Here is a 72,089-nt window from a genome sequence, read left to right on the forward strand (position 1 = left end):
ACAATTACACCCCCACTTTACTATTTCCACCGCATGGCCCAATAACTTAACATTTTATATTTTTCCACATAATTCGATAAAATGTTAATTTCCAATAATTAATTTAAAACTCAATTAAATTAATTAAATAATAATTTTCGGGATGTTACAACTCTCCCCCACCTAAAGAGTTTTCGTCCTCGAAAACATACCTCAAGCAAAGAAATCCGGGTAGGAATCTTTCATCTGGCTTTCTAACTCCCAGGTGACGTTTCCATCAGCTGGCCCTCCCCAAGCTACTCTGACTAAAGCTATTTCCTTGCCCCACAATTGCTTCAGTCTTCTATCTTCAATCCTCGCAGGTAACGTTTCAACCGTTAAGTTGTCTTTAACCTGCACATCATCCACTTGGATCACGTGGGACGGATCCGAAATGTATTTCCTCAATTGAGACACATGAAATACATCATGCAAGTTTGCAAGCATCGGTGGTAAAGCGACACGGTATGCCACCTCTCCCACTCATTCAGAAATTTGAAACGGTCCAATAAAGCGCGGAGTCAACTTCTTTGACTTCAAAGCCCGACCAATACCCGTCATAGGAGTAACCTTCATAAACACATGATCTCCCTCTTGAAACTCAAGTGTCTTCCTTCTTTTGTCATAATAACTCCTCTAACGACTCTAAGAAGCTATCATCTTCTCTTGGATCATCTTAATCTTCTTCGTAGTCTGCTGTACAATTTATGGTCCAATCACATCACTCTCACCAGCTTCGTACCAACATAATGGAGTTCTACATCTCCTACCATACAATGCCTCAAACGGAGCCATACCTATACACGAATGAAAACTGTTGTTGTAGGTAAATTCAATCAAAAGCAGATAACTATCCCAAGCACCTCCTTTTTCCAACACCCAAGCACGTAACAAATCTTCTAACGACTGAATTTTCCTCTCAGTTTGTCCATCCGTCTGTGGATGATAAGCAGAACTCAATCTCAGCTTAGTACCCAAAGCCTTCTGCAAACCTTCCCAGAACTTAGACGTAAATCTCGGATCTCTGTCTGATACGATACTCGGAGGAATAACATGTAGACTAACTATCTTCTCAATATATAATTGAGCCAGCTTTTCCATTGGATAATCCATTCTTACCGGTATGAAATGTGCAGACTTCGTCAACCTGTCCACAACAACCCAGATAGCTTCACAATTCTCAACAGTTCTCGGCAGACCCGAAACAAAATCCATCGATATGCTATCCCATTTCCACTCAGGAATAAACATCGGTTGCATGAATCCAGATGGCTTCTGATATTCAACCTTTGACTTCTGACACGTCAAACAAGAATACACAAACTCAGCAATTTCTTTCTTCATTCCAGGCCACCAAAACAGCTTCCTCAAATCATGATACATCTTGGTAGCACCAGGATGAATACTTAATCCACTACGGTGTCCTTCTTCTAAAATACTTCTTCGAAGTTCAGCAACATCAGGAACACAAACTCTGTCACCAAACCTCAGTATACCATTCTCGTCAACTCTGAATTCACCACTCTTGCCTTGGTTAATCAAAGTCAACTTGTCGACTAATTCGACATCAGCCTTCTGACCCTCTCTAATCTCTTCAAGAATACCACTGGTCAGCTTCAGCATACCCAACTTAACACTAGTAGGAGTACCTTCACATACCAAACTCAAGTCTCTGAATTGTTCAATCAAATCCAATTCCTTCACCATTAGCATAGACATATGCAAAGTCTTCCTACTTAAAGCATCAGCAACCACGTTTGCCTTACCCGGATGGTAATTCAAACTAAAATCATAGTCTTTAAGGAATTCCAACCACCTTCTCTGCCTCATATTCAGTTCTTTCTGGTCAAAGAGATATTTCAGACTCTTATGATCACTGAACACCTCAAATCTCGACCCATACAAATAATGTCGCCACAACTTCAAGACAAAAACCACCGCTGCCAACTCTAAATCATGAGTCGGATAATTCCTTTCATGCACTTTGAGTTGTCTCGATGCATACGCAACCACTTGTTTATTTTGCATCAATACACCACCCAGACCCATCAACGAAGCATCACAATAAACCACAATTGATTCTGTCGGATTCGGCAAAATCAAAATAGGAGCGCTAGTCAACCTCTTCTTCAGCTCTTGGAATCCTTCCTCACACTTTACATCCCAAATAAAAGTCTGGCCCTTCCTGGTTAGTTTAGTTAACGGCAATGCTAACTTTGAAAATCCTTCAATGAACTTCCTGTAATAACCCGCAAGACCCAGAAAACTACGGATTTCGGAAACTGACTTTGGAGCTTCCCACTGAGACACAGCTTCTATCTTCGTAGGATCAACAGCAATACCATTCTTAGAAATCACGTGTCCTAGAAAACTGACCTCTTCCAACCAAAATTCACACTTCGACAGTTTGGCAAAAAGTTGCTTCTCTTTTAACAACCCTAACACATTCCTGAGATGTTCCGCATGTTCTTCCTCACTCTTAGAATATATTAGGATATCATCTATAAACACCACTACGAACTTATCGAGATAAGGATGAAATATCCTATTCATATACTCCATAAATATACCAGGTGCATTAGTAACCCCAAACGGCATTACCGAATACTCATAATGCCCATACCTTGTTCTGAAAGCAGTCTTCTGAATATCATCGTCTTTCACACGAATCTGGTGATACCCAGACCTCAGATCAATCTTACTAAACACACATGATCCAACCAGTTGATCCATCAAATCATCAATCCTCGGCAAGGGATACCGATTTTTTATAGTAACCTTGTTCAATTGTCTGTAATCCACACACAACCTCATTGAACCTTCTTTCTTCTTCACTAGCAACACAGGCGCACCCCACGGAGAAACACTAGGACGAATGAATTTCTTCTCAAGTAACTCTTCCAACTGCTTCTTCAGTTCAGTCAACTCAGACGGTGACATACGATACGGTGCCATCGACACTGGGCTAGTTCCCGGAATCAATTCAATGGAAAACTCTACTTCTCTTTCTGGTGGTAATTCATTCACTTCTTCCGAAAAAACTTCTGGAAAATCACATACCACTGGTAGTTTGCTACTCACTACTTTTTCCTTCGAATTTGCCAACGCAAACAACATAAACACCGTTGCACCATTCTTGATAGCTTCATCCACTTGTCTAGTTGTCATTTCCAGATCATCAGAATTAACTTCTTTAGGAAAGATTACTGTCTTCGAAAAACAGTTGATGTGAACACGGTTAAATTCTAACCAGTTCATCCCCAGGATTACATCGAGTTGTTTCAACGGAAGGCACACTAAGTCCATCCCGAATTCTCTACCAAAAATGTCAACCGGACAATTCAAGCATGCAGACGAAGTAGTTACTGAACCCGACGCAGGAGTATCAATAACCATACTTCCATTTATTTCAGATATTTCCAAATTCAACCTCTTAGCACAATCCAAAGAAATAAAAGAATGAGTTGCTCCAGTATCAATAATCGCAACTAAAGGTGTGCCATGAATAAAACCCGTACCTTTAATTAGTCTATCCTCCGGAGTGGTCTCTGATCCAGACAAAGCAAAAACCTTTCCTCCAGCTTGGTTCTTCTTCGGTTTAGGACATTGTGGGCTAATGTGACCTTCTTCACCACAATTGTAACAAGTCACAACCTTCTTCTTACAATCAGCGGCAACATGACCCACTTCTTCACACTTGAAGCACTTCTTCTGGTTCAGTTTGCACTCATTCCTACGGTGCCCGACCTCACCACAGTTATAGCACCTGACAAAAGCACTGGAGTCTCCCCCAATAGGCTTCTTCCAACCACCAGTCTTGGGATTACCTCTACCATATGGCCTACCCTTATCCATAGGTTTCTTCCCTTTTCTGTCAACTAACTCGCGAGAGTGAGATGACTTCAGCTTGAGATTATCTTCCTCGAAGATCCTACTACAATCCACCAAGTCTACAAATCTCCGGATCCTCGGTTATCTGATACCCTACTTAATCTCATCACAGAGACCATTCTCGAACTTGACGAATTTCGAGAATTCACTAGCTTCATCATTGTTGTAGTGAACGTAGTGCTTCGCCAACTCAACGAACTTCGAAGCATACTCTGGTACTGTCATGCTACCTTGAACTAGTTCCAGAAATTCAATTTCCTTTCGACCTCTTACGTCTTCAGGAAAGTACCTTCTCAAAAATTCTCTCTTGAACACAGCCCAAGAAATAGCCACACCATCAGTTTCCAGTTCAGTCCTGGTAGCCATCCACCAGTCGTCAGCTTCTTCAGACAACATGTGAGTACCATGTCTCACCTTCAGATCCTCAGCACAATCGATGACTCTGAAGATTCTCTCGATCTCCTTAAGCCACTTCTGAGCACCCTCAGGATCATGCATGCCCTTGAACAATGGAGGATTGTTCCTCTGAAAACTGTTCAGTTGGCTGTCAGCACCAATCGCAGCTCCATTGGCATTTCCTCCCAGCACACCAGCAATCATGCCCAGAGCCTCAGCGACAGCATGGTCGTTTCTTCCTCCTCTTCCAGCCATTGTTCTGCTTAAATCACAGCCAATTTAATCAGAACAGGAGTATCGACAGTTAACTCTTACTAGTCGCATACACAGGAAAACAAAACTAATACTAAGACTCTGGTCATAACGACCGACTATGCTCTGATACCACCATTGTAACACCCCTTACTAAACCCGCGGCAATTTAAACAAGTATTCAGAGTACATGAAAATAAGGGTGCCACAATTCATAATAAATAAACATCATTCAGTCATGTCATGCATTCACTAGGGTAATCATCATAAATCAAAACGTTTCATGTTAACACAGCGGAAATTAAATCAAACGGACTAAGTTTAACATCTTTAAAACTTATCCTTCAAAACATCAAAACATAACTAGAGTTATCAAACATAAACTATAAACATCGCGTCCCCAATGTTACAACTATCAGAGCATGACACCTGACGCTAACTAAATAACTGACTCATGAGCTAATCCTCACCGAGTCGAACAGCCGCTATCTTCAATCTTAAAATGACAACATGTAAGGGTGAGTCTATGCATGTGGTACCTAAATGCATATGTATGAACTGACACTATGCATGTGGTACCAACATCATCAAATGGGAATAACCCATGACCGATCCAACATCATCAAGATACGGCCCTGCCAGCACAGATTCCACACAATGGGAATCATGCCCTTCACTGATCCAACACATCATCATGGATACAGTATCATCAATGAACATGAATGAATGCAACATATACAACATACTTATATCATCATCATCATCAATATCATCATCATCATCAAGTATGTTCATATATATTAACATCATTCAATCACAATTCCATCATCATCATATAGAAAACATACACGTATTTACACCAATCATCATCATCAATAATAAATAGCATACATGTATTTTCATCATTCTAAAACCAATCACTCATCATCATATAGATTATTTTATAAGGTTCGTTTAGCTCGGAACGGCACCTCAAACGGACCAACGGTTATAAAGTTAGGCATCTATGAACTTTTTTTTAAATATCCCAAACACTAACAGCATGCGGCGCCATCTTAGTTCGTGGTGCGAACTGAGCGTCTCAAAAATCCTTGGCTCTCTGCCAAGCTGTTCGCTGCGCAAACCAATGCACGCGGTGCAAAACGAGAAAAAATTATGCCTTCGCGGCGCCAACACTGGTACGCGGCGCGACCTGTGCGTATCACAACTTCCTGGCTTTTTGCCCATCTGTTCGCGGCGCAACCTATGTACGCGGTGCGAATCGGTAATTTCAGAAACCCCAACCTGCAGAAAACAGCATTCTACACATTCCAAACTCACTCAATTCATACCAGTACGAACTTACGAAAATGGAATGCACAAACAACATGAATTACACCTCATAATACACTAATTACGCATCAATTGAGACCATAACAACACAAACATCATGGATTCAAACATAGGGATCAAACATCATACAATTTGACTCAATCCCTAAATCTATCATATGACTCAATCGACCCAAATTCTACATCTATTCAGTATTATCAACCCCTAACCCGATAATAGATGCTAATCAGATAAGTCCCCCCTTACCTTAGCCAAATTCTTGAATTGGTTCCTCTTCCTCTTTGGTTCTCCTTCACGTTCTTCAGTTCCTCTTCTCACAGCTTCTGGTTTTCACGTTCTAATTTTCCTTCTCCTCTTGTTTTCCCTTATTTTATGAAAAACATAAAATTAGAAATGGGCTCCTACACAATTACACCCCCACTTTACTATTTCCACCGCATGGCCCAATAACTTAACATTTATATTTTTCCACATAATTCGATAAAATGTTAATTTCCAATAATTAATTTAAAACTCAGTTAAATTAATTAAATAAGAATTTTTGGGATGTTACAATAACAAGTGTATGAGAATAAGGTCATACACAATTCACCACTTTACAACACAACAATATTGTTTATCAACAATAAGTATACAAGTATTCAACAACAAGCAGCTCAACATCACATCATTAGTTATACAAGTATTCATCACCAAACAGCTCATCATCATTCATCACCAAGCAAAATGCCATGAGACTAACAACTATGCAAATGCATGTGGTACCAATAGGGCATACACCCTCATTATAAAATTTCCAATAAATAGAGGCATCAATAAGGCATACACCTCTATTACACTTTGCAGTCAATCCACACAATGGGATTGAGGCCATCTTAGTTTTCCAATCCAGGCCATCGTAATTTGCCAATCCAGACCATCATAATTTGCCAATCCAAACCATCGTAGTTTTCAAATCCAGGTCATGGTAGTTTGCCAATCCAGGTCATCGCTAATGCAATGTTGTAGCAACCTGCCCTAAAAATTATAGAATTTTAGAGTCACCACCTATTCTACCAGGGCGAATAGGAAATCCTACGAAGTTTTAGAGAATCTGGGTAAGTTATTATAATCAGGTCAAGGGAAGGTGTTAGGCACCCTTAACCATTTCCTAAGGTTTGCATTTAAGGTTTGTAAGAGTATTATGGCAAGGTTTGTGGTTTATGACTAATGACAGAAAATGAATAGGGTTAAAAGTGAGATTTAAACCTAATTAAGGTTTTGGGGAAGGGGACTCGCCTAAGTTATCCAAGTGCCTACGTACCTCCTTATGGAGGATCAGAGTCTACGTAGTTCGGGGAGGGTTGTACGCCTTAGAATTAATATGAGGTTGTTTGAAGGTATTTTGAATTACCTTATCACAGTTTTGAAAATTCGTAGTTTGTAAGGTATTTTGAATTACCTTATCGATGTTTTGAAATTCACAGTTTATGAGAGAGATGTGTTTTTGATGTGGCGTACAACCCTGATTATTATATGTTTCATTAATCGCGATGATCAATAGGTTTGATCAACATAATTAACTAATTAAATAAAGAATCGCTAATTATTCTAATCGATTGATTCGATTATCACCGCTAGCAAATTGATGTGTTTTAAATAAATTATTAGAACTGTTTTGGGAATTGAATTATTTTATTATTAACCATCGCAACCAATTAGTTTGATTAAAAAGATTAATAAATTAATGAAGGATTGTTAATTATCCTAATCGATCGATTCGATTATAACCATTAACAAATTGATTGTATTTTAAATGGGTTATTAATATGAAGGAAATTGATTATCGTTAATTATCGTAATCAATAGGTTTGATTAAAACAAATAACGAATTCATGAAGATTACTAATCGTCGTAACCCATCGAATCGGTTAAAACCCTTAGCAAATAAACCTATTTGAATTATATTATTTAATTAATTAAATAACTGACTATTAATCATCGCGACCGATTAATTCGATTGAAACGAATAATAAATAAAATCTTAATATTAATTATATTATTAATTTAATTAAAAAATCAAATTATATATAATAAAAATAATTAAGATTAATTATATAATTATATAAATAATATATAAAAAAATATAATAAAAGATTAAGAAAACCTGGACGTTAATCCTGTGTGGCGTGCCTTTGAGTGTCCATGATGTGCATGCGCTCTGCAGACGTTGGATTTGGAGAAGCTGAAGATCTGATGGTTAAGCACTGAGGGCGCATGGCAAGCTACACACCTGGGGCGTATGGAATCAGTGGCAAAGAATTGTTGAAAAAAAAGAAGTTGCAAGGGCCAGGGATCGAACCCTGGACCCTTTGGTCACACGCACCTCTCGCCACCTAGCCAGCTCCGTTTTGTTGTTTAGAAACTGCAGTCAATGGGTTATAAAAGAAAACAAAAGACATAATGGAATTGGCGCGCGAATTTTCAAATGGGCCAATGTGTTTATTACACCTGTTAATTTGTAAAACCCTTATACAAACACCAAAATCAAAAACGATGCCATGGATGAACTCGTCTCATCACTCTGAGTTCAATGGTACATGCAAATTCCTGTAATTTGTTCTAAAATGAAAAGCCCCTATTTACACTCTCAAACCCTAACAATGGTAAGTTCTTTGTTCAAGTGAATAAAAGCAATTAACTTTCCAGAATCATGTATAACATCATTCTAAACACAGATACATAATCGAAATTCACTTATGATGCATAAAAAACTGTAATCGAGATTAAAAGGTTTTAAGCAAACCGTGAGATAATGACAATGATTCCAAATGCCAACAGCTTCAAGAACGATTAGAAAACCTTCCAGGACCTTCAATGATTATCTCTGAATATCCAAAAGCCTCTGAACCTCCCTCAAACTCAAGAACCGAATTGCACATTTCTTTGAATTTTGTTGAATCTTCAGCACGTTTTTCTGGGCAGCCAATCCTCCTCCTTGAGCCTGAGAAGGTTATCTACTTATAGTAGAATAATTTAGGGTAAAGAAAATGCATCAAATCTCCCTTGAATCCAAAATTGAATTTTGATTGAAATTTGATTTTTAATGTTTCCAAAATTGGCTAAAATGTGGTTTTCTCTCCCCAATCTCCATTAGCACGAATTTTATATGAAATAAGATATATTTTGATGATTGATTATGATTAGAAATTAAACCAAATCAAATCTTTTTTATTTTTCTTCCAAATATTTGATTAAACCATGGTTTTAATGAATAAAAAATTCAAGAAAAATCAAATATTCATCTAATTTTTGTGGTTTTGGATATGGACCTTCTAGATGGTTTAATGAACAAGATTGGGTCATAAAAAGTTGGGCCCTTTTGCAATAAAATTGATTTTAACCCTTATTTGCTTCATACACCTCACCCAAAATTGACCAACTTTGAAAAGGCATATCTCCCTCAATATTTAAGATATGGAAGAGTTATAGGACTTTTTGGAAACCTCAAGATGTCCTATACAATCCACTTTGGAACATATTTTTCATTTGGAGATTTTATCTTGATGATATGGCTTCTGAGAAAAAACTGCTTTTTGCGAGCTCCTAGAAGGACCTGTAATGTATTGGCTCATACCTCTCAAATGGTGCATTTCTTGACTTTGGACCCAACATCAAAGTTGTATAGAATCCAATTTCCTTGAGAATGAGCTTTGATTGCGGAATTTCTGAGAAAGTATGAGAGAGATATGATCAGTCAAAGTTGGGTTGACTTTCTCCTAGAAACCCTAAATTAGCAACTTGGACTTTTGATGATTTCTGAGCTCTCCTTGATGAATCATGATCAACCCTTGATCAAATGATGAACGTTACTTTAAACTATTGCTCTTGACCAAAAATCAGGAATTTTGACTGTACTTTAACCATAGTTGACTTTTAGGTCAAATTAGTCAACTATTGACTATTTAAGCAATTGAATGAGCAGTAATTGGAATTGATGCTTGAATTTTGGCATGGAGATAGTTTGAAACCCAATAAACCATATGAAATCCATTGGAGACCTTGATTCATCAATTTTCTTAAGAGAATGCGAAACCCTAGTTCAGGAGGTCTTTAGTTAGGAGATAGTGCCTTGAGTTAACCATTTGAGCCTTGAGTCATTGTATGAGTTTGAAAGTGAAATGGGATGGGCAAATTTTGGGGTATGACAAATGTATTCTACTCAACAAATGTGACATTATAAAATGCAACACAACAACAACAACAACAATTATGCAACCACAAGGCATAAGCTTGCATCAAATGTCAATATAGGCCATCACTTCATCGTCGTAACAACATCAATCCATCATACTAATCATACTTCATCACATGTTTCATAATACACACATCATCATAACAACATCAATTCATCATATTTATCATACCTCATCGCATGTTTCATACATACATATATCATCATAATAACAACAAACATCATACTACACAAGTCAAGTAACGACATGACACAGTTAATTCAACTTCTTAATGAAAGCATATTTATTGCTAATTCATCACAAGACATCATTATCTCATCATGAGGAAAATACACATCATCTCAATAACACCGTATCGTCATGAGGAAAACACAATTCAAGTTGCACTATGACATGGTTGCGTCAAATCGTAATAAAGGGCATACTTCATATGTTAAGACTACATAGTTCATAATTTAATCCTATTACAAGCACTAGGAAATTACATACTATGAATCATTTTATTCTATCATGGTATATTTTATTACATTAGCTTTCCAACGCTTCGAACGACGCATAAATTGGAGCTACGGTTCAAAAGTTATGGCCTTCGAAAAATCTGTCAAAAATTGGATGTTGGGAGCCGAAGCATAACCTCTTAGGTCAATGCATAGATAATTCTGTCCCCCTCGGGTTCACACAGGTCAACCCTATGGTCAACTCATACTGAGTGTTTTTCCTGCATGAGCCGACGCATGGATTCTTTGAGTTAACGCATGGTTGTTTTATGCCGAATTTTTCTGCAATTTTGTGTTTCTATGTCTACGATTCCTTGACCCTAAAACCCATTTTTTCCATTAGTTTAAGAAATTTTAAGCCTTCTCATACATGCCTAAAACTAGGTTATTAACTACATCATCCTAACACAATTCTTATTAAACTATAGGATCAAAACCCCCAAATCCCACTCAAAACCCAAATCATCCTTTTGATTCTTTTCACATCAGTTCATCATAAAATCCTTAAATCTTCATGTAATCACACATCACAAGATCATCATCATACCAATACAAAATCAACAACAACATTCATATGTGAAATCCACATAAAACACAAAGAAGATGAAATCAAAGGAAAACCTAAGAACATCAACATAGCAATCAAAACCCCATTTCTATCTTTTGTACCCCAATTTTTGACCCTGAGATACAGCATTATTTTGTGGATAGTAAGATCATCATCATCATCATCATCATCATCATCATTATTACTATTCATATTTCATTTACTAACAAAAAATATACAAAATGAGATTGTGTTTTGCTTGTTGCTTGTTTCCCAAGGTAGTTGGTTGATCAAGAGGCTCAGACAAGATTAGGGTTTTAAACCCCAAAAAGGAGCTCAAGAATTATCATATGCTCAAATTATTATCCCCATCAAAATCAAAGTCCAAGATTGGCTCAATTCAAGATCTACTACTTCCAATTTCATCTGGTGCACAAATTAGGGTTTTGACCTAATTCATCTAGGGAGTTGACTTTTAATCAGGACATGGCTCCATAGCTCAAACTATGATTCAAGAATCTCCAATACAACATTATAATTCACTCATGTCATCCATTTGAAGAGTAGATCTTGATTCAATATAAAGTCACAAAAATACAATTTATCTAGAAAAAGTCAACTGTCCAAGATTATCTTTGATTTTTAAGGAATTTGGTCAACCATGGACTTTTGAAGATCAAAATCACTAACATATGATTATTGAAATCATTTGATCAATAAAATAAATCAAGAATCAAAAGGCAACAAAAGTCAAAGTTGGAAAGTTCAAAGACTTAGAAAAATTCCAACTATTTTCAAGTGTTTTAGCTATAACTTCATGTGCAAGTAACTTCAAATTTCAAGTATGCAACGAAAAAATCTTTTGACATGAAAGTTGTAGATCTTGATCCAATGAACAACTTTGTCACATATAATTTTTCCCAAAAAATGAATCATTTGAGAGTTATGGGATCATGAAGTTTCTAACAAAAGACTTAGAAAATTCTAAGTGTTTGAAACCTAGTTTTTTCTTAACTTTATGGATTCTTTTCACCAAGATTCAAGATAAATTTGAAGGAGAATCAAAGACCAAAGTTGAAGATTGTTTCAAGGGCTTTCCAAAGAGACCATTAGCATAAGATTCCAATGCTTGAGCTAAGAGATATGAATTTGTGAATAGGGCACCATAACACTTGAAATTCAAGCCATGAACATGAAGAACAAAGTTTCAAACACATCCAAATCTGAAAGAATCAAGCATTAAATGTCCTCTAACTTGTTCAGGCACCATAATCAGATGATTTTACTTGCTTTTGAGCTATGGACCAAGTGTATCAAGCATTGTCCAAGAATTATTTCCATTTCAAGACTAAAGTGGTGACTTCCATTTTGAAAAAGCCAACTTTAATCACAAAGCCCACTCTCCTTGAGCTTCCAACTTGTTTCTTCTACATACACTCCACCAAAAGTTTAGACAAATCATGTTTAAAGTATCCAACCACTCCAAGCATGCTTGTACTATCCATAGGAACCATGAATTTCTCATTTCTTCACCAAGAAGCAAAGTGACCCAAATTGAGCATGTGATATCCTATTGATCTGATTCCTTCACCCATAAACCACATTTCTTGCTCATAAATAGAGACCAAAGCCTCTTGCATCAAACACACCTTAATTCTCCAAGTTACCCTCTCATCCAAAATCTTCAAAATCGTCACTTGTACAAACTAGTGAATTTTGAGTTCCAAGCTTGTTCAGTGTCAAACAAGCACTCAAACATCCTCCATACACCTCATAGAAACTGTCCATACCCTCATTTTAGGTCTGTAACCACTAAAACACCATCCTCCTTCAAGCTTTGCACTTGGATTCGAGTAGAGCAATACATGCTACTTTGAATCCAACTAAGCATCCAAACACATCATATACCACCTATAGAAGCTATTCAAACCATAAAATAGAATCTGTAAATCTCCATCAACATCCATCATTTGTACTTGAACCATTTACAGTTGAGGTCGGGTAGAAGAATCCAGGCAGTTCCAAAAGCTTCCAAGCATTCATTTAGCATCCTTAAGGTCTAAGGAAGCTATCCAGATCATTCAAACACTTTTGGGATCCCTCCATTGCAGGTTTCGAATTCCAGTTTCAGAGGTAAAACTTCAAACTCTAACTCTCTTATTTGTGTACCTATTTGAACAAAACTCGATACCATTATGATTAGCACAATGTAGGGATCAAAAGCCCTCTGGTTATGGTCATTATTCATCACATACACCATTTAATTTCATTTTGAAAAATTAGGATTCTTAGTGTTTTCTGAGAAATTCATGAGCCACGGTTAAAATAAATTGGTAAAAGATACATAGTTGAACTCGTCTTGAAAAAGCACACAAGTTTCATGTTTGAATTTTTGAAAATGATTAAGGTTTGATGATGTTTGATTTTCTGAAGATGGTGAACGTGAGGTTGAAGATGAAGTCAAATTCGAATTTATAACATGTTTTCTCTTATTTACTTGTGCGTGTATTTGTTAAACACCTGAAGGGCTTTGGCTCAGTGGCCAAGTTTTGATTTTGAAACCATAAGGGTGTGGGTTCAAGTCTCTCCAAGGCCAAAGCATATTTTTTTATCACTTGTTTTTTCACCTTTTTCTTTTATCTTTGATAATTTATTTTAAATAGCAAATTAAATCATTTTGACTTGAAATTTTACACACTTATCATTTAGCTTGTCTATTTTTAGAATATGATTAAAAAATCCAAAAAAAATACTATTTGATCATATTAAAATTAAATCAAAAACAAGTCTTTTATGCTTTTAAAATCAATTTCCTTTTAATATTTTTCACGAAGTAAAATCCTAATATTTTTGTGTGAATCTTTGTAGGGTTACGTTAAAGTCACCTTGACAATATCATGTTCCCTTAAACCAAATCTCTTCTAGGGTTTGGTCTTTTAAATCTATTTAAAAATCAATTAGGTTTAGGTGTGTTTCAAAACCCTAATTCAAAGCCCTAATCTTGAAAACCCTAATTTGAAATTCCTTTGATCTCTAGCAATGTCATGTTAACATAATTTGTTTGCTTTGATCTCTCCTTGTTTGTGTACTTGTACATACTTGTTGATATTTTTATCCTTGTACATTTATGCTTTATTTATGGTATTGACATTGTATATACATACTTTGTTTACTAACCAAATGCATGAGATATCCATCCATCATCCATCATATTCATTCATATATGAAATGATTCAAGGTATAAACATCCTTTTATCCATCATCCTTTGAGTTTTACATTGATCTCTTTGTTATATTCACTTGTCTACTTTTGTGACACATGTTATCACACACACACACTTGAGGTATTCATGATTGATTGCTTAAGTTATTGTTGAAATATCCAAAGGAATGGGAATGGTATTGACTAAAATGGTTTTGAAAATGGTTAGTATTGTTAAAGCTATGCACCCCACTTGTTTTTGAAAATGGTTTTGTATTGTTAAAGTTCAACCTTTTTAAAATAAACCCTTGGTTTTGTATTGTCAAAGTTCAACCAACTTCTTTTAAACCCTAGCCTTGTATTGCTAAAGCTTGACTCCTTTATTAAAACTTGTTAAGTATTGTTAAAGCTTAACATTTTAAAAACCCGTTGAGTATTGTTAAAGCTCAACACCCAAAAAGATTTTTTCACTTAGCTCTTTTATTTTCCTTTTAAGAGGAACTATAAAAGCTTTGACTTCCCTATTTGCACTAAAGGGGTGTGTAGGTCTGAGATGTGATGTCTTACCGAGCTCACTTTTAAAATCTTCTTTTCTCATCCTCCCACTCTATTTAAACCAAAAACACAAAGGCATTTATAACAATAATAAATAATAAAAAGGTTCCTACGGAGTACCGTAGATGTGAGGGGTGCTTAAAACCTTCCCCTTGCATAACAAACCCCCGTACCCAAATCTTTGATAAGTTTATTAGTTTTGATTTTAAAAATTTTTGTGGATTTTATTTCGCTCTTTCTCCCATTTTCTTTGGAAACAATAAAGCAAGGTGGGGACTCTGTTTAAAATATGAGTTAAGTCATTCAATGGCTTTAGTCTCGCAAATTTCACCGCTACACTATCTACTAATCATCATACCCAATTTTATATGGTTAGAACCCCACCGTCAACCTTAGCAATGTAGATTTCCTCTTCTCCTGTGCCCTGGCCTCCTCTTCTATCTTTTCTCCAATTTCACATTCTCTCTAATTTTCTCTTTTAGTTAACCTTTCACTAATTTCTTCCTTACCAATGGTGTAACACCCCAAAATCTACCCAACGTTTATAATAAAATCAGAGTGTTAAAAATTTCAATCAACATGAGGTATTACATTTCAACTTTAAAACAACCGCAAAAAACATTATTATAACATAAACATAACACATATGAACATGGAGAAACTCATAACAAGCAATGAGTCTTCAAAACAAATCAACTTTAATAAAACCATGCAGCGGAATTCACAACTTTTAAACTTCAACTGATAGCATCATTTTCTAATTTGAAACAACGGAATTTAAACACTTCAAATAACAACTTAAAAATTCAATTTAAAAACAACAAAGAACAAAACAAGTGTTCATTCCCCCCGAGTGCTATGTATCAGATCAAATGACATTAACTCAAACTAATAACGGTAACGGCTACTCTCCTTGGTTACCTGCACGTTACCAACAGAGGGTAACATTAAAACAGAAGGGGTGAGATATCGAATAATATAAATAGGCGCATAATAATTAATATATTAGAGAAGAATCATACAATTATGCTACTTTATATCAACAACAAAGTGACATTCAACAAACAACATAATAATACGACAACTTCGAAATGCAACTCGAATGTGACTCAATTATGCATATGCATGTGGTACCATTGGAGTAGAACTCACAACTTAAAATTGCAAGGTTATCGAGGCATCAAGGCATAAGCCTTCAACTTTTAACTTTTGCCAATCCAGGCCAACATGGTGAGCATAGCTCCAACTTAATAAGAATGTAATGGATGCGACTATTATGTATGGCACACCACAACAACATCAACAGCAAAACAATATATCAACTTTCAACATTGGCTAACAAGCCTCCAACTGAAACTTGTCCATAAGTGGGACAAAAACCAACTTATTCGACTGTACCGGAAATTTCACGCATTCAACACAAATTCAACAAAATAAACATGCCACAATTACCTACTAGTGTATACGAGCCCCCCCCCCCCCCACCCCCCCCCCCCCCACCCACCAAATTTCACCTAATTCCGGTTAATTAGTTTTACCGTTTAATTTACTAATTCGGCTAATTCAACATTATTTCTATACCCTGCTATTACTACCGATTATTAACTATTTACTGCTACTTGTATTATACTGATATCATTAATTTTCTGCATCCAAAAATCCTACTATCATCAATAATTTCAACTCTCTTCCTAAAACATGTTAAACTTACTGTCTATTATTTTGTTCTACTTTTGTTAATATTCCTATACCATGCCCCTTATAACATTAACCTCTTATCCATACTAATCTATTAATAGAATGTGCTACGTTCCAATTCTCCATCTATATGTAATTATGCACCACTTATCACTATGCCATAGAAAAAGAACAAAAATCCAAAAGAAAAACAGTAATGCACACGTACAGCAAAACAACACAGAAGAGAGAGAAAGACAAGGTGGGGCGCCCACCCTACCCCTAAGTGCATGGTGTCCGTCCTTCACTTGTGGGGCCACCGTCCCAGGTCATCCTCCACCCACATATTACATTCAATACAGTATTACGTGTTCCTATTTTCTTTTTTTCTATCCAGACTATTCATAATCTTTCAGATTTATTTTTGATTCAACTATTCCAATCACAACATATATCAACATGAGGTCAACAACAACACCATGCCAACAACAGCAACATGAACAATTATTACTCGGCACGATTTCATCACATAGAAGCTACAATTTCATCAAAATCAAACACCACATATTCAACACAGACAGTAGAAAGTCATATAGTCCCAATCCTACATATCAATCATCATGATCCTGGTTATAAAATTCGAACCCCACCCTTACCTGATTGGATTGAAGGTAGCTCAGATTCCTGGTCGAATCTCTAGAATTGGTTTTTGACAACAACTCTCTTTTCCCAACTTTGCTATAATATCTTCCCGAAACTCTCTTCTTCTAATTTTCTTCTACTAATGTTATGTGCCTCAATGTTAGGTTTCTAATTCTCTGAAACCCTAAGTGATACCACTACCTCATTACTTCTAATTGGGCCACTCAATATGCATGTACAGTATACTTACTCATAAGCCCACTTAATTTACTCACAGTATACCCCCATTTCTCATTGTCTCAAATTCTCGGTCTACTTTTAATTATTCGAAAAATTCCCAAAACGCTAAATATTATTCTAACAATATTTCTAATACTAAAAATATCAAAATTCTCGATTAACTATCGATCCGCTATCCCGTAATAATACCAACTGGATCGCTCAAAACGCGCAAAAATTCAATAAATACTGAAATAATCCAAATTAAATAATAAATCGAAATAAGGGTGTTTTAAATGGGCATAACACACACCCCCCCACTATTCCTCATGCTAACACGACTTAAGGCTCAACTAATTATTTAATCACTATTCTATTATTATTATTCAACTATACAATAAAATAGCATAATTATCAGTAATTCACAAATAAACCACCATTTCACCAAATAATTCACAATTAAACAATTAAATAATTAAATAAAATAAATAGGCATTACAGAGACACCTGGGAAAAACCCCATAACAAACCAGAGAAAGTTACTCCCTAGAAGAAAAGACAAAGATTCCTTTCGCACCGTCGTAACATACCAATACCAGGTCAGTGATTCAACGATGACGACGGCGAATCCTTTACTCCTCTTAATAGAAGAAGATTTGATATCTTGCGCAAGGTGGATCACCTAGGGATGATAGTTAGGCCAGCTCTGGCGGTGGCGTTCAGGGTGATAGCCGACAAAAGGGACGGACCCTGGTGTTCGTTTCACCGGGTGAAAGGTCACCACGTGGAAAATTGTATACAACTCAAAAGAGAAATTGAGACCCTAATTCAACGCGGTAAACTGTCGGCGTACGTGAAAGAGGACGGATCAACAACTGCAAGAAAGAAAAGTCTGGAGCGTAAGGAATCCGGAACAGATAGAGCACAAACCAAGAAGGGCAAATCTTCAAAAGAAATACACGAGGCTCGCATGTCGCGGAACACCTTAAATACCATTTTTGGGGGGTTTGCAGGAGGAGTAGAAACTAGTTCGGCCCAGAAATGCTATGAACGCTTGGTCATGAACGTATCCCAAAATTAGATCCCAGAAATAGAGGTCGCAGTTTCAACCGTGGTGAGCTTGTCCATAAAAGACTCTAAAGGGGTATTGGCTCATGAGAACGACCCAATGTTTATCAAGGTTTATATCGAGGATTGGAGCATCAGGAGAGTACTCATCGACCCTGGTACTTATCGTGATAATGGAACAATTATGAAGTTCGTCTAGTTTGTGAAGCTATGAAAAAGAAATACAAAGGTGGATGAAGTTTCCCCAATAACTTCATACTTCTTATATTTTTTCCATAGTTACGCAAATTATATGTACGATAGCCAAGCATGCGCTTTATTAAGGTGGTGAAGACGAATTTGAAAAAAATCATGACAACAAACATTTATCAACAACAACAACAAAGCTTATGACGATGAAGAAGAAAAAAATATTATGAAAATCATGTGAAAAACATCTTGTTTGTGAAGCTATGAAGAAGTACAAGGTGGATGAAGTTTCCATCATAGCTTCATGCTTCTTGTACTTTTTTCCATAGCTACACAAACAATATAAACCATAGCCAAAGTATGGTCTTTGTTAAGGTAGTGAAGACGAATCTGAAAAAATGAGAACAATTAATCAACTAAAACAACATGCAACAAACGAGATAATGGAGAACTATCTAACAATAAGATGTAAGAAGAAGAATACCTTAACGTAAGAAGCACAAGATTCACTGCTAATGGCGAAGAAGAAGAGAAAATATGGGTTCTAGGGTTTCACTGCGAAGGAAATAACGCTATTGTCAATAAGTGAGAGTTAATTCGCTTATATATGGGTAAATTATTTCACAACGGTTATATATCAACCATATTGATAAGTATTTATTTAATATAATATATCACAATGGTGGAACATACCAACCGTAGTCATATCCCTTTAATTTTTGTATATAAAAAATAAATAAAAAATAAAATACGCACCTTAACATTAAAGGAATAATATATATGATGGCGTTTAGGTTCGAACCCGTGAAAGCTTGATGGTTTTACCATGGTTGGTTGCTCAACCATTGTTATATACAATTAATTTTTAATCAAAAAATAAAATTACTATGGTAGCGCCTTATTTTAGAGATGTTGTTACGGTAAAATTTTGAGACTAGAGTCATTGATTGACTTAGCTAAGACATTTTAGTAGAGCCGCCACCGCGATTTATTGTTTCCAAAGGAAATGAGAAAATGAGCGAAATAAAACCCACAGAAGTTTTTAAAATCAAAACTAATAAACCTATCAGAGATCTTAGGTTCGGGGGGTTGGTTATGCAAGGGGAAGGTATTAGCACACATCACATCTACGGTAATCCGTGTGAACCTCTTTGAAATATATATTTTTTATTATTATTAAACTTCTTTTTTGTGTTTTTGTTTAAATAGAATGGGAAGATGAGAAAAGAATATTGTACATATTTGAAATGTTTAGGCCGATCAGGCAAGCCAACACAAGAAGGAGGAGATAGATATAAGATAAGAAGGATAAGAGTTAGGACTAATCTTTAGAAGAAATTAGCCCAGCTCGGCATGGACCTTCAACCAAGCATGGACCTGCAACCCCGTATAGACCTTCTACCCGGTCAGGGTCCTCAGTCCAGTTGAGACAGATTCTTCAAGTAGGTGGACGTTATCATGAGTAGGGTCAGTAGCGTTCACCCTAGTCGGCCATAACGGTCATCCATGCACGAAATGACTCCACTGTTACAGGAGTTACAATCCTTTAATGACCAGACGACAGAAGTTACTATAGTTCGCTCATTATGAAGGGAATCCAAGGTTCCTCCATTTATGATGGTGATTACTGCTCCAACAGCTATAAATAGGGCTCCCGGCCGAAGGATAAGCAAGACACATTCTATCTTGAGCTTGCACCACTTGCACGGCTCAAATCCCTAAAGCTAAGAACTACAAACTCTTGTGTGACTTCGTCGGAATCTTCTTCCGGGTGTAATCTAAAGTATTCTGCCGGAACATTTGGCGCCCACCGTGGGGCCTAGGTAAAACTTTTTGAGGCCGCATATCTTTTCAGGCATCTTCAACGCCAATATGTCTAGAACATCACCCAGCTGTGATGAAACTCCTCCTTACATGACCAATCTACTTGCCATAGTTGAGGCCCTGAGACAGTAGAATGAGACCTTCTAAGATAGTGTCCAAGTTTTGCAATCCCAAACGGCGCAGGAGGATGAAGTCCGAGAATAGCCTCTTGATATTCAACCGTTGGCAGAAGCTGTATGGGAAAATACGGTGTCGGACAACTTCAAGCCTCCTCATTTACTGTCTTTCGACAGAAAAAGAAATCCTCTAGAGCATATCACTGCAGTCAACAATCAGACAACTATAGTTGGCGCTTCATATTCCCTGAAGTGCAAGTTAATGGTCGGTACTTTCAAGGATGTGGCGTTGCGATGGTACATGAGTTTGCCCAGGGCTTCTGTCCTAGCGTACCCTAACCTAGCTAAAAAAATGGTCCAACATTTCTCAGCCAACAAGCACGCAAGGTGTCCACCACCATTCTTTTCAATGTACATCGAGCGCAATCCGAGTCTCTCAGGGAATACATGGCTTGGTTCAACGAGGAACCATTAAAGTTTCCCACCCGAACCAAGAAATGTTCGTTGGGGCATTTCAGAATGGACTCCAGGAAGGTCATTTCAATGAGTCCTTAGTACAAAAGCTGGCATCTGACATGGAGGAAGTAATGAACCGCGTTGATTGTTATATCAAGGGAGAGGAGAGTAACATGGAGAAGCGCCATCGAGATGCCTGGAAAAAACCCCATAACAAACCAGAGAAAGTTACTCCCTGGAAGGAAAGACAGAGATTCCTTCCGCACTGTCGTAACATACCAATACCAAATCGGCAATTCAACGATGACGGAGGGGAATCCTTTACTCTTCTTAATAGCAGAAGATCAGATATCTTGCGCAAGGTGGATCACCCGGGGCTGATAGTCAGGCCAGCTCAGGTGCTGGCAGTCAGGTCGATAACCGACAAGATGGATGGACCCTGGTGTTCGTTTCACCGGGTGAAAGTTCACCACATTGAAGATTGTATACAGCTCAAAATAGAAATCGAGACCCTAATTCAACACGGTAAACTGTTGGCATACGTGAAGGAGGGCAGATCAACAGCTGCAAGAAACGGAAGTCTGGAGCATAAGGAATCCAAAACAGATAGAGCACAACCCAAGAAGGGCAAATCTTTAGAAGAAATACACGAGGCCCGCATGTCGCGGCACACCTTAAATACCATTATCGGTGGGATCGCGGGAGGAGGAGAATCTAGTTTAGCCCGATAACGTTAAGAACATTTGTTCGTGAAAGTATCCCAAAATGATATCCCAGAAAGTGAGGTCACAGTTTCAACCGTGGTGAGCTTCTCATAAAAAGATTTTAAAGGGGTATTGCCTCATGAGAACGATCCAATGGTTATCAAGGTTTATATCAAGAATTAGAGCGTCAAGAGAGTACTCATTGACCCCAGAACTTATCGTGAAAATGGAACAAATATGAAGTTCATTTAGTTTGTGAAGCTATGAAAAAGAAATACAAAGGTGGATGAAGTTTCCAGAACAACTTCATACATCTTATATTTTTTTCCATAGTTACGCAAACTAAATATATGATAGCCAAGCATGCGTTTTATTAAGGTGGTGAAGCCGAATCTGAAAAAAAATCATGACAACAAACATTTATCTACAACAACAACATGCAACAACAACAAAGCTTATGACGATGAAGAGAAAAAAATATTATGACAATCATGTGAAAAACATCTTGTTTGTGAAGCTATGAAGAGTAATTACAAGGTGGATGAAGTTTTCATCATAGCTTCGTGATTCTTGTACTTTTTCCATAGCTACACAAACAATATGTACCATAGCCAAAGTATGGTCTTTGTTAAGGTAGTAAAGATTAATATGAAAAAATGAGAACAATTAATCAACAAAAACAACATGCAACAAACGAGATAATGGATATCTATCTAACAATAAGATGTAAGAAGAAGAATACCTTAACATAGGAAGCACAAGATTCACGGTGTTTACCCAGAAAACTGGTAAACAAGCGCTAGTTTCCTTTTTAAAGGTTACTTTGCGGAGTCAACTAGAATACTCCAGGACTGATTGCTTTATTTTTTTATATTATGTGTATCTGATTTGTATTAAACGTAAATAGTGACTTTAACGTAAAAGTAAGCACTGAAATTAAAGGCTTTAAGGTAAATCAAAGCAATAAAAAGGGCAGTAAATGTGCACTGAAAGATAAAATGTAATGTAAAATGATTGCATTTAATTAAACTGGTACGCATACGTACATTCCAAAGTTGCACTCGTTACTCATTGCGCAGAGATTTGAGTTTACTTGTGTTTATGTAGAAAATGCGGACCTCTAACTATTCCTATAAAACTTGCTTAAATAGAGAATAAAAATAACTACTACTAACGGTCGACTGATTATCAGTCAACACGTGTCTTCGACATGCAAGATCTTCAATTGTGAGACTTCCACGTGTCTTGTGAGAACTGCCAGAAAACTGCCTGGAACTGCTCCTTAACTTCTACTGCTTCTCGACTTCCACTTCAGTTTCTGCAGCCAAAAATCCTTAAGTCTTCGCATCCTTTTGGTCTGGTCGAACGCTAAATCCTCAGACGATCTTCCTAGTCGAACAGCTTCGACTACTAAACGTTATTTGGTCGAATCGCTTCGACCCAACTGGTAATGTAGATATTAACTTGAGGCCCAATTACCAATTTAGGGCCTTTTTTACCAAATTGAGGCCCAATTGCCAATTTTGGGCCTTAGTTGCCCATTTATTTAGTAAGTCGAAATCCTAGGGTAACACACGGCTAATGGATAAGAAGAAGAAGAAGAAGAAGAAGAGAAAAAATGGATGCTAGGGTTTAACTGTGAAGGAAACGGCGCTACTGTCAATAAGTGAGAGTTAATTCGCTTATATAGGGGTAAATTAGTTCACATCAGTTATCTATCAACCGTATTGATATGTACTTATTTATTATAAATATATCACTGATCAGTGGTTTTCACACGTATTTTTACCGCTATTTTTAGTTATCTTTAAGTATTTTATTTTATGTTTTAATTTATTATTCGTCATTTTATGCTTTGGTTTTGTGTTTAAGTGTTTGCAGACTCAGATGAATGAAGTGGAGAAAATCAGTGCGAAACGTGAAGAAATTGATGAAAAAGCACCTGGCCTGGCCAAATGCGTCTCCACACGCGTGTGGAGCCTGTACAAGTACATCCTGCTGCTCAAACGCGTCCCCAGACGCGTGTGGAAGTGAAATATTGAGGTCTGCTGACCAAACGCGTGCCCAGACGCGTCCCAGGCCACCAAACGCGTGCCCAGGCACGTCCCAGACCACCAGACGCGTGCCCACACGCGTCCCAGAAGCCAAAACTGCAAAAGAAATGCCTTCCCCTGCCAGGACGCGTCCCAGGACGCGTGTCACAGCACCAGACGCGTGTCCACACGCGTGTGCACGTGATTTTTGGGCCTGTTTTGCTGAAAAGCCCAGAATGACAGTAATAAAAGAACCAGAATGCGTTTGGACAAGGGTTCGACGAATTTGGGAGCGAAAATACATTAGAGAGGCTGGAGAATTCAAGATTGATGCAAGGATTGAAGAATTCTATGAGCTTTTGCCATTGAAGATTGGATTTCCTTCATTTATCTGTAATGTCTACAATTTACACTATGGTTTTTGTTAATTCTATGTGTAGCTAAACCCCCCATTGCTAGGGGGGTGATCTTGATTCTGAATGTGATAACTTTATTTCTTTGATGCAATAATAATTTGGTTTTCATATAATTGGTTTGTTTTACATCTGTTCTTTATGCCTTAACCGTCGGAAAAACGGATAATGAATTTGTATGAATAAGTATAGCTGGATAGCAATTGTTCATTGACATGAGTAAGAACATAGGATAATAATTATCACCTAGGACTAGGGATATTTTATCTTAACCGGAAATTCTTGGTATTGGAATGCTTGATCATAATTATAATTATCTATGGACATAGTAATTAGGTTGTGACGTCAAAGATCTTTTCACTAAGGCCTTAGGATTAGATATTCTTGGGAACCGGTAATCAATTGTGAAACTATGTTATTGCATTGAGAAGGATAGTTGTTACAGGAAGAATCATTCACCGACCCCTAGCAATCTACTCATCTCTGTTCATCGTTCTATTATTCTGTTTATTTACTTTATTTGCAAAACCAATCAAAACAACCTTTTGAACTTTTGTTTAATTGAAACACTGATAAAACTCTATATCGTCAAGCAGTCCTTGAGATTCGATACTTGGGATTTTCCCATTACTACTACATAGGTGAAAATAGTACACTTGCTATTTTCCTATCAATCACAACGGTGAAACGTACCAATTGTAGTCATATCCCTTTAAGTTTTTATATAAAAATAAATAGATAAGAAAAGACACGCCTTAACATTAAAGAAATAATATATATGATGGCGATGGTTGGTTGCTCAACCATTGTTATATATTTTTCTTGTGTAAAAACTTAGTATAGGTGGAGCCTGCCCTTAGGGGTAAGGGAAGCTATGGAACACGATGATGTTATGATTGGCTTAGGGAATTTGGAAGGAGTGTACTATACACCTTGTTCCAAGAATGGGTGTCTTGTTTATCCCTCTGGCGAGAGCCCCCTTTATATCCTTGATTTGGTCCTTAGAACCTCATTAAAGAGGTGTCTTTTAGACTTCCCATCGTTACAGACGTTCTCCACGTCTTTATAATCAAGCCGTGAATGACATATGTAAGTTTCAATTATGGTTGAGTTATATGTAACAGCTAAACGTTACACCCGAGCTGTGTTGTGACCCCTCATGTGTCCTTGCTACGTGGCTTATACATGGTATTCGATTACTGCTTGCCAGCCGACTTGGGTACTCGGACAGGGACTAGAAGCAGTCCTCGGGTGACTCACATTAATACCTTTAACCATAGTTTATTTCAGGTCGCGTCCTCGTAAACATCCCGAGTACGTAACATATACAATTAATTTTTAATCAAAAAATAAAATTATTATGGTAGCGCCTTATTTTAGAGATGTTGTAGCTGTGAAATTTTGAGACTAGAGTCATTGATTGACGTAGCTCAAACATTTTAGTAGAGTTGCCATCGTGATTTATTGTTTCCAAAGTAAATGGGAAAAAAGGCAAAATAAAACTCATAGAAGTTTTTAAAATCAAAATTAATAAACTTATCAGAGATCTTAGATTCGGGGGTTAGTTATGCAATGGGAAGTTATTAGCACCCCTCACATCTACGATACTCCGTAGAAACCTCTTTGAAATATATATTTGTTATTATTGTTATAAAACTGCTTTTTTTGTGTTTTTGTTTAAATAGTGGGAAAATGAGAAAAGAATATTTTAAAAGTGTGTTTGGCACGACATCGCATCGTGTGCCTACATACCCCTTAAGTGCAATAGAGAAATTCGAGTATTTGTAATTCCCCTTAAAAGGAAAATAAATAGCCAAATGACCAAATATTTTTTGGTGTTAAGCTTTAACAATACTCAACGGGTTTTTAAAATGTTAAACGTTAACAACATTAACAAGTTTTAAAAGGTTCTAAGTTTTAACAATACAAGACAAAGAATTGATTTAAAAGAGGTTGGATGAGCGTTAAAATTCTTATATTATTTTATTTTTAGAATTAAACTTGATATAACTCTTCAAATTTATTAAATAATACAGGATTTATATCCTCACCTTTATTTTTATTTTTATTTTTCATTTCCTCTATTTCTCTCTTAATCTCACTCACTCATAATTAAAAAATAAGAAATAATCAAGAATGAGAATGTAATTAAGAGAGATAGACTCATAATTAAAAAACAAGATATAATCAAGAATGAGAATGTAATTAAGAGAGATAGACTCATAATTAAAAAGCAAGATATAATCAATAATGAGAATGTAATTAAGAGAGATTGAGTTAAAGAGAAAAATGGAGGAGAGGATGGAGAGTGAAAGAGAGAAAAATGGAGGAGAGATAGAGAGGATGGAGTGAAAGAGAGAAAAATGAAGGAGAGATAGAGAGGATGGAGAGTAAAAGAGAGAAAAATGAAAAAAAGAATCCAAAGTGAATAATAAAAGACACAATAAAAAAGTATTATTTATTATTAATATATTATATTTGTCAAATTTACAAACTAAAATAAATATTCTCATACTTCAAAATATTCTCTTACCCATTAAACGGCATAACACATTACACTTTATACGCTCCTTTAAATTCAAGACAAAAATACAAAAGAAATAAGTCAATGCAAAGTTCGAAAATGCATATGCAAATAAATTAATCAATACAAAGTATTTTCTGTTAATTATGACACTCAATAGAATTCAGATTAGATGTCCAACTATCATTTTTGCTAGCTTTTTTACAAGCTAGATTTTATATCATCTAATCCTTTTTAATTCTCTTTTTTTGTTAAATAAATTGCTTTTATGAAAAAAATACTCTTAATATTAAATTAGTTTCTGTAAACATGTGAATGACTCAACGTTAATCCGGCCGGTGCTACTATATCATAAAAAACAGCATCTTAAAAGCAAAAGATAAATTTGCTATTAAAAATTTATACTAACAAAGTTAAAAAAATGTAGTGGTGAGTGGTGACTAGTGAATAAAATAGTATAGTACTTAGGCCAACCATCAGTGTTATAAATGTAGAAATTCCTATGCAACTCTCAAGAATCAACACTTCTTAAGTACTCTCAATGGTTCTACATTTATTTAATGAAATTCTACCTATTTCTCAAAGAAAATTATTAAAAAAAAGGCTGATACTGCCTAAGATGGTTGATAAGATATTCCACACATTCTAAATGACTGACTGAACCTGCAGACAGCCACAGCCATCGTCGGTCGGTGATTTAACAAAAGAAATCTTAATTGAAGAAGACGATGAAACATACAACAATAATAATTAATCAGCAAAGAGAAATAAACAAAACATACTGAACTCTTCAGCTATCCTTGTAGAATCAGCCATGTGAGTATTGCAATGAGTGGAAATGCCTCAAGTAAGCTCAAAAGGCACTCACAGTCACAGCAAAGACAAAAAATTGGAGATATGACTGTGTCATACTACAGGCTTATTAAGATTTTAAGATTTGACAGTGACCATAAGAAACCAATGTATTCACTTTGGTAATATCCACCAAAATGTAAACACCTCTGTGGACCAAATCATTGATGTGACAACCACAATGATAGATAACAAACTTCATACAAAAACTCAGTTCAATTGGCTTACCTTTCCTCTTTCTCAAAGGGGCCAAGAAAAATAAAACAATTTGAAGGAGGCAAGTTTCTGCATGTATAAGTTTTCAACCGATATAGCCATTTCGGATCATGAATCATTGCATACCATGAAAGGAAACAAGCCTCCTACAAAACTTGTGTCTGATAGCATTTCAATGGACTCGCTCTCTTTTAGCGGTCTTGTTTCTATTCAAGATCAACAGAAAAACCTCCATTCTCCTCCTACTAACCAGGCGAAACAGTTCCTGGTAAGCAAACATGACCAAGAGTTTGAATTTACTAACCCGAAAGTAAACTTGAATTCACCTGTCAATCCAATCAAGATCACACCTGCTGATCAGCTTATTTCCAATGGTCAACTTCAACTTCAACCACAAGCATTTGCATTTCAAACAACTCAGAATTTGATCGTTACTCCAACCAGTTCCTCGAGATCATTACTAGCAGCTCATAGCGGTAGTGAAATGGCGAGCGGAAAAACAGGCAGCAGTATGAAATATCATGAACTTGGCAAAGAAAGCAAACATACAAACAAGCCAAACACTAAGAAGAGGACAGGCTTTTGTCAGAGAATGAAGTCTTTTCTATCACCATGTCGAGAATGCCGAACTGCTAAGCAAGGTGCTGTTAAAGCACACACTGTTCAAAGAGAAAATTTGAAAATATACTGATACAAGACTTATCATTTGTGCAACTATTTCTTGCAAGACCAGAAATTTGCCTTTTTCTAGTTAAGTGGTATCTGAAAAAAGTACGTGTGTCATGCTTCATTTCAGCATCAGTTACAGCAATGTTAGGTTATATTAGCATCAACTGATCAAAATAATATACCTCTATGCTATGGAAATTTTATCTATTTTATATTATTTGGTTGAGTATAAATTTTCTATTTGATATGAACTTGCTGATCACTTGTTATATGGCTTGCTATTGAGTTTTTTTGTCCGGCTTCAGATCTACAGAACTGTATGTGTATATAACCTAGAGGCCTAAGTATTTTACATGATGTGCATTACAGAGTAAAGTTCACTCTAACCCTTTAAAGAAAGGAAAAAAATTTATCTTTTTTTACTTCCTTGCCTGGGTGCCATTTTCTTGAAATATGCAGAACCACAAACCTCTGAAATCTGAATGATAACCAATTTAAAACATGAGCAGATAAGCTTACTGCTGTTACCCTTTGAGTGTAAGTATTAAAGGAACTGGAATCAACCAGTCCATGTAGTTCTTACTGTGAACTAGCTGCACAGTATCCTAGCCCATATAACTACCCCAAACTAACTCCTAAAATATAGGAAACTGACCTCTAGTTTTAAGGAGCCTTGTAACTAACTAAATTGACTCCACAAGATCCAAACCCTTGAAGACTGACTGAGTTCGTCTCATCAGAGGAATTAGGGTTTGACGCAGTGAAGTGAACTTGAGGATCCACATTTGAGGTGTGTCGTTCGAAGCAGTAGACGACACTGTTGGATACACATTTGCATAAGCAATTGTGTTATTGCAAAAACGGTCTAGTTGCCACTCATGACAGAGAAGAAGAGTTTCAACTTCTTCGATGGAAATAGCGCCAAATTTGCCTGCAATGGAGCTGGCTCTAGATTTGAAATTTTGAGGCAATCCTTCGAGGATTACATCAAGGTGTTCAAGTGGGGATATCGGTTCACCAATGGCATTGATAGATCCAATCAACTTTTGAACACGAAGGAGGAATTCAGAAATTGAGTTTTTGCAATTTTCGAGTTGTGTGTCTGAGTTCAGATCAAAGCTTGCAGAGCTTCGCTGCTGTGTGTTGTTGGAAGTAGGAGGGGATTTTGTCCCAAAGCATCCACAAACACTTACTTTCAATAACATGATGAAGCATATCACGAGATATAGTTGATTGCAGCCATGCGAGGAGTAATTGATCTTGTTGTTCCCATAGCTCAAACTCAGGATAAATGTGATCATGATTCGCATCATCAATTGAAGGATACTTGACTAGAATTTTAGGATTGAGCAACAAATGATGAAGGTTGTGAGCATTGATTACAGGTTCTACTTGTTGGCACCACAGGAGATAGTTCTCTGAATCAAGATTTTCAGAGATGGCGGACGACGCATTTTTGCGCGTTGTGGGAAGAAGGCGCAATCTGCTGCGCTGGTGTGAGAGGATCAGAGGCCTCGGGATCGAAGGGAGCTTCTTATGATACCATTTTAGAATTTTTATTCAGTCCATAATGTGATGAGAGAATTCTCAATTTAGTTATACTCAATTTCTGTTTTGTATTGCTTGAAACGGATTACAAAGTGATTGAGATCTATTTTTAGATTCATAGATTTCAATTTAGTTAGTTACAAGGCTCCTTAAATCTAGTAGTTTCCAAGATTTTAGGAGTTAGTTAGGGTTAGTTATATGAGTAAGATATTGTGCAGCTTGTGCACAGTAAGAACTACATGGACTTGTTGATACAAGTACCTTAAATAGTAAGATAGATAGATGACTATTTAAGTATTTATGCATGAACAATACTTTTAGAGGCTAAAATCAGGGAGAGGGTGATAGGAGTTCCCGTTAGTTTCAGTTTTGGTATTACTGTGAAACTAACGAAATACAAGAGAATTTTCTAAGCAGCAATTAGGTGACTTGAGGTGGACTACATTTAAGATGAAATCTACACAGTCACCCTGGAACCAATGTGGGCCTGAAGCGATATGAAAAGCCCAACAAGAGATCTAGGATAGGCTATAATACTATCCTAGAATTTGGGTTGGCCCCGTCTCAACCTTCCAAAATCAACTGGTAAGTTGAACACTGCTCAAGCTTTATGAGCACTACTTAGGCTACTCCAATCCAAAGCACTGAAAGATGGTCCAAATGTTGCAATGAGATGGTTAGAGGTGGACCACAATAAAGAAGAAATTTTCAACACTCTGTCACACTTATGACCAATGGGGCTTGAAGCGTGGACAATACGAAAAGCCCAACAGCGGATCTAGGATAGGCTATAAATACTATTTTAGAATTTGGGTTGGCCCCATCTCAACCTTCCAAAATCGACTTGTAAGGTGAAGATTGTCCAAGTTTATGAGCACTGCTTAGGCTACTCCGATTCAAAGCACAGAAATAATGGCATTCTCAATTAATACAAAGATCGTTTGGTGGCTATGGTTTCCAGCAAGTGCACGATTTTGACTCCAATGTAACTTTCTCACCCGTCATAATGATCCTAGCTCTTGTATTTACCATGAATTGGTCTATAAGAACAACTTAGTGAGGAATGTGTTTCTCAATGGCCTTCTAGAGGAAGAGGTCTGCATGACATAGCCTCAAAGCTATGACCATCAAGACTATTAAAATTGTGGTTGGGCCTAACTCCATCCTACAAAACCGGCTCGTAAGGTGAGGATTACCCCCACTTACAAACATATGTTTAAGTCCTATTAACCTGGTTTTGCATGCCTATACAAAGCAAAAAGAGTTGGATCTGTTCTTCATTTGGAAAAAAGTGTTTACTGATTAACAAGGTTCTCACTTCGTCTAGATTCCTAGTTCTAACTTTTTAAGGGACAAGCTCAATGTGTTTGAGGCTACCCTTTGTTAATCACCCACCTTGAGCTTCTGAAGAGTGTATCACAGCAGTTCCACTGAAATTGTAATATTTCAACCGCTGTATTTCAGTTGTGGTAGTTGCATTAACTACCTCTAATAGTTATTTTTTAATTCAGTATACATAGACTCACACAAACAGAACTCATCAGTGATCATTCAATACATTCTCTCTTCTCTCTAATCATCCAATACATATACATTTTATTTTTATTCATTCTGCAAGTTATTATTGATAAGCTTATATGAAAATATTTCCTAACATCTTGATATTATCTTTGACAATCTTATAGACTATATCTTAAGATTAGTTTCCATATATTATGATTTGGAATCTTGTAAATAAGGCTCAGTGCTTTGTTTACATCAAATCATGATCATTAATCATATTTAATTGTTTTCAAAATAATATTGTTTATCTAAAACCTTATTAACTTCAATGTGGTATAAAGCCATATCATTCTTCGTGGTTCGTCCCATCCTCTAACTATTGCATTATCTAGTTCCCCCAGTTTGAAATCTCATTCTTCTTGCCAGCTATGTTTTCAATTGCGCTGCTAGGGCAGGCAATTGCAGGTGCAGCGGTAAGTGCAATGTGTTCAGCCAGTTACTCTAACTATTGCATTATCAAGTTCCTCCTGATTGAAGAAAAGGTCACTAGAGTGCTTCCCTGATCCAAACCAGTCATCAAGAAGCAGAACCCAGAAGCAACACAATGTCGGCATCATCTTCTAATCCAACTCTAAAATTTCAAGCAAGTTTCTTTCTAAAAATGTTTTACAAGATAGTCATTGTCCTCTTTGGACTTATTTCATTATAGTAAACAAGGGTAGTAAGGGTTCAGAAGCAGGTGGACACAAGACATGGATTTGTAACTTTCGTTAAAAAGATTTTACAAGTTCTTACTCTAGAATAAAAGCTCATTTGTTGAGAATTTATAGAACTTGAGCTTTTGTGTCCCCATTTGCTGAGGAATATTTATCTAAGTTGTAATCTATTGTAGAACTGGCTAGTAATAGAGTGAAACCTAAGCATGTTTTATCACCCACTGAAATATACAAGAGGGTCCTTCTGCGTACAGTTCTCAGTCTCACAAGCTTTTCTCTGTTTGTCTCCTGCATGAACCCAGAAGAACTGTGTTTTTCTCCTTCTGCGCAAACACATAAGAACTAAGTTCTTCTATGCTATACTATGTCATATTTCCGGGGTCTTCAAATTATCTCACAGGATTGTTTTCATAGTATCTTAAATTACATCTTAAGATCATTTTCCATATTTTTTATTTATTATCATAATCTATTTCTCTATTCAATTATGATTTAGAGTCTTGAATTAGTATAAATAGGGACTAATGCATAGTTTACACTAAATCATAATTACTAATCATATCAAACTATATTCTATTAGAGTCATTATTAGGAGAGTTAGTGGGCAATTATTATATTATTAGTTCAGAGTGTTTAGGTTTAGAATAAATAGAGGAAGACATTGGGGAGTTGTTCATCATGGAGTTTGATAGGAAAATGGGTCATTTTGGCATTGGGAGCTACAGAGACCCTAGAAGTTCTGCGATATTTAATCTGTAATTCAAAGGGATTCTTCCTATTTTATTTGTTGGTTTCTATCAACTGGTATCATAGCAGTTCTGATCCAGGAAGATTTTTCCGGTGTGCTGGAAATTTTGGCATGAATATGGCTGCAGATTTGATTCCTATATTTGATGGAAGGGCCTATTGGTGGCTGATCCAGGCTGAGCAATATTTTGGGTTAAGAAGAATGAGTGAAGAGATGAAGCTTGGGCGGGCTCTTGCATTTTCATTGAGAGGAGAAGCTCTTGATTGGTGGATTTCTTGGAAAGACAGTCATACAAATATTGGTTGGTGGGAATTTTCAAAGGCCATCCTCAAGAAATTCCAACCAGAAGTTTGGGAATGTCAGCAGGATTCAGAAAACGAAGAACACGAAAATAGAGGCAGAGATGAAATTCATGATAAGAATCCAGAACCAATAGCATCTCAATCTGAAGAAACAATTTGTGATGAAGTTGAAGGGACACAAATCCAAAAATACGGTGAAAAAGAAGATTGTGCAGTGGATACCAAATTAGATCGTGAGGGCGGCGTAGTGAGGAATACAAATTCATTGACAGGTGCCGCTGAAGTAAAGGTTCAAAGAAGTGATGAAAAGCTGGCCAAGGAAGGAGGAGTACAAGGTATTGATGTCACGGTCCCGTCCAAGTTCAGCTATCCGCCGACGTCATCTTTGCCATCACACTTAGGAAATTCTGCAGCAACAAAAAATGAGAGAAATGAGATTCAGTGATGAACCAAATAAACGGCCACCGCCACAATGGTTTGCCCTACAGCCGCTGATGCCGAAACCTCAACCTCGGGTATCACATGGTGATTGCTGTTGTTCCTTAGATAAAGTCTAGGAACGAAAGTTCCACAATCGATATCGCCATCATCCCAACAATCAATCATGAGAAAATTGAAATTGACAGCAGCGAGCAAATTTGATCCAGAAGGAAATTATCCTATTTATTGTATAACTCATTCTTTTTGCTTCAAGTTCCAGGATCCGGGAAGATACATTCTTTCACCTTGAGGACAAGGTGAATCTTTTAGGGGCAGAGTATTGTTAGATTCTTCAGTTTTGTAACTTATTAAATTATTAGTAGAGTTAGTGGGTAATTATTATTATTTAAGAGTGTTTAGGTTTAAAATAAATAGGGGAAGACATTGGGGAGTTGATCATCGGGGAGTTTGATAGGAAAAGGGACCATTTTGACATTGGGAATTATGATTTAATCTGTAATTCAAAGGGATTCTCCCTATCTTATTTTATATATCAGTTGGTTTCTATCATATTCACAATTCAAAGTCTATAAACTCTAACTTCAACAATTATAATCAAGAATAACTAAAAGGAAGACCCATGAAAAATTAAAAGAATGGGTAAATTTGATCTTTTATTTACCTTATTGTGTTTTGATCTAATAGAATCAAGCCATTTCCTACAAAATAACATAAAATGATCAAATTCCAAGAACGATATGTGGAATTGATCATTTAAATGCACCCTAAATTAATTTAAATAAGAGAGCATGGCATTAACATAGTCCAGGGTTTGAAAGTAACAAAATATGTCATCCATAAAGACAGGAAGCCGAATTCCACGGCTATAAATTATGATAAGAGAAGAACACGACTACACAGATAAATACTATGAAAGTTTAGCTAAGCTGCTAATTGACAAAATTGTCTGGCCAACAATAGGCATAACAAGAAACACAGATAAAACGGAAAAATATAAATGCTAAAATTGACATTTGGAACATTAAAAAACTGTCCAACATATTGCAACTTCTATAACCCTACTCTCCAACTATGTCAGCAATTTGCTAAACTCTACAGCACGGTACACCGCTGTATTTACATTAAAAAAATCAGATTTTTCATGTGCGTGAATGCAAAGAAATGGCATGAGGCCTACCATACCAGTCTTTCCAAGTTGCTGCCCAATACCAAAACTTGCAGGCGCTTGAAAGTTACACCAAATGATAAGCAAGTAACATAATGCAAATTAATGAAAATAAGATATCCTTATAAACCATGCAATTCAAGCCAGTTTACTTCAGAATGGAATAAGCAAGAGAAAGCGCGGAAAAAAACATGAAGCAAACATCTTGAAAGAGAACTCAAAATGTTCCGAATCAACCTTGACTTCGAAACAGATAGCCTCAAACGGAAGTTGTCATGGATTGGAATCAGCCAGACTCATCAGCAACTGTACAAAAAAAGGTGTTTGGCCTTGCATATCAAGATTTTCCATGTTTATTGACATATCCCTGCAAATAAAAATACTGTCATATGGAAGACAAACCACATCCAATCCAACAAAGCACAAAGCCCGTGTACTTTCATTGACAAATTACAATCGCAGCATAAGATTGGACACTTACATGGACTAACTTTGTAATTTTCGGCCGACATGAAGAAATATATAGCTTAGCAGAATCTTCATTTGTTGGAATTTGGTGTGGCTCTAAAGTGCTAACAACCTTGTCAACTGATTTTTTAACTATTGTTATATGTGCTTCCTTGCTGAGACGACCCTCATGCCAAAATGGTTTTAGCAACTCTTTCACTAGATCAACAAGGGCTGCACGAAAAATTTTCAGTGCCTTTGTTTCTTTGTGATTACTGCCATCCGTCTGAAAGTCAACCTCCATTTCATGATTTTTATCATCCCTTGCTACTCTTTTATTTTTGTGCTCTGATCCATCACCGTGATGCCTAGCATCATGCTTGGATCGTTTTTTCGTTGTTTCAATCCTATCTTCAACACTAAAGGCATTTTGCCCCACATCTATGCTACCATTTTGGTAGTTTGCACAAGTTCCTGATGTTATTTCTGTTTTGGTTGCAAGAGAATCTTTTCCACGAGGAACTGAACTTCTGTTTGGCTCATTTTCATAAAATTTATTATGGGAAGATACCGAACTTTTGTCATCATTAAGATCGGACATGTGTTTCCCAACTGCAGCAGAATCATCATATGTCCGCACCTGTGATGAAGCCTGGATAGATGACCCTCGAATTAGAAGAGAAGCTTTCAAAGACCCGTCTCCTATATTAGGTATCTCAATGCTATCTCGAAGAGGGTCATACAGATCTCCAGGGGATGATACATTCATTGAAGTGATAAAAAAGGATGGTCGAAATGGAACAGAAGGTTCCCAATCATAAGAACTGGTTTTTAGTTTATATCCATTAGCATGTGGTGAAACCCTAGATGAACCACCTCGATACAAATCTTCCCGGTCTGAAGAGAAAGTAGACTTATAGGCGTGATATTCTTTCTCACTATTCAAAAGCTTTTTAGAGTCCAAAGCACTTGCACCTAAAGACGAACTAAAATCTTTTGTTCCTCTGTACATAAGTTGGTTTCGAATAGCAGCCATTCCCTCTGCATGGGATGAATACGAGGTCAGATTTGAGCTGAAATAATTGTTTGATGTATTAAATGCAGATCGATTCTCCGGAAACAAGCTGTCCCTCATTGGAAACTTTTCTTTTTCATGAGATGGATGCCAACTTGGACTTGCTTCTTTCTCATTCTGCAAGCTCATTTGCAAAATAAATTCAGAAGAAATCAAAGGTATGCTTTTATGTATTTGTAAAGCAGTAAATGGAGCAGGAGTACTAACCGTTCTTGACCAGTCAACATTTTCCTTAACACCTGTTACAGGGAAATATCTTTATTAGAATAGGGGATACCTGAAGAGGTTGACCAAATAAGTTACTTTACATACCTTTTTCCAATTTCAATTCTCTCTTCTCATTATCCGCGCTATCTTTTATATGAAGAAAGCTACAAGAACTACCTCTGATGCACCAACCTTTAGCAAAAAAAGCACATGTAACTGCACGTCTTTTGTTTCCATCTGTAATCTGAGCACTGGGAGAAGGACTTCTAGCCCTACTAGCATGAGGAGTTAATCAGCAAAACATAATGGTTAAGGACTCTGTGTCGATTAATTTAAACATGTTAAAGGACAAGAAGCTACTTCTGAAAGAGAAAGCATGCAGTGTAAATTAAGTTTTGGTCATATTGTCATTAAAATTAAAACATAGTGAACTGCCATGACCAGACCTTGATGGCTTTTGTTTCGCATCAACCCTTGACTCCGTCTCTGACTGCATAAATTTCTCCTTAGAGTTCTGACCACCATTAGCATCCTCCACAAAATCATCTCTCGGTATGATTCCAGTAACCACGTCTTTTACCGTATTACTAGATGACTTGGTGGCTTTAGAATCAATATCCTTAACATCAGATAAAGAAGCTTTGCTATTGCAATCTGGTTCACTGCTTCCTCCAAAGGTTTTCTTCTGAAGATATCCAGAATTTTCAACATCAACATTTAAGTCTTGATTTTTTTCATCTTCAGCAGAATTTAAGTTTTCACTTGGTTTTGGAGGACTAGAAACTTCTTGCTTCAATGTCAAGTCCTCATGCGGCAGAACAGATGCTAAAAACATGGCATTATTCTCTTCCATATCATGTGATGACCGTATTACTTCAGGATTCTCGGGCACAGAAGAAACTGGCCGCAAATTCTTCTCTTTCACATCAAGTTCCATATCATGTGATGACCGTATTACTTCAGGATTCTCGGGCATAGAAGAAACTGGCTGCAAATTCTCCTCTTTCACATCAAGCTCCATATGTTGGCTTGAATCTACAAAAGAAGATAAAAGCAACATTATGAAGGGGAAAAATAATCTTCTAACAATATTCAACATTCAAAGTTAGTAATATAGCAAACAACAACGATAAAATTTAAAATATTTAGAGCAGACCAACATCACAAATTAAATATGATCGAAAAATGCATAAGGCATGAGATAGGTTCACAACTAAACATATAAAAAGAGTATGACAAGTTTAGAACTGATGGATGAATTGACAATCACAACATTCAAAATTACTAAAGTCTAGAGGATTGAGGGATTTGGTTCTACTCACTGGAGCTGGATACAACCGAATAAAACTAGGTTTTGGGCTCATGATAGCTGGGATCTTACACCACATTGACCTATCAGGTTCATAGTAAACTTGTAATGTTGGGGAGTCCGGGGAGTGCAGGAAGTGTCAATGGGCTAAACATTCAGTATCCAAGAGACCTTGACATAGGATGAGCATGTTTTCTAGTCCATGACTTCGTTTATTATGAGAACTATGCAATTGAGCCTCAATGCAACATTGTTCGCCTCCTTGGTAGATGGTTTCGAGTTGGACATTAGATGCATCTACGGAGTTGGACGCTACAGAAGTTTGGCATTGGCAGCCTCTTAGGTTATTTGGATTCAATCCTTTCTATATGAGAAGCAAACGAATTGTATCGCCTTTCTTTGAGCCACTACAGGCTTGATTTTTCCTAGTTGTTCAAGGACAAAGTATAGCAAGATCTGGAGTTGGTGCAATTAGGAGAAATTGCACAGTCATCCTAAGGCAAAACCAGGATATATTCAATACATATCAATATTCAACACCATTAACTAATAAATGTAGCTTGAAGGGAAACCACGGCGCAACTGTTGCAGCTGTTATGACTCACGAAAAGGTTATTTATGACTCAAAACAGTGTCAAAACCAGGTTTCGAAATTTATTTATCAAGGAAAACAAATGTGCAAGTAGTGGATTAATCAAGAACAAAGACATGACTAATAGTAATAATTAATTAATGTAAAAACCTTTGCTATGTTTATCTGCATCGGGAAGAGAATCTAGAACCCCGTGCTTGTCTTTATCTTTCTTCTCTACTACTGTTTCTTGTTCTTTCTCATCTTCCATCTCTATTGCTTCTTCTTCTTTTTCTTCTTCTTCTTCCTCCTCCTCCTCCACCTCCTCTTCCTCCACTTCCTCCTCCACTTCCTCTTCCTCTTCCTCTTCTTCTTCCTCTTCCTCTTCCTCCACCACCACCTCTACAGTTTCTATAATAATAAAATTTAAAATATTAGACTGAAAAATTCATAAAGAACAAGATAGTTTAACATCTAAACATGTAAAAAGAACATGACGAGTTTAGAACTGTCGGAGAAACTGACAGTCACAATATTCAAAATTACTAAAGATTTAAATATTGAGTTCTTCCACTCATCGGAGCTGGATTCAGCTGAATAAAGCTAGGTTTCAGCTCATCAGAATCAGGTTCTTTCACCACATTGACCTATCGGCATTCAAATCCAGATAATACCAAGATATATTATCTTGTGACTAACAGATTACAACTTACAGTACAACAAAAACCAGGTTACAAAAATTATTAATGGTAAGTTTGAATTGGTGGAATGTGATGGAATAGAATGGAGTGGTATATAATCAGATTTCATTGTTTGGTTTAGAGAATAATGGATGAAGCGGAATGGAACATGATGGAATCCATTCCATCATATTTCATCCAATCCTTCAATTTTCATTCCCTCCAATTTATGGTGTATGCAATAGATTGAACTAATTTGTTCGGTTACATTCCTATTCTATAAATAATACACACACTGTTTCATTCCGCTCCGCTCAACTCAACTCCACACCATTCCATTATGTCCCATTCCGCTCCGCTCTAGTCCATAAATCCAAACATAGCCTAAAGATAGCCTAAAGTAACCAAATATGCAATAACAGAATCAATTCAATGATAAAAAAAATCATAATTAATTAATGAATGGAAAAACCTTTGCTAAGCTCATTCGCATTGGGCAGAGAAACTGGAATCACTTGTTTGCCTTCATTTTTCTCCTCTACTATTGTCTCTTGTTCTTCCTCCTCTTCCTCTTCCTCTTCAACTTCAACTTCAATTTCTTCCATCTCTTCTTCCTCCTCCTCCTCCTCAACTTCTTCTTCCTCCTCAACTTCTTCCTCCTCCTCAACTTCTTCCTCCTCCTCTTCCACTTCTACTGTTTCCTCTTCCTCCTCAACCTCTTCCTCCTCAACTTCTTCCTCCTCCTCTTCTTCTTCAACTTCTTCCTCCACCTCCTCTTCAACTTCTTCCACCTCTTCCTCTTCTTCTTCCTCTTCCTGATCTTCATCTTCTTCCTCTTCTACTTCTTCAACCTCTTCTTCTACTTCTTCCTCGGAGCCTTCATCATCATGAATAGAAGGATCATCTGATACGTCAGGAGAATCTGAAACAGGCATTGCGTGCGTTGAAGCCCCAAATTGAAATGCAATAACCCCCAAATCAACAGAGAGAGGGTTGCAATTGCAGTGAAAGGGGTTTCGTTCGCCCAAACCCAAACACAAGACACAATGAATCAAGGGCACTCTCAACTATTTTGACCAAAACAAAACACTCAAGTTACATCAGAAGAATCCTTGTTGGACATGTGGACCCCACCCACACAAATCTAAGCCCATACCCATCTGATTTTTGCACCTCATTTTACCATCTTCACCTTACTATTATAATAAGTACTACTCTTTATTCTTACCATCTTGATGTTATAATAATAGATAAAAACATTTTTATTATTATTTTATCTTAATGTCAAATTTTAAATAGTAGTTCAATTATTATTATAGATGTTATTATAGATATGTAATATTTCAAACTTAAAATAGTAAATAGCAAATTAGTATTATTATTTAGACATTTTCTCATTCCACCCCATGAGTCTATTACACCATTGAATTGACCAAATTGTCTTCGTGCTTCCGTAGATGCATCTCCGAAAGCACCTTTTTTTGTTTAATGTTGTTTTGTTTCGTAGGTGCACATACGGAATATCTCCGTAGATGCATCTACGGAACAAACTCATACTCAGAAAACCAGAACAACAATATTTGTAATGATAAAAGATTCATTCATTGATTAAAATCAGCATTGATTAAAAGATACATCCGAATTTCCAACAGAAAATTAAGAAAACTATGAGATCTAAGAAATTACAACAGTTAAAACAATGTCATCTGATCCATGCATCATTAGAACGGAATCGACGTCGCCTTCCACGTCATCCCACCACGTTCCTTTTCTCCGGTCTCAGACGAGGTCCGTGTTCTAAGCCTCTGGATCTTTTTGATGACTTTGTCGGGTTTGTACTCCCCCTCTAAAAAAGACATCAGAGTCCTATTGAGTTGGTCGAAGGAATGGATGTTCCAAAATTTAACCAGCATGAGGGGTTTGACGGGAGAGAAAACAACATGCCCTTCCTTTCTGAGATAAACTGGTTCAGGATCGGGACGCTTAGATGATGTTCGCTGCCCTGAACATGGCCTTATGTGAGCCATTTTTTTGTTTGTGTTTGTGTTTGTGTGTAATGTAAACCTAGAAACCCCAACTTTATAAAAGCCTTTGGTGAATATGGACCACACAATTTCTGTCACAGAATGTTCCGTAGATATATCCACGGAAGGGTCATATATTTCTCCGTTCCGTAGATGCATCTACGTTAAACACCAATGATTTTCAATATCAGACCATTCCGTAGATACATCTACGGAAGTTTCCTTGTTAGTTTTTTTAACAGAACTCAATGCAATATCAGCACTAGTAGTAGTAGAAGGAAAAGGACACAAACACACAAACAATAAAAAGGATTATATTGCAATGTTATAGAGTGCATATATTACACTTTGAAACTAGAAAATACATCAAAAGAACTGTCGCCGGCTAAATCTATTGGAGGTTCTAATCTTGACTTTTCAGCATTTGATTCCTTTTCGATGTTATTCAACCTTTCGAAATCATGCATCATATCCACAAAATGATTCTGCCACGTATCGGCAGTTTCGGTATGATGAAGTGCCCATTCTGGTGACGTTGGTGGTATGGGGCATCCCGGTTTCAAGTAAACTTGCACAAAATGACACATAATACGATCATTTGGATTTGTAGGAGGTGTAGTGCGGAGTGGAAAAAAGGTTTCCGAAAAACCATAACGCGTCAAGTCAATGCACATCATGTCATATGTGCATGCAATAAGATGTCCCATTTCTGGGAATCTCATCCATTTTGAAGTCGGTGTGTAAGCGCACAACCAAGGAACAAAAGCTTCGTGAACCGATTCAAATATAGCTTCGTCTCCAAATACCCGCGTGTACGAGTCTTTATGATTCATCAACTCTTCGATAAGTTCATAACGGACAAGCTTATGGTCATCCTCATTTTACCATTACTAGTCTCAGCTTGGTTTATTGTTAGAGGTTTTTGAATAAAACATGGTCATGTTCATCTAAAATTCTAGATAAATCATGTCCAACATTAAACATCAATTCAAAATTTTAAATATAATTGGAGACAACTACATAACTTGGATCAACAACTTAATTGAGTACCTTGCATGTGAGGGACTCGACAAAATCCTTAAACTAGATAATTCAGGAAAGTCTACACTTGACCCAAAGAAAATGGTAATGAAAAAGTCAAAAGTAAATCAAATAATCAAGCATCATCTTGATGATGGATTCCAAACAAAATACTCAAATGCAAAAGATCTCAAGATATTGTGGGACAAACTTAAGTCAAGATTTGGACATCATAAGAAATTTTGATTTCCCTAATTGATGGATCAGTTGAACAAATTAAGGTTCCAATATTATAAAAGTGTTGTTGCATATAACTTTGTCATGCACCAAATTATTTCACAATTAGAATTTTTGTGGCATAATTATAATCGAAGAAGAAAAATTGGAAAAAAAACATTTTTAACTAGAATTGTGTCTGATGAAACGATTCTCTTTGCTACAAAAAGAAAAGTAACAAAACCAAGCAGGTTAGATATTTTGAATCACCTTTGTCATACAATATTATAGCATGTTCATGACTATCAAATGCAAACTTGTGCAAGTATTGATGAAGTGTTTTCAACAAAAACTTAATTCTTGCTCAATGCATATGGGAACTGTATTCAAAACAGTTGGATTTAGTCAAAATTATTCCATGTGTCCTACATTTGCATTCTAGGCTCCTTTGTATATTGTTGCATCTTGCACATATCTTTTAACATGATATCTGCAATAAGTTATGACTATCATATATAAGCTTTTGCAAATCTTGCAATTTTTTCGATACAAACAAAAATATGGCCTCTGGTAGCTAGGGGCCGCATTCAAACCATTCTTTGAATATCTTCATCATTGATTTTATGCAATACATTAATTTCGGCTCAACTAACTTAGGCGATACTCATACATTAGGCCATGACTCTACACATTCACTACAGTTTCCTTATTATACCGTTGTAGCTTGCCCATATATTTTCACATACTATGAGATTGATAAACTACCAGATAAGCCTTTTGAACTCCCTAAATAATGGCATAATATAATCATTGGAATATAATTTGTCAAATGAAATTCACAACTTTCTTTTCACTATTCTTATACACATTTTATAAGGTCAAATTCATTCTTCAGCTAAAATTAAATGTCTTAATTTCAAGCCAAGTTACTTATTTGTTAATATTAGTTTATAATTTTTTCCTTTTTGCATAATTCATGGAAAGTTTACAAACTTGATCAAGAATACCAGTACACAAACTAGCACAGGCTAACATAAGTTTGTTGGTGAAGAATGAGAACTGGAGTGATGGAAACCCATGTACATCCAAGTGGACAAGAGTTATGTGCAATTTCTACATGTTCAACAATTGTATGTCTTTCCTGCTATAATCGGGTTGCAGTATCCCTAGACGGTTCATTTGTTAATTGTATTTTTTACACAAACTTTTATTTGTGTATAGGTATCTAATGAATATGAGTTTGGCTGGAACTTTGGCAACTGAGTTTGAGATAGGGATGGCAACGAGTAGGGTCGGGTACAGGTTTTACACTATCCAAACCAGCACCCGAAATCACCACCCGAATCTAAACCCAACCCAAAGGTTATTCGGGTGGCAAAATAACACCCACGACCACACTCGTTGGGTTCGGGTTTTTTCCTCCAAACCCGAATCCACGGAAAAAAAACACAAAAAATACAACAACAATATTGAGATTTGAAACACAAGAATTCCATTAAGGTCTCTCAAAGAAATTACAATTAAAATTAAGGTCTTAACATAGTCTCCAAGGAAATCCAATCACAAACATCTTAACATAGTCTTCAACATCTTAACAGTATAATTAAAATTAAAATCTACAATCAAATTACAACTTTCCAACAGCAACAACTTCGAAGTCACATAAAGTGACAAAATTCATATAAATCTTCCATTTAAAAAAACATCCAACACTTGATAAAAAGATGTTTCTATGCGGTTGAGGAAAATATGAATTTGGAAGATAGAAACAACAATACTCACCATGTTAAAGCATAGAAACAACAACTTCTAATCTTTAAAATGGTAGCCCAAATAACTTTCCATCAATTCAGTTGTATTAAGAAGAAAATTGAAGTTAAATAAAACACTAAAGCTTAAAACTATTACACCAAATGAAGTACAAAATACTTTCATCGTCAGACTCCATTTCATTTAACATAGTAGCAATTTCTGAAGGATAGAAAAACACTTAGAAAGGGGGGGTTTGAATAAGTGTAGTCGTAAAAACTTGAACAATAAAAACAAATTGCACAGTAATTTTTATCCTGGTTCGTTGTTAACTAAACTACTCCAGTCCACCCCCACAGAGTGATTTACCTCAACTGAGGATTTAATCCACTAATCGCAACAGATTACAATGGTTTTCCACTTAGCCCACGACTAAGTCTTCTAGAGTATCCTGATCACAACCTGATCACTCTAGGAACAAATTCTTAGACACAAGCTAAGACTTTCTTAGAGTATCCTGACCACCACGTGATCACTCTAATTACAACTGCTTAGACATAAGTTAAGACTTCCTAGAGTATCCTGATCAACACTTGATCATTCTAGTTACTTACAAATTAATGTAATCAAATAAGAGTTTTACAATGCTTCTGAAAAGCTATAATCACAACAGTGATATTTCTCTTAACGTTTAAGCTTAATCTCACTAATATATTACAACGGCAATGTAGTGAGCTTTGATGAAGATGAAGTTTCTGAGCTTTGATTTGTACAGCGTTTCAGCAAGTTAATATTCACAGAAATCGTCAAGAAATTGGTAACCTTGCTTCTCATCAGAACTTCATATTTATAGGCACTTTGAGAAGATGACCGTTGGGAGCATTTAATGCTTTGCGTATTCCGTACAGCATTGCATTTAATGTTTCACGCTTTTGTCAACTACCTCGAGCCTTGTTCACGCTGTGTCTACTGACGTTGCCTGTAATAGCTTCCAACGTTCCTTTTGTCAGTCAGCGTAGCCTGCCACCTGTACTTTCTTCTGATCTGATGTTTGTGAATACAACGTTTGAATATCATCAGAGTCAAACAGCTTGGTGCATAGCATCTTCTTGTCTTCTGACCTTGAAGTGCTTCTGAGCGTGATACCATGAGAACTTAGTGCTTCTGCTTCTGAACTCAAGTTCTTCTGATGCTTCCATAGACCCATGTTCTGATTCTGCCTTGACCATCTTCTGATGTCTTGCCAGACCATGTTCTGATGTTGCATGCTGAACCTTCTGAGACAAAGCTTCTGAGCGCTGATTTGTGCATACTCTATATATATTTCCTGAAAGGGAAATTGCAATGTATTAGAGTACCATATTATCTCACACAAAATTCATATCCTTGTTATCATCAAAACTAAGAATATTGATCAGAACAAATCTTGTTCTAACAATCTCCCCCTTTTTGATGATGACAAAAACATATATAAATGATATGAATTTGCGATCAGAAAGAGCAGACGGCTAAAGACAAATTACACAGCTATAGTATAAGCATGTGATTATGTCTCCCCCTGAGATTAACAATCTCCCCCTGAAATTAATACTAGAAGAATTTTATAAATAAAAGACTTCCCTGATTATTTCGGTAGAGACGTTCACAGTGCTTGATCTTCAGAACATTCATGACTTCTGATTTCTACTTCCATATGACAGCTTCAGAACATTGAATTTCTTTAGATCCTCAGAACATTCACAGCTTCTGATTCCTGCTTCCATCGGACAGCTTCATAACTTGAATTTCTTTGATCTTCAGAACATTCACAACTTCTGATTCCTGCTTCCATCGGACAGCTTCAGAACTTGAATTTCTTTGATCTTCAGAACATTCCCAGCTTCTGATTCTTGCTTCCATTGGGACAGCTTCAAAACTTGAATTTCTTCTTACATCACTTCATGCTAGATTGTATCAGAACATTGTTGAATGTACCAGAGCTTCATCAGAGCATCTCTACATCCTGAAATGTTACAGAACAAAATTAAACGACAAAAGTCAGCATGAATGAATCAGAACATAAAATATGTTTCAGAACACATAATATGTATCAGAGCCATATAAGCCATATAGAATGTATCAGAACTAATAGACATTCAGAATCAGATCATATTCTATCATCAGAATATCTGAACATTCTTCCTTCTTGCTTCTGATTCTGAAGCTTCATAGCACTCAGCTTGCTTCAAGAATCCAAGAACTTGATTCATCTTGTTGCTTCTTATGTTGATCTTGAATCTTCGATTCCTGCAACATCACAACTTAAAGCATAGAACTTTGCAAGTTCTGTTAGTAATGTGGGGCCTTTTTACCCGGTAACTGATAATATTAATCAGATCATTTATCATATATTTTCTCCCCCTTTTTGTCATAACATCAAAAAGAATATAAAAGATTCAGATGTAGAAAACGACAAAGGAAAGAAACAGAATTAAACTTTTCATTGATTTAAACAAGCAGGATTACAAAAGATGTATGCAGAAAACAGATGCAACAAGGAAAGAAAACTACAAAGACCAAACGACTAAGACCCTAGCTTAGACAAAATCTGCGCCAGAATGTCATGAACCCCGTCAGTGCTTGCAGTTTGCCTTGCCATGAAGGAGCGAAACTCAGCATTGGCTGCTTCTTGCGCGTCCAAACGAGAAGCCAGCATAACTTGATTCTGATGCAGAGCTTCCAAGGTCTCCATCAGAGCTGAGGGTACACCAGAAGAAGAAGCACCATAGTTTCTGCCAACAGGGACAGCAATCTCAGCAGGACGATCTTCTGGGAGGTCTTCAGCTTCTGTACCTTCCATCTCAACATCTGAGTCTGACTCAGGACCAGCCTCAGCATATTCTGGTTCAGGCAACTCAGAAGCTCCAACTTCCAACGCCTGAAGAATAGCTGCTAGGTTTGTTGGAGGAGTAGGACCAGCAACTTCAGCAGGATAAACCACTTCTGGAAAGACCATGTGAGGAGCACTTTCAGAAGGGTTCATTCTGAACCAATTGAACAGCCATTGAAAATCTCCAGTCAGCACTGGAAACCTTGGTCTCCATACCACGATGTCTCTGCAGGGATTTTCCTCTACCATCTCATCTACAGGTATCCTCTCTTCAAGAACTCTTCTGTTCCTGATGAGATGGTGATAGCTGCTTTCACCAACTTCCAAGAGACGACCACGAACCCTAAGAGCTTCAGCCATGATCATTCTCTGGACATCCGTAGCCCTAACCAGAAAATCCTGGCGAAAGGCTTCCCAGAGGTTGCAGGTAGCATACTCATCCAGATGATTAAGGTGAGCAGCACCCAGAATCTCCAACCAGCTGTTTACATCTGAGTGTAAAAGCTCTAGACAAGAATGAGTGGTAGGTGTTGGAGGGTTGACAGTGAATCTGGAGTCAGGAAACACAAAACAGTAGGGGGTTAGGTGTTCTGGTGGGAAAAGGGTGTGAGAGAGATGAGGAGATATCTGTGGGATGGGTTGCAGGAGAAAGGATATCAGAAGGTGATGATGGTGGTTCCAGAAAGGTGAAAGAAGAGGAAGAGGTGGTGGAAGTCTGTGAAGAGGGAGGTGATTGAGGGATACCATCCAGGGGTTGATACACACGTCTAGAGTAGTTTCTAGACATCATAGCTTCAAAGGGATTTACCTTGAGAGGGTCATAGGTGATCCTTACTCGTTTTGGTTTGATTTCAGGTTCATCAGTTGCCTTTCTCTTTTGTTTACGATCAGTTTCTTGATTTGCAGAACTTGACGAGGGATTCATGATGAAGTTGCAGATAGTGAAAACTGCTAGGGTTTATGATATGAATGCAAAGAGAGAGAGCGAAAAGGAAACTGAATATAAGAGGGAAAAGAACCATTTGAAGAGTATTAAAAAGAAAAAGAAATAAAAGGAAATGATGGATAGCATTTAATGTTACATGACGTGAGGAGAGATAATAATGACAAAAGAAGTGATTAGCACAGTTACCTAAGTAGGCGTCCCCTCAACTGCATGCACGCTTGTCCAGAAATAGTGAACACGTGTTTACCATCTGGATAGCCAGTTACAGCTGTTTTACTTTTAAAGAGATTCTGAGTCAACTTAGACAATGAAACGTTAGTAATAACTGAATCACTACTTCTAATTGATTACAATCAGAACATCTTATAAGAGACTAATCCAATCTCATTTCAAAAGATACTCATACATAAGATCTTCTCATCTTCTCATTCTGGGCATAAATCCATACTGATATTCTTCAGAATGAACTTAAACCTATCTTCAGCAAGGGGTTTTGTAAAGATGTCAGCCCATTGATGGTCTGTATCCACAAAGTTTAAAAATATAACACCCTTCTGAACATAGTCCCTAATGAAATGATGTTTAATCTCAATATGTTTAGCTTTTGAATGTAAGATAGGATTATTAGATAAACATATAGCAGAAGTATTATCACAGAAAATAGGAATGTTACTCTCATATATCTGATAATCTTCTAGTTGACTTCTCATCCAGAGCATTTGTGTGCTACAACCAGCAGCAGCAACATATTCTGCTTCTGTTGTTGAGAGGGAAATAGTAGCTTGCTTCTTGCTGTACCATGAGATCAGATGACTTCCAAGAAATTGACAACTTCCAGAAGTGCTCTTCCTTTCAATTCTATCTCCAGCATAGTCAGCATCACAGAATCCTACTAAGTTGTAACCTTTGGATCTTCTGTAAACTAAACCAACATTAGTAGTACCTTTCAGATACCTCAGAATTCTCTTAACCGCAGTTAAATGAGATTCTCTCGGATCTGATTGGAATCTAGCACACAAGCAAACACTGAAGAGAATGTCAGGTCTAGAAGCAGTTAAATATAGAAGAGATCAAATCATACCTCTGTACAACTTCTGATCTACCTTCTTACTTATCTCATCCTTACCTAGGACACATGTTGGATGCATAGGAGTTTTGGCTTCTTTGCTTTCAGAAAGATTAAACTTCTTCAGAAGTTCTTTCACATACTTCGTTTGATGAACATAAGTTCCATCAGAAGTTTGGTTGATTTGAATCCCAAGGAAATACTTGAGTTTTCCCATCATGCTCATTTCAAATTCAGCCTGCATAGACTCAGCAAACTCCTTTCCAAGTGTAGCATTAGATGTTCCAAAGATAATATCATCAACATATATTTGACAAATTAAAATATCCTTTTTAAATGTTTTACAGAAGAGAGTAGTGTCCACTTTTCCTCTAGTGAAACCATTTTCCAGAAGGAAAGAACTCAAACGTTCATACCAAGCTCTAGGAGCTTGTTTCAATCCGTATAATGATTTCTTTAATTTAAAAACATGATTTGGAGACATGGAGTCTTCAAAACCAGGAGGTTGATGGACATAAACTTCTTCATCTATGTAACCATTTAAGAAGGCACTCTTAACATCCATCTGATAAAGAGTGATGTTGTGTTGAGTGGCAAAAGAAATTAATAGGCGAATAGATTCTAACCTGGCCACTGGTGCAAAGGTTTCTGTATAGTCAATCCCTTCTTGCTGACTATAACCCTGAGCCACCAGTCTGGCTTTGTTTCTTACCACTTCACCTTTCTCACTCAGCTTGTTTCTGAATACCCACTTAGTGCCGATGATGTTAAATCCTTTTGGTCTAGGAACCAAGTCCCATACATCATTCCTTGTAAACTGATTTAGTTCTTCTTGCATGGCAATTATCCAGTCTGGATCTTCTAGAGCTTGATCAACAGAAGTTGGCTCGATCAAAGAAACAAGATCTAATTGACATTCTGCATTGTTCTTAAGGAATGCCCTTGTTCTGATGGGATCATCTTTCTTCCCAAGGATCTCATCTTCTGAATGAGCTGAGGCAAGTCTAGGTGATCTTCTGACTGTTGGTTCTTTAGAAATCCTGAGATTCTCTAAAGAAGCAGCAACTTGATCTTCTGATCCATTGCTTCTGAGACTGCCAGCTTCTGCAACTTTGCTTCTTGGTTCTACTGCTTCTAATATATCAATATCAAAATCTGCAAAATTCTCAAACTGCTTTGGTTTTTCAAGACCAAGCTTGTCATCAAACCTGATATTGATTGATTCTTCTACAATCAATGTTTCAGTATTGTACACTCTGTAGCCTTTAGAGCGTTCAGAATATCCAAGAAGGAAACACTTTTGTGCTTTAGAATCAAACTTACCAAGATGATCTTTAGTATTCAGAATAAAGCATACACATCCAAAAGGATGGAAATATGAAATGTTGGGCTTTTTGTTCTTCCACAATTCATAAGGAGTCTTATTTAGAATAGGTCTGATAGAGATTCTATTCTGAATATAACTTGCAGTGTTTATTGCTTCTGCCCAGAACTGCTTAGCCATATTGGTTTCATTGATCATGGTTCTGGCCATTTCTTGTAGAGTCCTATTCTTTCGCTCTACAACTCCATTTTGTTGTGGAGTTCTAGGACAAGAGAAATCATGGGCAATACCATTTTCTTTGAAGAACTCCTCAAAGAATTTGTTCTCAAATTCACCACCATGATCACTTCTAACCTTTAGGATTTTACACTCTTTCTCATATTGGATCTGAGTGTAGAATTCAAAGAACACTGAATGAGACTCATCCTTGTGTTTCAAGAACTTTACCAATGTCCAGCGGCTATAATCATCAACGATGACTAATCCATATTTCTTCCCTCTGACAGATGCTGTTTTGACTGGGCCAAACAGATCAATGTGCAAGAGTTCTAACGGCCTTGAGGTAGAAACAACATTCTTAGACTTGAATGCAGGTCTGGAGAACTTGCCCTTCTGACATGCTTCACAAAGAGCATCTGATTTGAATTTCAGATTTGGGAGTCCTCTGACCAGATTTAGTTTATTAATCTGAGAAATCTTTCTCAAACTAGCATGACCTAATCTCCTGTGCCAGACCCATTGCTCTTCAGAAACAGACATAAGACAAGTCACCTTCTGCTTCTCAAGATCAGAAAGATCAATCTTATAAATGTTGTTCTTCCTCTTGCCTGTAAATAGGATTGAGCCATCCTTCTGACTTACAGCCTTGCAAGACTTTTGATTGAAGATTATATCATAACCATTGTCACTTAATTGACTTATGGACAATAAGTTATGCGTTAATCCTTCTACAAGAAGTACATTAGTTATGGAAGGAGAGTTACCAAGACTTATGGTTCCAGAGCCAATGATTTTGCCCTTCTGATCTCCTCCAAACTTGACTTCTCCACCTGGTTTAAGCACCAGGTCTTGGAATGTAGACCTTCTTCCCGTCATGTGTCGCGAGCACCCAGAGTCTAGGTACCATGACATTTTGCTTTTTGTCCTCTTTGCCGCCAAGGATATCTGCAACAGAAATTATCTTCTCCTTAGGTACCCACAATTTCTTGGGTCCTTTCTTGTTAGTTCTCCTCAAGTTCTGACTGAACTTGGGTTTAGCAAAATATTTAACAGGAGGAACAGCATGATATTCTTTAGGTTTGTCAGCATGATATTTCTTGGGATGTGTCACATGCTTCTTGGTGTGAACAGTGTTAAACTTCAGTGCATGTGAAGTGAGCCTAATATCATGTGCATGACCATATTTGAACTGATCATACAATGGCTTGTATGTGATCTTCAGATCATCAATAGGTTCAAATTTATGTGAGGTATCACCCTCATAGCCAAAACCAAACCTTCTGTTTCCAGAAACACCATATATCATAGAAGCAAGATGACTTCTGCCAATACTTCTAGATAAGAACTTTCTGAAGCTCGAGTCATATTCTTTCAGAATATGATTCATGCTAGGAATGGATTTTTCTGTTTCAGAAGGAGATCCACTATCTTTGGATAGATTTAAAACTTTTTCCTTCAGTTCAGAATTTTCCAATTCCAGCTTCTTAGTTTCAAATTCAAACTGCTTTTTCAGCTTTTTGTATTTGATACTAAGATGAGCCTTGAGTTCCAGAAGTTTTGTTAAACTGGAAACTAACTCTTCTCTAGATAGTTCAGAAAATACCTCTTCAGAATCTGATTCTGATGTAGATTCTGATCCATCATCTTCTGTAGCCATCAGCGCAAAGTTGGCTTGCTCTCCTTCAGAGTCTGATTCTGATTCTGATTCAGAATCATCCCATGTTGCCATAAGACCTTTCTTCTTATGAAACTTCTTCTTGGGATTCTCCTTCTGAAGTTTTGGACACTCGTTCTTGTAATGTCCAGGCTCATTGCACTCATAGCAGACAACCTTCTTCTTGTCAGATCTTCTATCACCAGAAGATTCTCCTTGTTCAAATCTCTTTGAACTTCTGAAGCTTCTGAATTTCCTTTGCTTGCTCTTCCAGAGTTGGTTTACCCTTCTGGAGATCATGTACAGTTCATCTTCTTCTTCAGATTCTGATTCTTCAGGATCTTCTTCTCTAGCCTGAAAAGCGTTAGTGCATTTTTTAACATTAGATTTTAATGCAATAGACTTACCTTTCTTCTGAGGCTCATTTGCGTCAAGTTCAATCTCATGACTCCTCAGGGCACTGATCAGCTCTTCCAAAGAAACTTCATTCAGATTCTTCGCAATCTTGAATGCAGTTACCATTGGGCCCCATCTTCTGGGCAAGCTTCTGATGATCTTCTTTACATGATCCGCTTTGGTGTAGCCTTTGTCCAGAACTCTTAATCCAACAGTCAGAGTTTGAAATCTAACAATTTCTTCTACAACTCTAGAAGTTCCTATACATACATACATACATACATATATATATATATATATATATATATATATATATATATATATATATATATATATATATATATATATATCACATGTAGAATAATAAAAAATAATTAGTTGACTTACCAAAGTAGCAATACATTATATAACAATAAAATTAAGGTAGAAAGTAAAGATTATTTGACAATAACATACCATTATTCTCAGCAGCCCATAGCCAACTTCTAACACACATCAAAGCTTCTACAGTAGTCCAGTTAAGTCGGCTACGATGAGGACTCAATATTCGACCACTATTATTGAAGGGCGATTCAGAAGCTACTGTAGAGATAGAAATAACTAACACATTTCTTGCAATTGCTTGAAGTGTTGGATACACAACTCCATTTACCTTCCACCAATTCAAATTTTCAAAATCTGAAGTTTTTTTATAGTCGGCTCCTTCAAATAATGATCCAACTCATACTTAACACTTGAAATTGAGTTTTCTGCAATCGTCTCAATGTATGCATCAAATTCAGCCTCGTCATCAACAACACCATTTGTACTAATTGATGGAGCGGTAGGTTGTGCATCCCTAAGTCTAATTTGTTGATAATCATTGAGCAAATCATAACACATTTCTTTGATTCTACTAACTTGTGCACTTGAATATTGACCATATAACTTAGGAAACCATAAATTAAATACAACCATCTTCTTCCTAGGATCCAAAACTACAGCAACTCCTACCGTATCATGAACACCACTCCAATAATTTTGAAATTTTTCCATCATTTTTATGGCCATCATCTCAATAATTGAATTGGAGGACTTCTTCCATTCCTCTATTGCCAGCTTAATCTTACAAATCTTAGGAAAGTACAAGTTGGGAGTTGGATATTTTGTACCAGAAATCAACTTAGTTACTTCATTAAACAATTTCAAGCACCCACAAACATCTTTAGCAAATTGCCACTGTGAATTAGTTGGCAAAGAAGTGTATAAAGACTCGCGTTGCTTCAACCGAATAAATACATACTTGTATTCTATGGCAATATCAAGCATCTTGTATGTGTTATTCCATTTTGTTGGACAATCTAGAGCTAACTTTCTAGTGCAAACAATTCTCAATTGTCTAGCGGTATCTTCAAATTTTGCATGCCTTTTAGGTGTAGCAGTGGCACTCCCAAATCCTACATTATCCCGAATATTTTCTATTCTATCCTTAATCACTTGTAGCCTCTCCTGAACAATTACATTTAGGATGTGTGCACAAGAACGCATATGTAACAAAGACTCATCCCTTATCAAACTTTCCAACGACAACTTATCCTTAATTTTCCCAATCATGGAGTCATTTGTGCTACAATTATCTAAAGTAACATTTCAAAGCTTTGAATCAATGTTCCAGCCCATTAAATAATTAACAAGTGCTTCAGTAAGTCTTTCACTAGTGTGAGGGGCTGGAGCATAAATGAACCTAACTTAATAATATTTACACTCAATCATCTTGTTGCCCAACATCAAGTGCCAGACTCATATTAGAAGATACCTCCTGAGTTGGTGGACATGTAATTTCTTGTATGAGATTAAATGTTCCTTCTGGTTTCGGGGTTGTGTTCACTTGATCCATTTGACCTATTACAAACAAGAGCACTAAACACATTCAATAACAACAAGATTCAACAATAAAAATGTATTATAGAATATGTCCTAGTTTGAAGAAACATTCAATAACACATTAACAATACATTCAATCATGCAGAATTAAATTGAAGAAACAAATAAGGATTCACCCACAACATAACTACTAATTTTAATTGAGGATTCACCCTCACTTAACTATCACCAACTAACTCACAAAATTCATAGATGCAGTATTTCATACATAAATAAATAGTAGATCAAAATTAGTAGAATATGTTGTTCGAATTTAACTGAATAGAAACTTATCATCCAATCAAAAGAGCACTTTTTATTTAAAACTTAATTGGATAGGAACCATCATCCAACCAAAAGAGTATTTTCTGTCAAATTAGAGGATTGTATTTGAAAAACATAAGTTAACTAAATAATGGGTAAATTAGAGGATTGTAGCATGTTTACCAAGTATGGCAAACAAAGCTGGCTTTGTCTTGGCAGTTTATAGGAGAAAATTTTAGGAGCAGAAAATTTCCAAAATATGATGAAAAAACATAAAAGAGTTAGAGAACAAAAATTAGTAATAATGTGTGCTTAAGAGCTTAAAATAATTATTCGTCAAATTTTCCATCTGTGAATTACCTTGACCATCAATTATCAATAATATATGTAATATCAAAACATAAATACAACAACATGCCAAAAGGTGTAAATAATGACAATGGCTATAAGCATTAAACCAACAGGAACCCTATTAATAGCACATAGAAGAAAAGAATCAATAAATTAATACTAAGTCAAATTTCTTGAGAATCAATCTAGTTTGCAATTCTTGTATGTCAACAAACAAGTTTTGTATCTACAATTTCATATAGGTGATAGGATACAACAAACATAGACAATTAAAGAATGAAGACCAATACCAATAACAAGGACTATTTTGTTTGCTTAGGAATGGAGCTGACAACAAAATTTTTTAATATAGATTGACACGAATGTGTATGGTGGCAAACAATCTTCTTAAATCCTTTCCTGGAATGAAAGAAACCACACTTGGATCATAGTTCACTCCGAGTAAAAAAAATGTTGGATGCCCATACCCTTTATATCGCAATAACATTTACCCAACCAACTTAGTTCTTAATGTTCCTTATCATCACCTACCGAATGAACTAATTCCAACTTTCTACTGAATAAACTAATTCTATCGATATTAAGAACACAGAATTCAGTAGATCACAATACAAGCTTAAAATTCATTTTTAAGAGCTTAATGCAATATTAATACCAAGTTAGACAGTCAAAATTCATTGGTAGTTAATAAATAATCAAAACATAAAAAAGCCAGTAGTTGAATACCGGTAATTGAATTCCCGGTTCCTATCATCAGTGTCAATAGTTGACATTTTCAGGTAATGCCTCTACATAACAACACACTCAGCACCTATACTTGACATTTTCAAAACAGAAAACAGAGGCAATTGTTACAATGTCATTTTGGTAAACAATAATAATCACGGATGAACAATCGGTGGAAGCTTTCCACAGTAGAGAGAGTTTCAATGACGAGTTGCTCAGAAATGTAAAATCAACAAGTTGAATAGATTGATGATGTTTGTGTCATGGAATTAAGAGTTGAATAGGTGAGTTGAATAGGATGATGTTATCACGCGTGTTGATGATGGTGAGTTGCTCGTGAAGGAATGGGATAGGGATGACGTGTTAATGATGACGAGGTGATGATAATGAGTTGAATGGGATAAGGATGACGTGTGTGTTGATGATGGTGAACTGAATAACTTTGATGTTCTTATCTCTCGCCGACCGTCGTTTCACACTTTCAGTCTTTCACAGTTTCAAAAAGTAGAAAGTTTAGAAACCCTAATTTGTTATGTTACACTTATATATAGGGGAACTTATGTAATTTTATGTCTAAACGAGTGTGGTTTTGGATTTCGAGTGCGGGTTTCGCACTACCCAGACCCGCACCCGAAATATCGGGTGGCATCCAAACCCAGTCAACTCGGGTTTTTACCTCTTGACTCGGGTTCGGTGTGGATGGGAACTGCGGGTTTGGGTCTGCCTGCCATCCCTAGTCTGAGATCTTATCTCATCTGAAAATGTTGTAACTTGTGACTGCATTGATGTTTCATCAATAATATTGACATTATGTAACGGATTTATATTATAGTCTTACTCTAATATATGTTTATAGTTGTAATATTCAAAGAGACTTTATATTGAATAACATAACTAGGAATATTCCAAAGGAAATGAGTAATATCAAAACTTTAAGGAACTACTAACAAGCAAGTGCATTCACTTTTTACTTTATAAAGAACAATGATTTGTTTAAAGCCTCTTTTGTTTTTTTTACTATGTTTCAAACTTTATGTATTCTAAAGGCTAACATTACTCTTCCCCTCTTCGTACTTCTGCTATCATTTTTAATAGAGAATGTGGACGGGGGGCAAGTGACTTAGCCCCTAAATGCCTAGGTCCATACATGTGACAATACATGTTCATACACCAAAAGAGAAAAATGCTTCTCTATTGATATTGACAACTTTGGAATCAACAGGAACACAATAGAGCCATAGAGAATTATATTTACAAGTGTTTCCATAAGGAGTTATTGAACATTCATATCCTTTCTCACAAGAACAGGTTGACTATGGTATTATTCAAGACAGAAAAAGTGAGACTGAGTCTATTATTGTTTTAAGGTGTTTGATTCTGGTCCAACATTTGGTGGTTACAGGAGATCTCAATTGATTAATCTTGTTGTTTGATTGAAAGAGAGTTTCATCTTTTTCAATTTGGAAGCTCCACTTTAATTGATAAACCAAGTTCTTTTTTATTTTATAATGGTTTATGAGTTTTAATCATGGTTTTCACGAAAATGTCTGAAATGTGTTAAAACATTGCATGAATAGTTGAAGTTTCTTCATTGTAACATCACACACAGTTCTTACCGATTGATAGTTTTAAAATTATTGATACTTTTGTAATGAGAATTTAAGATTTGGTTTTTTGCTTAGACCTACAACTTTATCTTTAAAAGTATTAAAGTTTTGCAATTTTGTTTTCTTTCTTTGAGTTTGAGCTATACATATTTTGATACTCTAATGCAACTTCACCAACTTTCAGATTTTGATTATTGGAATTGTATCATGTAATAATGTACATTCATCATGAATTATTATGCTTAGTTGACCATAATAAATATATAGTCATAAATATTTATTTGTCATTTTATATTGAAGAAAATATCATAAAGGGTGAAAATGATAAACATCGATATTATTTTTATAATAGAAACATTCATCATGATTTTTTTATCTATTTTTATATTATTTTTCTAAAATATATTCATTTAATAACATAATCTATGTGATATTATGATTAATAAAGCATACTATAATATATTTTGTTGTATTGTCCGTGTTTCTTTATAATAATTAATCAAAGGTGAAAATTATTCAGAAAATTATTAATATAAACTAATGATACCATGGTTCTTGAATCCCAAGAGTTCATGTTAGTAGGGATGGCAATTTGGCCCATCCCCAGTGGGTACCCACAAAAAACCCCATATCGGGTAGGGTAAATACCCATAAAAATGGGTATGGGCACGGGCACGGGTAATTACCCATTAAAATATGCGGGTATGGGTGCGGGCACGGGTACCTTACTACCCAACCCGCCTCATACCCACAGTACATATTTCTATAATATTATTTATATTATTATATAAAAATGCATGATTCTAATTTTTTTTAAAAATATATCACTATTAAATCATTACACATTTTAATAAAAGTGTTTATTTGTTTCTTAACTTAACAATAACATACATAATTTTTTTAATATTGTTAAAAAGACTTAAACTATATGATATTTTGTAATTAAACGATTTAATTTTACTATAAATGCGGGTAAACGGGTACGGGTATGGACATTGAGGTACCTACAGGGTACGGGTACGGGCATGAATATTGATACCCACGCGGGTTTGGGCTCGGGTACGGGGATTTTTTTAAACTGCGGGTATGGGGACGGGTACTATAGTACCCTGCCCAAACCCTGCCCATTGCCATCCCTACATGTTAGGCTATCACAAGTAAGAGTGGCAAACGATCATGCCCGCCTCGTTTAGGTCATCCCCGCAAAAGCCTGCAAAAATGGGGCGGAGTGGGGCGGATATATTTTAGAGTGCGGGTTTAAAACCTTGTCCCGTCTCGCAGAAAAGTGAGGGCGTGACGGAGAAAGCCCGCCGGTATTGAACCTTTTAGACCTAAAAATAATAAAGTTGTATGAAAAAGTTCATGTCCGCAAAAAAACGAGACGGGGCGGACACATTAAAGGGAGCGGGCCTAATACTTTGCCCCGCCCCACAAAAAAGTGCGAGCAAAACGGGCATGCCCGACGGGCCGAGCCCGTTTTGTAACCCCTAATCGCATGATAAGATAAGAAGACGTGAGATGAGAGTATAATCAAATTATTCAATAAAGCTACATAATTAAATTGTTCATGTTTAAAATTTTCAATAAATTTTGTCTCGAATGTATGCAAGCAATTTCTCATCTTTTCAATTTATTTTGCCAATTTATGTCAAAATATATGATTACAATGAGATTTTATTGAGATTACAAATCATTAAATTAAATGGAAATTTGCCACTTATTATGTTCCTACAAAACTCTATAATTAGTCTATCCATTTACGCGTAGAGGATATGATTTATAAAAAAAAACATTTTTTTATCATTATAAACTTCTTTTATTTTCCAACTTATTTTGTCAATTTATTTTTAAATATAATGAATCTGTTCTTTGTTATGATAGATCATATATAAAATCAAATATTTATTATGTGTTTCTACTTATTTGAAAATTTCTATCATGTTGATTTTTTTGATAAATTATTAAATCAAAATGGTATAAATATTTTATATTAGAGGCAAAATGGCCATACTTCTCTAATATCAATCAAAATTTCCTTTTATATATAGTATTATTTTGTTAATTACAATAACACCAAATCACTATCAAGATAATAACGGTCTTTTACCAAATATGCGTATGTCCCAGTAATTATAATTATTTATATTTTTATAATACATTAAATTATTTAATTAATGTTTAATAAATATTTCATATGTCTATATTAATTTTAATTTATTGTCTATGTTATGAGTAGCCTTTAATGCGATGTTTTTTAATTTTAAATATTGCTTTTAAAAAATATACTTATTACAAATTTGATTATTAGTATATCATTTAAATATATCATACAAAATTGAGAAAAGTTAAAATACAAAGTTATAATTTATTTAATAAATTATTATATATAAATTTGAGTATCTTATTTATAAAGTGATTTTTTTTGCTTTTTAAAGTTTAAATGAAATACATATAAAATGGTGAATAATATTGTATTCCCCAAACAAAAATAAAAATTTGGTGACTTATTTTTGCCTTTAAGAAAATAGGTAGCTCAGAAAAAGGGTTATAAGTCCTTTTTATTCATGCCCTCTTATTGTAGAGTTTTATTCAAGCATCCATGCTTTCAATAATAACTTGAGAAAGTTTTAATTTCATATTTGCTTACATTCCATCTACTTTTAACAATTCCTATAATTTAACATGGTTATTCCATACTGATAAAAAAAAAATGGTTATTCCATACATAAATTTTACTTAAATTTTTTTTTTTCATTTTGTAATTTGCAATGCAACTCCTGTGAATTTTATCACTAAAATTATCAATTTATTATTGTATTCTAAGAAAACAATGAGAATGATATTTGTAAATTTTACCAACTCTGATAAATTTTATCACTGAAACTCACGTGTCATTATCACCACAATACTTTATTTTAATTTTAATTAATAAAATATTTATAGTTATTAGTGATATATATATATATATATATATATATATATATATATATATATATATATATATATATATATATATATATATTTCCAGTCATTAGTGATTTTATAATAACGAGTATATATCATCAGTAACAACTAACTCTTATCGAATAATCTAAGATATGGATGAACTTATCCGTGTGAACGCAAGAGTCTTCTACTAGTTTAATCTAAAAAACTCACGGACAAGAAGTAATAACAACTACTCCCTCTGATCCTATTTATAAGAGAAAATTGACTTTTTACATTCATTAAGCGATAAATGTAGTGTTTTAAAACCCAAACCATTTTGGCCGGTTGGACTAGTTAGACCGTGTATCAGAGGGTAGAGCGGTCCGATAAGGTCATCGGACCATAGTTGCAATTGATCCGATAAAAATTGGTGTGACCCGGCGGCTCATTGGTCAGACCAATGAACTTGTGGGTTTCTTAAATCGATAGATTGATCTTTTATGTTTATTTTTTTCTCTTATTTATAATTTTGATCCCTTTATTTTTTTTCTTAAGTTTTGATGCCTCTATTTTAAAATTCAATTTTTTTATAAGCAAGAATTCTATTAAACGAGAGCACTAAGGCTTACAAAAACGAGAAAACCCCGCTCAAAAGCTAGAAAAATTACTAACTTACTGAAACCTAGGATAAATACATCAACATGTATGATGTTAAAGTTATAAAAATAAAATTTTGTTAAATTTTAAGAATTGACATGTAACCTTTTAAAGTTATTAGAATGGTAGTTTTACCAGCTGGACCATAAATTTCTTTGATTTTTAATTTGATAAAAAAAAGAGAATTATATATTCTATAACTACAACAATTCTCTCTAATGCAATTCTCATTAAATTTATTTACTATTAATTATAAAATAAAATAAAATAATAAACTTAAAAAATTAGAAAATTAATTAAACAATATAATAATATAATAAATTAACAAAAGTTTTGAAAAAAATCATGTTGCCACGTAAAAACAAAATTATATTTTCACATTATTAGAACGCTCTGACCAGTGACTCACTGGTCCGACCAGTAACCTAATAATCCAGTAGTTTAATCGAATTGATAATCGATCCAAGTTTTCAAACATGAAATAAATGTATCTAGTCTATTATATCTAGAGATTGGAATAGGTCAGGCTGGCCTTTAGTGACTTGTAATCCAACCTATTTAAGGCCAGACCATGCCTATTTAATAAAAAGGTCAGACTTAAGTTTTTTTTTAAAGTCTATTTAATTAAATAGATCAGACTTATAATATTAAAAAAGCTTATGAAATTTTATAGAACGACCTATATTTTCATATATATTAAAAATAGTCTAAATATGTTGACTTATATATACATAGTATATATTAGAAAAATGTTAAATAGGTTGATATATATATATATATATATATATATATATATATATATATATATATATATATATATATATATATATATATATATATATATATATATATATTACAAAAATGATAAATAAGTTGGTCTAGATATACCTATAAGACTTCATAAATAATATAGATTAATTGAAAACTTTAATTAGCCAGACTAAATTTTTAAAAAGATCATGTCAGACCGAAAAAAAAGCTTATAGTAGATTATATGACAAACTCAGATCTTGTAAGTTTATCGTTGACCTGACCTTCTAAAGTCTAACCTAACATATTTTCACTCATAATTATATCTTTCAAATACATTAATAATACAATAAATTTAAAAAATAATTTTTTTCTTATAAATAAAAATAGAGTACAAAATATCCAATCTAATATTAGTTATTCTATAGTATCAAAAAAAAAAAAATAGTTATTCTATGCTTTACAAATTAATTTTACATATTTTAGAAAAGGAAAGTAATATTAAAAAGAATAAAATAAAAATGTCGTTAGTATTTTGACCCTACTCCATATCCGTTGCTTACGCTGATGACGCCTTCCGATGATTGCGGCGCACTAAACCAAATCCGTCTCGCCTAGTCTACATTGTCAAAAAGACATACGACCCTTCTCCACCGTCCGATCCATAAACAACACCAAATAACCCATTTCTAAAGGTTAGTATCGTAATTATCTTTCAACGTTGGAGCGTAGGAAAAATTCATATTCCCCATCCCGTGAACTTATATCCTTTTCACATTTATTTTTGTCTTCTCATTCCCCCAAAAACCAAATCCACCTCGATTAGCAATTACCCCATTGGAACTAGAATTTTAATATATTTAAAATTATTGCTATTTGTGTTACTTTTATTTCATCTTAAAGAAGTAAAGTGGGGTTCACCTATCTAGAGAAAATCCATGGCACTTGCTAGTTCTACACTACAATATTATGAAGCACAAATATATATAGTTATGCATATTAAATTTAATACCAAACATTAGTAAAATAATGTAATTAATTAAATAAATAAATTGAATATAATAACACATTACTATAGAAAATGATTATTTACCACAAATCATATACATTAAAACATACTATACTCATATCATTGTATCATTTTATCTCCCATTATTATTATGCACCTTGTTATAAAAGAATTATATTATTTATTATTTATAAATATTAGATAATTAAAATATTTAATTGTAATTCTGTAAAATTAAATTAATAATTATGTAAAGACATTCAATCGTAAAATTATAATTTAAATTCAAGACATTTTAATAAAATATTCCACTTATTCGGAGTGAAATTTTAGATATTGTACTACTAAACAAAAAAAATGTGATTGAAATTTAAATATTGTGGTATTCCATTTTTTTTATAGATAAAATTATGATCAAAGTTATTAAAAAAATATTTGACTTTAGGGGTGTCAAAGTAGACTTTTTTTCTAGACACGACCTTTTTACATATATGTAGTTTTTCGCAAAAAGTTATTAAATAACAAAAATATATATTTGATTTTAGGTGTGACAAAATGGACCATCTTTATCCATCGTTAGTTAGTCCAATGATGATTAGCGCTGAATTTAATAAGAAAGATCATTGTTCAATTTCTCATAACTGCGATCGGGAAGAGGAACTGATTGATGCAGAATAAATCAAAATTTTAAATTTACAACATCTAATATTTATGTCTTAACCCGTTCATTTTTTTTGGGGCTGAATATTATCATCATTTTTCTGTGTAATTTCTAATTTTTAAAGCCTTCATCATTAGCTATAACCATCGACTCCATTTTATTATAAATGTTTAGTCAATCCTATTTAACTTTAGTTGTTATATTTGAAATTATAAATATGACCGATAGTGAAAATAAATTTAGAAGTGTTTTGTGGTTTCTTTTAAATATATATTAATAGGCAGGTAAAAATACATATAAATCTATGTGAAAAATAAATAGATGCAACAAAGGTCAGCAGAAGGTGACAGCTATTCCTCCCTTCATTCACGAGTCAACTAAACTCAGAAAAGAAAAGAAAAAAAAAGAAGATTATAAAAATCGTTAGTTAACGAATTAATACTATAATTGATTATGTAATAAATATTTCAACTGTAAACTTTACTTACTCTCACTGCTAAACTAAGTTCATTCATACACGTTCAACTATTTTCTCTCTCTTCACTTTCTCTCTCTACAAAACCAGAGATGATGTGAGAGAGAGCGAAGAAGAAGAACACCACCACCATAAACCACAATGCTTCGATTTCTTCTGCTACGGATGTTCTTACTCTGCTTTGCTTCTTCTCTGGCGAGTTCAGCTCAACGAGGTTAGCTTCATTTTCATCTGCATTGAGTTCGAAAACTGGTTGATTCATAAGGATTTTGGATTTGGATTTGAATTTGAATTTGTTTGAATTTTTGCTTTGTTAAGTGAAAATGAGTGTTTATGTGTTGAATTGATCGATGGTTTAGTTAATGTGTGTAATTGGGGTTACGTTACGTTTGATTGCTAATATAGGAAAGGAGAGAATTTAGTTATGGGTTGGTTATGGAAAAGTGAACTAATGCAGCTTTTTCCTCTTTTGGTTAATTGTGCTTGGTTTCACGGTTTGAGCATTTAGAATTAATTATGGATGACTAGAATTGATTTTGACATGTTTTATTGCTCTCGAGTAGAATTGATTCTGCTTTCTAGAATTGATTCTACTTGAAGGTAAGATTTGTAGCTTTTGAGTCTAAACTCACTTTTGCAAGAATTTATCAAAACATAAATCAGTTTACGTTCAATTTATTTTTAGACAAAATCATTTTTAGTGATTCAATTCATTCATAATCAATTTTTTCCACTGCAGAACCAAACACAGACTAAACCAAGTTTGGTTCCCTTTTTTAGTTATGTACCATTCTCAATAATGCCACATTTATATTGAAATTTGTTGAATTTGCGCTGTTTATGTTGATGTTGATTCGTAGAACTCACTTTCTTGGTCAAATGTTGCACCAATGGTTGGATTTAATCTGATATGGTCTTAGTGATGTATCAAATTGTGCTTGTTTGCGTGTGTGTGTGATATCTATTGACAAGTATGTTTGGGAATTGGTTTTTGGAGGGCGAAGTCTTCATGTTGACATATACTTGAGATTTTATATAATAAAACGATGGCAAGATAGATAATCATATAACATTTCAATCACCCTTTTAATCAATTTTAGAAATATTCTATAAGTTCTTTAATTTAGAAATGGAAAATAAGTCTTCCCCTCCATTTTCCTCCAAAACTCAACTCCTAAACATATAACCTGAATATTTGAGATTCACAGCAAGAGGTAGTTCCCAGTCCCACGTTGTTTTTTCTGCTCTTCTATTCTTTGGGTGGATTTTAGTGCAATGCAACCTGCTTGACTTCTTTGTGCATGTCATAATAGTAAAATGATTTTTACTAGAGATTTATTTTTATTCTCCTTTGACTTGGTTCAAATGTATGAAACTTTGTATCCATTGCAGGACCATTTGCTATGCGCATAAGTTGCGGGGCTCGTCAAAATGTACAAACGAAACCAACAACTACCCTATGGTATAAAGACTTTGGATATACAGGAGGCATACCTGCAAATGCATCTAAAACAAGTTACATTACACCTCCTCTTAAAACTCTTCGCTATTTCCCCTTGTCTGAAGGTCCTTCAAATTGCTACAAGATTTCTAAAGTGCCAAAGGGGCACTACACAGTGAGGATATTTTTTGGACTTGTTGCTCAAGCTAGAGCTACCAATGAACCTCTATTTGACATATCCATTCAAGGCACTCAAATATATTCTTTGAAACCAGGTTGGACCACTCAGGATGATCAAGCATTTACTGAAGCCCGGGTGTTTCTTATGGACCATACTGTCTCGATCTGTTTCCACAGCACTGGTCATGGGGATCCAGCTATCCTTTCAATTGAGATTCTTCAGATTGATAATAAAGCTTATTATTTTGAACCAAACTGGAGTCAAGAGATAATACTTAGAACAGTTAAAAGACTGAGTTGTGGCTTTGGGCAGTCAAAATTTGGTGTGGATTATGGTGCGGATCCTTTAGGAGGGGACAGATTTTGGCAGCATATTAAAACTTTTGGTCAGGATTCTGATCAACCAAGATCCGTTGAAACTAGAATTAAAGAAGCTTCACATCCACCAAACTTTTATCCAGAAACTCTTTATCGATCAGCACTTGTTAGTACTAGTAGCCAGCCTGATTTAACATATATATTGGAGGTGGAGCCCAACAAAAACTACTCTGTTTGGTTACATTTTGCTGAGATTGATAATTCAGTGTCTTCCAAAGGTCAAAGGGTCTTTGACATTATGGTTAATGGTAACGTTGAGTTTAAAAATGTTGACATTGTAAAATTGAGTGGGGATCGATATACTGCCCTTGTGCTTAATAAAACTGTTACTGTTAGCGGGAGATCTTTAACAATAACTTTGAGCCCAAAAGAAGGTAGTCTTGCCATAATCACTGCCATTGAGATATTGGAGGTTATATTGCCCGAGTCAAAAACATTATCAGATGAAGGTTCGAATGCCAACCCTTACTTTTGTTCTTTTTTCTCAAGATAACTTCCTGTTGGTGGTATTCTAGAGGTGGTATGTTATAAATTATAGTGTTACAGAATTCTGCAGAGGAAAACTGGTTTTTGACACTTTTTGCACTATACTTCCACTGGTGGAAGATATGCTTTAAAACTGCACTGGACACTTTTTTCACTATACTTCCACTGGTGGAAGATATGCTTTGAATATGCTATTTTACTGAATTCACCACCAACTGATATATCTTTCTTAACATTACAAAGCCTTTATATAGGCTTGAATCAAAACTGACATAGAAGACAATAAGATGATAATTAAGATGAGGACTCTTTGGTTCTCTCAATCTTAATGATACAATTCTAACATAACTCTATATTAAGACTGTAATTATATTATGATGGTTACAACTCTTTTGCACTTCTTTCATAATGCTTACTCATAGTGGTGGTTACAACACATTAATTTTAACACTCCCCCTTAATGTGTTGCTCTTTAACTCCCATTGCTTCTCTAAGTTGCTGAAATCTCCCTCTTGGTAGTGCTTTAGTAAAAATGTCTGCAAGCTGCTCTTCTGAATTGCAAAACACTAACTGCACATCACCATCTTCGATCACACTTCGAATGAAGTGATGCTTTATATTAATATGTCTTGTTCGACTGTGGAAAACAGGATTCTTCGCCATGGCTATTGCTGATTTATTGTCACAGTGAAGCAGCAGACTTTCTTCTTGCTTTTCTCCGATATCTTCTTTGATTGCTTCATCAAAATTTTCAGGTTCCACAACACAATAGTTGCATCTTGCATAAATATCACTCAAATCCTTTAATTTTATTGGAGTTGAGCTGGGAGATGATGAACTTGAACTTGGTGAACTTGGAGAGGATGAGGAACTTGGTGTACATGGAGCCGGTTGCTCATTCTCAGCTGCTGAATTTTGTTGTTGTAATATGATTGCAGGGACTGTTTTCTCCTTCATTCTGTCTTCTTCCCAATTCCAAGAAGCATTCTCATCAAATACAACATCCCGGCTAATGATCACCTTGTTTGTCTTCAAGTTGTAAAGTCTATAGCCCTTTGACATGGAACTATAGCCAATAAAGACACATCTTTCACTTGTTTCTTCCAGCTTTGTCCTCTTTTGTTTAGGAATTTGAGCATAGCAAACACATCCAAAAATTTTAAGATGGTTCACCGACGGTGTTCTTCCACTCCAAGCTTCAAATGGAGTCTTTTTCCACACTGCCTTTGTTGGACACCTGTTCATCAAATACACAGCAGTGTTAACGGCCTCGGGCCAAAAGGTTTTAGGTAAACCTTTCTCAAGTAGCATAGATTTCGCCATCTCCATCACAGTTTGGTTCTTTCTTTCAGATACACCATTTTGCTGAGGTGTATAGCCAACAGTGAGCTGTCTTTCAACACCTTCATCTTCACAAAATTTGTGAAATTCATTTGAGGTGTACTCCTTCCCTCGATCACTTCTCAGCATTTTTATAAATCGGCCACTTTGTTTTTCAACTAATGCTTTAAACTTCTTAAAGATTACAAACGCTTCAGATTTTTGTCTCATGAAATATACCCAAGTCATGCGGGTAAAGTCGTCAATAAACAAGATAAAGTACCTGTTTTTGCCATGAGACAAAGTATTCATAGGACCACACACATCTGTGTGTACAAGTTCCAACACTTGTTTGGCTCTCCATGCACTTTCTTTTGGGAATGGTTGCCGGTGGTGTTTGCCTAGGACACATCCTTCACACACACCAGATTTTTCTTCGATTCTTGGTAGCCCATACACCATCTTCTTTTGATAGAGTAACTTGAGACTTTCGTAATTCAAATGCCCAAGTCTCCTGTGCCATAAACATGAGTCATTCTCTTCTCTGGCCATCAAGCTTACATTTTTCTCATAGTTGAAAGATAGTGGAAAGCTCCTGTTGCTAGTCATCTTCACAACGGCAACACTTCTTCTTTCTGAGTCAAAAATTCTGCACTCTCTATTCTCAAAGTTTAGAGAATAGCCGTGCTCCAGAAGTTGTCCAATGCTAAGCAAATTTTCGTCTAATTCTGGCACATAAAGCGTGTCATGCATGACTTTGCTTCCTTGCTTTGTGGTGACTCCAATGCTTCCTTTCCCTTTCACTTCGACATGTTCTCCATTGCCCAATTTAACTTTTGAGGCAAATGAAGAATCAATGTTTATAAATGCTTCCTTCTGTCCGGTCATATGGTTGCTACAGCCGCTGTCCAAATACCAAACATTTTTACCTTCTTCATGCAATGCTTTTTGACAAGCAAAAAACAAATTTCCTTCATCAGATTCTCCTTCTGCGTACGAAGCATGTTGCTGATTTGCAAGACGACAATCCTTTTGAAGGTGCCCGAATCTCTTGCAATTGTGACATTGCGGTTTGCCTTTGTTCCAACACTCCTTCTCGTCATGAGTGCCGCTGTTACAAATTCTGCACCATTTGTTTGATGCTTCATTCCATCTTCCGCCATTTGTGCCTCTTCCAGATCTGCCACGTTGGTTTCGACCTCTGCCTCTTCCAAATCTGCCACCTCTAGAAGACTCACCTCTAGTTTGTATTTGGGGCTTATTTTCACCATTGTTGGACTGAATGTTGAGTTTAGATTGAAAGGCACTCTCAATTGATTTTTCAGAATGTCGTAACATCCTTTGCTCGTAGGATCTCAAAGACCCCATCAACCCTTGAACAGTTAAGGTTGATAGATCCTTGGTTTCTTCTATCACACCCACCATTGGGTCAAATCTTGCTGTCAAACTAATCAGAATTTTGTCAACAATTCTGCGATCTTCTATCGTATCACCATGCGACTTCATCTGATTCACCAACTCGGAGAGTCTGTTGAAGTACTCATTCAGGCTCTCGTTCTCCTTCATCCTTTCATTTTCGTAATCTCTCTTAAGAGATTGAAGCTTCACCGTTCGCACCTTTGAGTCTCCTTCGAACTCTTGTTGTAGGATACTCCAGGCTTCTTTCGATGTTTTAGCTCTCATAATCCTTGGGAAAATGGATAGAGAGACTCCTCTTTGAATCATTCCGAGAACTCCAGCATCTGTGATCTTCTTCTTCTTCAACTCTTCAAGCCGTTGGCTTGATTCTTCAGCTTTTTCTTTTGATTTTTCAGCCTCCGTTGGTGCCGGTTCTTCATATCCGTTTTTGACATACTCTAGAACATCCAAAGATGTGAATAGAGTCTCCATTTTAACAGCCCAAAAATCATAGTTCTCTCCTTCAAATAGAGGAACTTTGACATTGCTGTAAGTTGCGGAAGGGTTGTTTGTAAAAGCCATAACTTTTGTTGTTTTTGTTGGGGCTGCAAGGATCTGCAGCTCTGATACCACTCTGTTGGTGGTATTCTAGAGGTGGTATGTTATAAATTATAGTGTTACAGAATTCTGCAGAGGAAAACTGGTTTTTGACACTTTTTGCACTATACTTCCACTGGTGGAAGATATGCTTTAAAACTGCACTGGACACTTTTTTCACTATACTTCCACTGGTGGAAGATATGCTTTGAATATGCTATTTTACTGAATTCACCACCAACTGATATATCTTTCTTAACATTACAAAGCCTTTATATAGGCTTGAATCAAAACTGACATAGAAGACAATAAGATGATAATTAAGATGAGGACTCTTTGGTTCTCTCAATCTTAATGATACAATTCTAACATAACTCTATATTAAGACTGTAATTATATTATGATGGTTACAACTCTTTTGCACTTCTTTCATAATGCTTACTCATAGTGGTGGTTACAACACATTAATTTTAACACTTCCTTTTGCCTGGGTACAACGTGAATTTTTCGTCCTAACGACATGTGATATTTAATAGTATATGATTAATTAAACTGTGGCTTATTGCATGGTTTTTTAGTACCTGCATGCAATTTGGACTTTGGTTAGGTCTTCGTCAAGTGGGCATCAACATTTGCATTCTTTTCTTGGGAACTTATTAGTGATGCAGAATCATACAGTTTCTGCTTTCTTTTTCTCTTATTAGTTACTAATCTCAAGATACTCTATTTTGGGTAGGCATCTCGTTATTCATCATGAATATAACATGAAATTGGTTTTGACCAAATTATATGCTGGTACTTGTTAGTTTTAGATTCACCCTCATACTTTTTACTTCTTAGGTCTTTCTTTGTCTTGTTACATTTTTTCTTAACTGATTGCTGTTGTTCTGGCTTCCTATTTCTATCTAAGATGGCATTCAAGCTTTGTATTGATTGGTTACATTTACTTGTTTTCTGATTCGGTGTACTATTAATGTTAGCAAATGTGATTTCATGTAATACAAATGCATGTAGTATTTAGCCAGTTGATCATTGTTCTTTTACTCTAGTTATGGCTTTACAAACATTGAAGAAGGCTTTGGGACTTCCTCCCAGATTTGGGTGGAATGGTGATCCATGTGTTCCTCAACAACATCCATGGACTGGAGTGGATTGCCAATTAAACAAAAGTCGCGGCAATTGGGTCATTGATGGACTGTAATTTCCTATCATCCTTTTACTCAGAATTTTATTGTATATTTGGTTTTGGGCTTTGCGTAATGTGCACAAGTAAAATAGTCTTGCACCATGCACAAGTGTGTTTTTAACCATTGGATCAATAAGTCTCATCCAATGGTAGAATTTATTGATCCAATTATAGAAATTAACTTGTAAATGATGCAAGACTTGTCTCACTTGTGCACTATAGAAGTAGCCTTGATTTTGAGGCAACATTTAATTTCACCTTCCTGTTAATTCTTTTAATTACTTTTACCTTTCTCAATATTTTCTTTCTGTTTTATCAAAACCAAGAGGCAAAACTTTTTTTCTTTCCGTGCCAGAGCTTTTAGATCAACAAAATTGATTCTCACACAAAAAATGAGAATAAAAAGAGAGGACTTTAGCTATAAATTTGCCTCCTTACACAACAATACTGTTCAATAAATTTCAGTATAAGGAGATGTTTTCTTCACTCATTGATTGGTTAAGTTTTGCATGCTTTCTTAAATCAATCATTTTACGTTCATTATTTGATTAACCCTTATACTGGCTTTCCCCTTTTTGACATTTCTTTGGGCTCTGGTTGCATTCAAAACAAACTCGATACAAAAACTATATCCTGCACTTAGCAAAAAGATTGTTAATTACCAGTAGGGTAGAAAGCCATTGTGGTGTGTTGAAATCTACGTTTAATATTTAATATCAATATCTCTCATATTTGATGTTGTATCTGTTGATGAACAGTGGTCTTGACAATCAAGGTCTGAAAGGTTTCTTGCCAAAAGACATTTCCAGACTGCATAATCTACAAAACCTGTAAGTTAACTGTTTTACTTTAGAAAAGCATTAAAATTTGTGTCACTGAATGGATGTATGAGTTATGCTTATGTAGATCTCAGTAAAAAAAAAGTGAAATGGCAAGTGTTGATATTTGAATAGTTTGACCTTTTTCTTTCCTTTTTTTTTTCCAATTCATTATCCCCCAAGAAATAGAAACAGCATGTATGTTCATTGTCCGATTTCTCATGCTCGTTTTA

The 72,089-nt window shown here is 35.6% G+C and overlaps 4 protein-coding genes across 6 annotated transcripts in view; 2 read left to right on the forward strand and 2 right to left on the reverse strand.

Moving 5' to 3' along the window:
• Positions 1 to 27,797: 27,797 nt before the first annotated feature.
• Positions 27,798 to 28,744, forward strand: LOC131638661 (uncharacterized). The gene has a single exon (XM_058909226.1). The coding sequence runs from the start codon at positions 27,932 to 27,934 to the stop codon at positions 28,547 to 28,549; it is 618 nt and encodes a 205-aa protein (XP_058765209.1). The 5' UTR covers positions 27,798 to 27,931; the 3' UTR covers positions 28,550 to 28,744.
• Positions 28,745 to 33,642: 4,898 nt separating this feature from the next.
• On the reverse strand, positions 33,643 to 40,343 carry LOC131638660 (uncharacterized). 3 transcript variants are annotated; one of them, XR_009294735.1, is made up of 9 exons: positions 39,712 to 40,343; positions 38,731 to 38,970; positions 37,126 to 37,714; positions 36,785 to 36,951; positions 36,680 to 36,711; positions 35,432 to 36,589; positions 35,188 to 35,317; positions 34,447 to 34,483; positions 33,643 to 33,751 (listed from the first exon to the last, which is right to left on the reverse strand). XR_009294735.1 is itself a non-coding variant. In XM_058909225.1 (7 exons), exons 1-7 carry the CDS (start codon positions 40,172 to 40,174, stop codon positions 35,288 to 35,290), a joined length of 2,679 nt encoding a protein of 892 aa, XP_058765208.1. In that variant the 5' UTR covers positions 40,175 to 40,343; the 3' UTR covers positions 34,490 to 35,287. The 3 variants fall into 3 exon arrangements, 1 of the variants encoding a protein (XP_058765208.1); XR_009294734.1 differs by lacking the exon at positions 33,643 to 33,751 and having other exon boundaries at positions 33,890 to 34,483; XM_058909225.1 differs by lacking the exons at positions 33,643 to 33,751; positions 34,447 to 34,483 and having other exon boundaries at positions 34,490 to 35,317.
• A 1,261-nt stretch (positions 40,344 to 41,604) lies between these two features.
• LOC131638664 (uncharacterized) lies at positions 41,605 to 41,970 on the reverse strand. The gene has a single exon (XM_058909227.1). It carries the CDS (start codon positions 41,968 to 41,970, stop codon positions 41,605 to 41,607), a length of 366 nt encoding a protein of 121 aa, XP_058765210.1.
• Positions 41,971 to 64,060: 22,090 nt separating this feature from the next.
• The window catches only part of LOC131638667 (receptor-like protein 4), a 9,985-nt gene continuing 1,956 nt past the window's right edge, over positions 64,061 to 72,089 (forward strand). The window contains exons 1-4 of the mRNA XM_058909230.1: positions 64,061 to 64,266; positions 65,445 to 66,500; positions 70,902 to 71,049; positions 71,797 to 71,868. Coding sequence (XP_058765213.1) covers positions 64,194 to 64,266; positions 65,445 to 66,500; positions 70,902 to 71,049; positions 71,797 to 71,868 — 1,349 coding nt within the window. The 5' untranslated portion in view covers positions 64,061 to 64,193. The remainder of the gene's footprint in view (positions 64,267 to 65,444; positions 66,501 to 70,901; positions 71,050 to 71,796; positions 71,869 to 72,089) is intronic.

This window comes from Vicia villosa, unplaced genomic scaffold (assembly GCF_029867415.1).
Source record: "Vicia villosa cultivar HV-30 ecotype Madison, WI unplaced genomic scaffold, Vvil1.0 ctg.002367F_1_1, whole genome shotgun sequence".
In the NCBI taxonomy this organism is placed as follows: domain Eukaryota; kingdom Viridiplantae; phylum Streptophyta; class Magnoliopsida; order Fabales; family Fabaceae; genus Vicia; species Vicia villosa.

Coding starts and splice junctions, on each gene's coding strand:
- LOC131638661 (XM_058909226.1), top strand. CDS start 27,932: ATGTATAAGTTTTCAACCGATATAGCCATTTCGGATCATGAATCATTG.
- LOC131638660 (XM_058909225.1), bottom strand. CDS start 40,174: ATGCCTGTTTCAGATTCTCCTGACGTATCAGATGATCCTTCTATTCAT. Junction 37,715..38,730: donor TGCAGATAAACATAGCAAAG/GTTTTTACATTA, acceptor CTTCTTTTGTAG/ATTCAAGCCAACATATGGAG. Junction 36,952..37,125: donor GCGAAACAAAAGCCATCAAG/GTCTGGTCATGG, acceptor TCATGCTAGTAG/GGCTAGAAGTCCTTCTCCCA.
- LOC131638664 (XM_058909227.1), bottom strand. CDS start 41,970: ATGGGACATCTTATTGCATGCACATATGACATGATGTGCATTGACTTG.